The sequence below is a fragment of the Symphalangus syndactylus genome, chromosome 3 (genome assembly GCF_028878055.3).
Source record: "Symphalangus syndactylus isolate Jambi chromosome 3, NHGRI_mSymSyn1-v2.1_pri, whole genome shotgun sequence".
NCBI classification, from domain to species: Eukaryota; Metazoa; Chordata; class Mammalia; order Primates; family Hylobatidae; genus Symphalangus; species Symphalangus syndactylus.
In genome coordinates, this window is record NC_072425.2 from 100,590,135 (window position 1) to 100,662,223 (window position 72,089).

Here is a 72,089-nt window from a genome sequence, read left to right on the forward strand (position 1 = left end):
CTTTTATTTGCTTTTTACTGCTGTTTAGTATCCTTTTATTTCAACTTAAAGAATTCCCTTTAGCATTTTTTTTTTCCTAAGGCACATCTAGTGGCGGTGAACTCTTTCATGTATTGTTTGACTCTGAAAGTGTTTATCTCCCCTTTATTATTGAAGAACAACCTTACCAGGTATACTATTCTTTATTAACAGAGTTTTGTGCCTTTGACACTTTAACTATATCGTCACACCCCCTTCTAGTGTGCAAGGTTTCTGCTGGTAAGTTATAGGCTCACAGAAATACCTTTATGTACTACAAGTTGCTTTACTCTTTCTGCTTTCAAAGGTCTCTGTCTTTTAACTTTTGACATTTTGATTATAATGTATCTTGGTATATTACTTTTGGTTAATCTTTTTTGAGATTCATTGGCCTTCCTGGATCTGAATGTCTTATTTCTTTCCTCAGAGTTGAGAAATTCCTGGTCATTGTTTCTTCAAATAAGCTTTTTTCTTATTTCTGTCTTTCTTTCCCTTTGAGAACTCTTACAATATAGATAACGGTCCTCCCCATGGTTTTCCATAAGTTCTTTAAGCTTTCTTTACTCTTTTTCACTGTCTTTTTTGCTTTTCATTTCTCTTTCTGGATATTTTTTAATTACTTTTTTAAAAAAATTTACTGATGCTTTCTTCTTCTTAATCTATTCTCCAGTTGAACCACATGATTAGATTCTTCTCCTTAGTCATTGTCTTCATCGGTTCCATGACTTCTGTTTGGTAATTTTTATAGATGATTTATATTATTTTATTGCTTTAATTATTTCTTTGATGTTGCATTGTTCTCCTGACTTCACTGAGCAATTTTATGATGGTTTCTTTGAATTATCATCTCTTCATTTTATTAGAGTTGATTTATGGGACTGAGGTTGTATCTCATTCCTTTATTTCGAACATATTTTCCTGTTTCTTAATTTTCCTTAACAATTTCTGTTTAGGGTTTATGCATTATAAAAACAGCCACTTCTAGTCTTCAGCAACTGGTCCCATACGACGGGAGTCTCTCACCAGTTGGCCAGATAGTGATTCTGGGGACATCTCAAAAATTTATGCACTTTCAAACCTCCATCTTTTTCCTAAGTGGCACTCAGTTATCTAGACTGTGCCAGATCCCTTCAGCTGTCTCAGAGAAATCTACCAGAAGCCAGTACCTGGGGCAACACACAGTAATATTTTAGCATTGCAGGTATGGTCTAGTCTTTCTTTCCTGCTGTTGGAAGATGCTGGCATCTGTTTTGTTTTTGTTTTTGTTTTCCCCACCTACTTTTCACTAAGCCAGAGAGTGGGACTAAGGCATATTCTAACTTGCTTGTTGAAACGTAAATCTTTGCTCTCAGTAGCCTCCAGGTGACTAAAGCATAGCAAGTCACACCAGTGCTCTGAGATAGGAAAGACAGAAACCAGTGCCTCAGGTAGTCTTCAGAAAAAAATCAGAACATTGGATGTGTGGTCTTTTCTTCTCTCCCTAGGGAGAAGCTGGGAGCTGAGGAATTCCCACTTTCTTACTTTGAGCTGAGCCTGTGGCTATGGAATGTGCTAGCTTGACAGTTCAAGCCATAGTCATTTTTCTCAGTGACCTTCAGGTGACTAGAGTAAAAGGTTTTGTCAGCGATATGACAGAAGTGAGGTAGAAGTCATTTTTTCAGGCAACCCTCAGGATAATTAGGATATTGGATATTTGGTGCAGTACTTTTCTTTCCTTCATAGGGTGAAACTAGGAGTTTCCTTCTAATTATATGGCATCATGCTAGGGGTAAGTTGTGAGGGTATCTCAAGTATTCCTACCAGCTTCAAGGTAACTGGTTTCATGCTAGCTCAGATGCAGAAGTCTCTCAACTAGTTTATGGATTTCTTATAAAGGGAATTGTTCCATGTATCACTGTTGAATTGATGTGTCTGCTGAGGAAAGAAGGGTCCAGGGCTTCCTTCCATTATCTTGTTGCCATCAGTTTTCTTTCACACATGTGTATCTTAATTGATGTAAAAGAAGCATTTGACAAAATCCAACACACTTTCATGATACACACATTCAACAAACTAGAAATAGAAGTGTATATCTAAACATGATAAATGACATTTTTGAGAAACCTGTTACTATCATATTCAATAGTGAATGACTGAAAAATTTCCACTTAATTTCGGATACAAGAAAACAATGCCTCTTTTCACCACTTCTGTTCAACATTGCCTTGGAGTTCTAGTAAGAGCAAATAGACAAAATATTAATAATAATAATACTTGAGATTGGAGAGGAAGAAGTAAAATAATCTGTATTCCCATTTGAACCAACTTTATATATAGAAAATCCTAAGAATAAAAAAAAAACTATTAAACATTTTCAAAATGGTTGCAGGATAAATTTCATTACTCAAGAATCAGTTGTATTTCTAGTTATCAGCAATAAACAATCTGAAAATAAAATTTAGATAATTTCATTAACAATATATTAAATATGCATATCATACTTAGGAAAATGTTATCCAAAGAGGTGCAAGCCTTCATAAAAATGTAAAAACAAATTACTGAAATTAAAAATATAATATGGTTTAGAATGAAATAATCCTCAAGTTGATTTAAAGATTCAAATCAATCTCTATCGAAATTTAAATTATCCTGTTTTATTTTACTTTTTACAGAAATAGAAATGGAAAGTTGGACATAAAATTCATATGGAATTGAAAGGGCCCCAAAATAGACAATGCAATCATGAAAAAGAACTAGGTTGGACATTGCACACTTCCCAGTTTTAAAAATTACAATAAAATTACAGTAATAAAAACATTGTGAAATTGACGTAGAGACATGTTGTTGATGGAATAAAAACAAGAGTCTAGAAAAAAATATACATTTATTATCAATTGATTTTCAACAAGGATGCCAAGACAATTCAATGAAGAATAAATAGTCTTTTCTACAAACAGAAATGGTACAGTTAGCTGTCTACATGAATAAGAATGTACCCCTACCTCCATCATATACAAAAATTAACTTAAAATGGGTTGAATACCTAAATATAAGAGCTATAGCTAACCATTATTATTAAAAAATAGAAACTAAATCCCCCTGAACTAGGACTTAGTAATGGGTTCTTAGATATGACCAAAAGTACAGCAATAAAACAAACAACAACAACAAAAAACAGATTGACTTCAAGTTAAATACTATTGTGCATTAAAAGATACTCTGATGAGGAAAAAAGATATGTTACTGAATGTGAAATATTTGTAAGTCATTTACCTGATAAAGGTCTAGACTACAGAATATATAAAAAACTCTTAAAATTCAACAACAAAGAGAGAAGTAACCCAATTAAAAAATGAGCAAATGACTTGAATAGACATTTCTCTAAAGATTTTATGAACTTTTCATTGTTTTTTAAGTTTATAGCTTTTATATTAATACTTAGCTTAAAATAAATACATTTTACAGCTGTACAAAAATATTTTATATTCTTATTTTATAAAATTTTGTCTATTATTTTCTTACTTTTTAAACTTTTTGTTAAAGTCTAAGACAGAAACATACACATTGCCCTAGGCCTACACAAAGAATCATCATCATTGTCTTCCACCTCTGCGTCTTTCTTGTCCCACTGGAAGTTCTTCATAGGCAACAACATGCATGGAGATGTCATCTCCTATGATGACAATCCTTTTTCTTTGAAAAACCTCCTGAAGGACATGCCTGAAGTTGTTTTATAGTTAACTTCCTTTAAAGTAGAAGGAGTATATTCTAAAACAATGATAAAAGGTATAGTAAATACATAAACCGGTAACAGGGCCACTTATCATCATCAAGCACTAGGTAGTGTACATAATTATATGTGCTACACTTTTATAGGACTAGCATCACTGTGGGTGTATTTACACCAGCGTCACCACACACATGTGAGTAAAGCATTACGCTATGATGCTACAACATCTGTGACATTGCTAGGTGATAGGAACTATTCAGCTCTATTATAATTTTATAGGACCACTATCATGTAGGCTATTCACCTTTGACCAAAATGTCATCATGTGGTGAATGACTAAATATATATATATATATAAAAATATATAATTTACTTAACATTATTAAATAAATGTCAACAAAAATGTATCTAATACCGTATTTTTATGCAATAATAATTTGTACTTTCTCCTAAAATATTTGACAGTACATTTATGAAGTGCTGTCATGATAACTTGAGTCAGCAACAGAAAGGGTTTACACTTTTGTAGTGAAAATATTATAGAAGTTATTCAGACTGATTAACCATTCAGATGAATAACAACAAAACAAAAAATTATATAAGAGTAGACAAGTTGTTTATAGTGTTGTAAAATAACTCATTAAATGCCTTATTTAAATAAGATAGCTGAATAGCAAAACCGTTCGGAGTCAGATAATTGTTACCTAGGAAAGCCTTTCACTTCTCTTTGCTTTTAGTGTTTAGGTTATTATTATTTTACACATGGAGAAAGGTCAATATGCTACTGTGAGGAACAAGTAAGAAAAGTTATTGTAAAGCATTGTAAAGTATAATGGGGTATGAGTTTACACACAATGGTATGTTTATATGCATTCATGTAAATACACATATATTCATTTATGAATATCCAATATAACTTTTCTTTTAAAATGGAAATAATTTCAGGTAAATCAAATACTCTTATTTGCCTGATATTTTAATATTCGTGAAAATTTAGTGAATTTTTAAACTATACCATATATATTAATGAGTACGCATAATGATTGGAATAGTTGAAATGACTGAAAAACATGGGTAGGTTTAATAATAAAGGCAGAGTTAACATGAAAAGGAAACAGTACAAGTAAAAATTTTGGCTTATTCTAATTCCATCTTCATTTTTAAGTGACTTTCAACAGTTGGGACTTTCATTTATTTAATTTTTAAAAACCACTCGGTATAGGAAATCATCATTTAAAATGTTCACTTTGTTTTTACTCTTTTGTTCTTATGTGGACACATGGGAGACCATAAGAGTTTTCATTGCTCTTATTTTTTTTGAATTTCAGTATATCTACATAGCTTTCTTTAAACTAATTTAAAAACAAAAATTTAGATAATTAAAAAGATAATGAAAATATATTTATATAGTTCTTAACTAATTTACTTAATGGCATTGAAAAGAATAATAGTTGGGCAGAACATTTTTTCAAGATTTTGCAATTTCTAATGTATAAAGTATTTACTTTTAAAAAGTTAATTTTTTAGTTTATTGTTTAAAATGGGACCACACTTTTTTTCAATGAAAACGGTATCAATAGAGTTTAATTTTAAAAGCCAACTTACATAATTTTATTATAAATTTTCTGAACTGGATGTAGTATATTATTTCTAGTTTTACTATTATATATTACAATCAGCCATGTGCAATTTATATCACACTGTTATCTGCTTACCAGAATGCAAACTCCCTGATGATATATTTGATCTAAAGCATTACTGTATACATTTTTATTTATACAGAAATGAATGAATAAAATGTAACACCTCACAAACAGTATTAAAAAATTAGGCTCTATAAATAATAGTGATTCTGTGATGAAACTCTTCAGCAATCCTGCCCCGAAAGTCAAAAACTGGTCCAATGTCTTCCCCCTGTTGCTCTAGGGAAACAAACACTCTGGTGATATATTTCATTGTCTGGGATTAAGGGATCTCCTGATCTGGGAGTTATAGGTTTGCAAAAGGCAGATATGGAGTTTACATAAGCCTGAGATGGGGAGAGCAGTGGGAGGAATTATAAAAGGGAAGAAAAGATGAGTCATATAAGGTAATTGTCAGGGCAACAAGTCTGATTAAGTATGTAGCTTTGTCAACACTCCACCGCACAACTGCCTTTTGAATTCCTATCTTCTACCACTTGTTTTTCTAGAAAACCACCAGCAATATACAAGCGTGTGTGTGTGTGTGTGTGTGTGTGTGTGTAGATCTTCCCTAAAATAGTTTTCCCTTCTCTTTTATTATTCTTTTTAAATCTTTTTTTTTTTTTTTTTTTTTGAGACAGAGTTTCACTCTCGTTGCCCAGGCTGGAGTGCAATGGCTGGATCTCGGCTCACCGCAACCTCCGCCTTCGGGGTTCAAGCGATTCTCCTGCCCCATCCTCCCGAGTAGCTGGTATTACAGGCATGGGCCACCATGCCCGGCTAATTTTGTATTTTTAGTAGAGATGTTATTTCTCCATGTTGGTCAGGCGGGTCTCGAACACCCGACCTTAAGTGATCTGCCCGCTTCGGCCTCCCAAAGTGCTGGGATTACAGGCATGAGCCACCACACCCGGCCTTTAAATCTTTAAAGAATAGATAAAACTATAATTTAAGACAATAGCAATGACTTTTAGACAGGAAAGTCTTGTTTTATTATCGAGAAAGTACTTTGCCTTGTATGAGGAATGTTCCCTCATTAGAACTTAATGGGATTTTTTGAGGGTGAGAGGTTAATATGGGTCTAAAGATTATTGCTATTACAAGATTGCTCTCCGGCCAGTCAGCAAGCAGATGACACGAACAGCACAGCACATCCTGTGATTTCTGAGGATGGATCCTGAATCACAGGGTGCTGTGAGCCTGGAAAGCTGAAAGATGAGAAAAATCTAATTAACAAGTGGAAAGGTCTCTCAGGTAGAAATCCCAGTCCACGATGGTCTTTCAAGTAGTTTCGAGCTACTTATAAAGAGACCCAGGCCTTTTTTTATGTATTTGTTTGCTTGATGTTTTGTTTACTATTCTCTTTTGAGAGCAGATTTCTTTACATGAGTAGGATTTAAATACGTGTTTATACTGGTAAGCACATTATCACTTTTTTATAGTGGATCTTAGAGGACAAAGAACTCAACAATAAGAACATTCATTTACTGTTCAAACTTATATGTGAAAGCATAAAAACCAGAGCTTTTGACAAACAAAAAAAAAGCCACTTTTGATTTAGAAGCACATATGTTACCACGGTTATGAAAACACAAGATATTATTTAAAACATTGCATGATTTTAGGAATATTGCAAGATTAATAGTCAACACATCCTTTTGCACTAAGAAATTCCCAAAAATTTACCATCTTTGGTCTCTTTAGGTTTTCATATACATCCACTAACATGGAAATTCTCCTAGGGAAGATAATAATAGTAATGATGGCTTCAACTCACTGGTTATGCCATGAAACATGTGGCAACTCATGGCTAGCCACATTTCTGCTAATTTTGCATATACAAGATTGATGGATTTATCCTTATTTTACATGTGAGAAAGTATATGTAAATGAAATTTAAGTGAGAGAGAAGTTTTATATCTCACAAAGTGAGTATTGACGTAAGTAGTGTTGCAAAAATATTTTTGCTCTTTTTCAGTCTTGTTTCATTGGGAAATGTCCTTGAACATCAATTTTCACATCATCAAATGAAATCTAAAACTAGATGTTATAACAATCAATCTCATATAGGTTTTATAAAATTTAAATATTTATGCATTATTTAGGATGAAGTAAAATTTCAGTCAAGAGTATTATCTGTAGAATTATAAGTTTCTCTTTCTTGGTCAAGTTCAATGTAGCATTTTTAGCATTTGTGATATATTTTTACATTATTCTTTCAATTAATATGTTACTGTTGAGAGAGAAGAAAAAGAAAAACACAACTTTTCAATAATAATGGATTGATGTTTTAGAATAAGCAAAGCTTTTGTTGCTTAATATATCAATAAATGCAACCTTATAATAACAGTGAGCCTGTCACATCTCTCTAAAGACTATTTCATAACCACATAAACCATAAACACAAGTATTTCTAAAGAGCAAACGTTGCTTAGAAACATTAATGTCTGAAATGTATTATATAAAGAAAATAGAATAAATTCAATAATAGGGCATTTATTATCCATTAGTATTTATTTATATAAATAGTGAAAAGTTGATCATTATAGAACTTTGACTGCCAACATGAATTAATGTTATTGCCTAATTATGTGATTCTGAATATACTGTTGAAATCATCACTCAAATTTAAGTTAAACATACAGAGCTTTGTGAATATCATTATTATGAAAACAAGATAAAACATTAGGTTTTCAAATTCTTATGTGTGGCTGCTAACTGAGCTCACTGACAGATTTTGTAGATAGATAACATCTTCGAATTTAAACTCTGTATGGCACTGCCTGCAGATATTTTGTTTTCTTTTTCTTAGAGGTGTTGCTTTAACCTGAGGAATTTTTTTGCAAATTGCAATTCACAAATCCTTTGACTTCATCTTGGAGTTTTGCTATAAAGCTGTACTATATACAGGTAATCAAAAATGTTTGCATACTTTGGATATGAACTAATCAAAATATCCATTAAGCATGCTAACAAGCACACCTGTTATCATTAACAGATTTATTCTCTAATTTTATATGATTAGCACAATCACATTAAAAGGTGAAAACATGATGATAGCACCCTCTTTATGAAGTATGAGTAATTATTAGTGTAAATAGTATAAATATCAGTTAGAAATAAAAATTCCCAGGAGTTACATGCTAGTATGGTTACAGTGTCTTAATTTATGAACAATACTTTTTTTGCAAGCAGAAGTAAGGCCTTTGAATGCATTTTTGTTTTTTATTAAAGTCTACAAACAGATATTTAAAGATACTTAAGAGTATGATTATCTAATCTAACCTTTAATTTCCTCCACTTAGATTTAGAGCTATGCATGGTGGACTATTCTTTGGGTCCCCACCTCCTACTCTGCTGAGGGGTCTGCTCTCACTCTTAGATGCTTTTTCACATGTATTTGTCTCAAAATATAATTCGTTATTGTTGTTGTTTCTGCGTTGCAGATATTTATAAATTTAATTTTCAAATATTAGCATACAGATCTGTAATGCTGCTATGGAGTTTATTTGCTTGTTTGCTTGCTCTTACCTCAGCACTTGGTAAGTAAAACTAAAAGGTGAAAATGATTTCACATATATGCTTCGTAAGTAAGTTTCTTTGCTTTGGGGCTTCTGGAGAATAAAATAAGGAAAGATTTTAATTTGCTAATAATAAGCCTTTCTACACTAGGTGTACTTACAACCATATTTTAAGGACTGGTGACTATAATACAAATATTGCGATCTTAACAGAATAAAAATGCTATACATGTTTTCATTCTAACCACAACAGGATAGATATAAATGTTAGTTGCTGATACATAATATTATATTACTATATTATAATTACAAGATAATCACATTTTAAGAATAGAGACATTCTTAAGTCTTGAAAGAGAAATGTTAACCTATTAGGACAATAACAAGGCTCAAAAATAGATGTATGTTTGGAGCTGGGAGCAAATGTAACATACAAGAAATGGAATCAGGAATCAGAGCCAGAAATGAGAGTATGAAGTGACCATTTCTCAATTGAGGTGTCAATCAAGAGTGGGTTGAAGAAAAAAATGCTATTTGATATCACAGTATGGATTATAATAAAGATGGGAAAGATCGCAAAGAGAAAGCAAATTTCCTGAGGAAACATGATGATGCTCGAAAGTGTTGCAGTTTAATTCCTCCATGAACAGACCTCCTAATAATTCTTACCTTTTCCAGAATGAATTCTTAATAACAATAACCAGTTTTCCTCAATAACATTTTTACCAGAAGTTAAGCAATAATTAAGATATTTAAGTCTTAGTCAACTGTGCTACAGACTGTGAGTGGTTAGAAATAAGAATTAATCATCTCTGATTATAGGAGTATAAATTGAATCAGTTCTAAATAAAAAAGAGCTAAATTTAACAGTGTGAGAAAGCCACATCTTATAGATGCATATAGAACTTTCATTTGTACTTTCACAAACCTAAAAACATGTATGAACATGACAAGAAACTTTATCCATATCAAAATTAAAGGTCAATAAGCAGTTTATGAGCACAGACTGACAACTCCCATCAATGCTGTTTCTAACCCTATGTGTTCTTAAAAGCAGGGAAATTTGTGTTTTATACCTGTTATGTCCACTGAAAATACAGTAGAAAGGAGAAATAAAGCATTTGCCAATCATAATGAATTTAACCAATATACACAATTTTAGCTTTAAATTGGGATTGATGAATAGCAATTCTTTCCTTGTGAGTGAAAAGGATAAACTGAAATAGTTGCAAGGCTTTTATGAAAAAAATATTAAAATGGCTAATTAGACTTGAAAAGAGAGGCGAGAAACAAGGTTTTCAAATAAATATTCTTCTGTATCCTCCATTCTAGGCATAGAAATGGTAATTTCACAAATATAGAAGGAAAGGAAACTTTTTCACTGTTTATTTTATTTATTGTCTTAAAGAATCAGCCCATGTTTCATTCTAGACCAAGTGCATTTTTCTCATGTTACATAGATACGTATATTTGCTGTTAGCTTGAACCCCCCTTCATGTGTAAAAAGAGTCAGTTATTTGCTTTCAGTCCCCATGTGCAATCTGTGAATTACAAGAATGCCAAAGTCATATACAGGGAGACAGCAGGTCTTTGAACAGCATCATTTCATTCAATATTATGACACTGATGAGAAAAATAGTTGATTCCTGCTGAGGCCACTGGCTGTGTGGGGTTGGTAATGTGCTCCCCATGTCTTCATGGGTTTTCTCCAGGTATTTTAGTTTCCTCTCATATCCCCAAGATGTGTGCCTTAAGTTCATTGGCCTGTCTACATGGTTTCTTCTGAGTGAAAGTGGGTAGGTGTGAGTGCGGCCTGCCATGGGATTGCATCCTGTCTAGGGTGTTTCCTGCTCTACGCCCTGAGCTGCTGGAATAGACTCTAGGCATCTGGGACTCAGAGCTGAAATGAGTGGATTAGATAAGGAATGAATGAATGAATGAATACAAATTATTGTCGGATAAAAATTCGGAGAGTATAGGATAATTATACTGATGCGGAACAGCAAACAATGTGGTAGGACAATGTTCTATGGGCCATATTTGTTCATGTTTGGTTTTGGACTGTGTGGTAGTAGGAGATACTCCTGACAATTTTAGCTTTGCAAACATTTGCTTTTTTATTTAATCCACCACCACTATGACCACTGTCACTCACTGACTCAACAAAATTTGGGTAATCATCTTCTCTGCTTTCTTTAATGTATGTATACCTCTTATTTATTTCGAAGTTTAATATTAGAAGCATTTGAAGTCTCTGTTTGGAAGTTTGGTGATGTTTTTATGACCAGAATATATTGTAAGAACTTAAATTTTGTTAATATCAATTCACCTATGGGAAATTGGCTTCATTATATGTCATTTTACTTTAAGTTACAGTTTCTGAGAACCTATTATGACATTGAAGACTTACAGTATTTTCTTATCGTGAACAGTTATCATAATGTTATCCTCTACATGGGTAAATTAATATATAATTTCTCACCACAATCTTGTGAGCTAGATTGCTAAGAGCTCATAAGTTGGAGTCTACTCATGCAAAGTAGGACTCAGATGTGGATTTAATTGATTAGATACGCAGGCCAGACAGGTATTAATATTTTCTTTAAGTAATTTTCCCAAATTATTCTGATGAGCAGCCATTGCTGAAAACTGCGTAAAAGTTTCCATAAAATTTTGTTTTCTTTTGTTTGCAACCACACTTGAAAACGTTCTTTTCTTTCCTAATGAATAAGCCCACAGTATTGGTTTTCAAAAGAGATGTATTAAAAGTAACTCTTAAGAAGTTTTCAATGTTGAGTGCTGCCAATGTCTTTAACGATATTCCAAATTTGAAACAGATAATGATACACTATTGCTCATCTTCACACAATAAAAACAAGTTACTAAACCAACTGTTTTTTAACGGGTTACATTATGAGAGGAGGTGATTTGAACCCATTATGTGTTATATAATTAAATTTTAAAAGCACTGAAAGGATCCTTTTGGAAGGATGAAGATTGTAATATTCCATGAATTTGTTCCCTCAACAACCAACAAAGGACCAAAAAAGAAGAGAAAAAGAGAACTTAACAATATGTGCATTTTCCTAAAATTACCAAACGCTAGTCACCATCAAAACACATGCAAAGCTCTCATTAGCAGTAATAGAAAGTGTGCATGCATATGGAATTTGAAAAGAATATGCAATCAAACTGTCTTGATTATTATGTAACATTTTATATGAATGTATCTTTTATGGCTTTAGTTAGAAAAAGTGAGATTCAAATAGAATTGTCAGTTGTAAACACCATTCATATCTTTAGTTATGGACAAAACAGGAAGAAATTGGAAAGGTAAATTGGTAGAATAATACATGTAATCTGAAATTCTCTACTGAAATTTTAGTGTGTGTGTACTTTATATTAGAAATTAAAAGTAATAGATAAGCAACTTATTTTTTGTTTCAGGCCTACTTTGGAAAACACATCATAAAAAGATACATTCGTATACTCCTTGCCACCATTACACATGTGATCCCACTGATTTAATGATTATATCTGAAATTTTTCTTTTTTAATATCTATAAATTTTAGTGAGTAATGAATGATACCAATTTATCAATGTATTAAATTTACTAATTCATTTATTCAATAAAGTTTTATTAAATAACCGAGAGATTGATAATTACTATAATAATTGAAGAGTCATATTATAATAAGAAAAATACTGTCCCTAACCTGAAAAACAAACAAAAAATATGCTTAGTATGTATGGCTGTAAACCAAACAGAAGTGATTGCTTCAACTATTTGTTAAGAACTTATTTGTATTTAATTTAAAATATGATGGATTAAAAAAGTCAACTACAGATGAGACTTGAGATCATAAATAACAATTATTTGTGTGTGTGTGTGAACATTTAATTATATATGATCACTCCCCAATAAACTGGGTTTTTCATCTCTGTATGAGTGATTTTCAGGAACAAATGTTATACTCACAATGGTGAGGCTTTTCCTTAAATTTCATTTGTAGCAAACCATATTTAAATATCTACATGTTTATATGAACATAAACATCTATATGCCTATATGATCTATATGTCTATATTATTTTATTTAAATAAAGGAAATTACCCCATTGCTTTCAATTTTCTTTTTGATTATCAAAGAAAGATCCATTCATTATAGAAAATTAGGAAATAGTGTAAGAAAGTACAGATGTTAAAATCCTAACATTTGGGTAATATCAATATAACATGCCAGTATAATGCCTTTTCTGTCTAAATCTTTAAAAAAGTAAATATAACTTTGTCTTTATTTAGGTGAGATTATGCTGTTACATCCTGATTTTTAACTTAATATTATTATTATTTTTTATTGTTTTTATTTTTAGTTTTTGAGGCAGGGTCTCACTCTGTCACCCAGCTAGGGTGTAGTGGCACAATCTCGGTCCACTGCAAACTCTGCCTCCCTGGTTCAAATGATTCTCCCACCTCAGCCTCCAGTGTAGCTGGGACTACAGGTGCACACCACCGTGCTCGGCTAATTTTTGTATTTTTTGGTAGAGACAGAGTTTCACCATGTTGGCCAGGCTGGTCTCGAACTCCTGACCTCAAGTGATCCATTTGCCTTGGCCTTGCAAAGTGACAGGATTAGAAGTGTGACCCACCATGCCTGGTCAAATATTATTTTTAATGTGTTATCAGGCTATTAAATATTTTTGTTTCTATGTATAATTTTAATGAATAATTTTCTTATTGTGCATGTATATCATAATTTATTTAATTCTGCTAATGTTATATTTGTATACTGCTCCCAATTTCTGCCATGTAAAAAATGCTGAAAGAGACAACTTTGTAAATCTGTGTCTCTTAAGTTCTCTACATTTTTAATGATTGCCTTTCTATAGATACCTAGAATTAAAGTTATTGAATAAAAGGAGGTAACTTTTACTTGGTTTTCCGAGCATCACGGAAACCACAGTCATGGGGAATAGATTCATTTCTTCTCCCTCTTTTAGGCTAATCTTGTTAGAGTTATTATGTTTATCTACTTTGAAATTATTTATTATCTGACTATTAATTAGTCTATGAATTTATAGATTAATGACACTACATTTGTCAATAAAATGTTTTTATCAATTTATTCTTATAAAATTTCAATATACTGAGTTTATAGGTAAAGGGAGATTAATAACTATTTTTACTTTGTTATGGATTTAAATTCTTATCAATATAAAATTACCCCATTTGCCTAATAAACCCTTCTTTCTATTATTTATTGTCAAACCTGCCTCCTAATTTTGTGTGTTTGGCCATTTTCTATTTTTTCATAAATTTAATTTGTTTCATTTTTTGACTTTCAAAAATAAATTTTGTTGTATATATTTGAGGTTTACAACATGATGTGGATTACATTTATTTAAGTGGTTACTATGGTAAAACAAATAGAACAGCTAAAATCTACTTATTTAACAAAAATCTAATACAATTTTATTTAGCTATAGTCCTCAAATTGTACATTTAGACACACATATATGCCAATGTTTTGTCATCAGTTAAAATAATAAGGATGATAGAATCATATAAGACATCCTTCTCTGAGGCTCCATGACACTTTGTGGGGATCCACTCTGCTTCAGCATTATTAAATAATATATTCTATTCTTTACTGATTTCATTTTATTTTTAAAATAAAAACTTCATTTTAACAGTAGTATCAATTCAAACTTTGCTTTTAATCAGAACATCCTTTCCTTTAAATAGAGGATGTTAAAAGTTGTAATAACTTTTATGTTTTGAGTTGACAGCTTTCCCCTATTTATGTCTTCATTTTATGTTTCCTGTGGTTTTGTTTTGTTAGTCACATAAATTACACATTGTTTGCTTTTGTCTTCTGCAATTATTGGGAAACTAAACCTATTTTTATTCATTCCTAATGGTTTATTTATGTTTATGATCTATGTATCAAAATTTACACTTTTGGAATAAAACAGTGATTTGTACACTTGTCTAGGTTAAATAGGAATTCAGGTTCTATATATCTATCTATATACCACCTATTAAATATCTGAAATTTGAAATTTTTATTTGGGATATGGAATAGATTTTTATTATATAGTTGTATTTAAGCTTGCAAATCTTTTCTTCAGTTATTTATTCCTTTACCATATTTTATAGAATTTACAGTATTTAGAATGTATAACTAATTTTTGCCATATTCTTAAACATTAAAAATATTTAAGCTTGTGCTAATTGATATCAAATTTTACAACTGCATCAACAGCATGATCTTTTTTAGATCTGCACTGTGAAGTAACAGTTAAATAACATAATATTTTTGAGTTCTGAACTGTTAATTACCGTTAAATAATAATATATTTTTAGAAAGCATATCTTTTGTAATTAGAATAAAATTAGTTTCCTGAATTTTGCATTTTTTGTATTATTGTTGATTGTCTTTGTGTATGAAAATTTATCTGAGTTTAGAATTCTTTTTTTTTTCTTTTTTTTTTTTTTTTTTTTTTTTATGAGACGGAGTCTCACTCTGTCACCCACGCTGGAGTGCAGTGGCGCCATCTCAGCTCACTGCAAGCTCCGCCTCCCGGGTTCACGCCATTCTTCTGTCTCAGCCTGAGTAGCTGGGACTACAGGCGCCCACACCACGCCAGGCTAATTTTTGTGTTTTTAGTAGAGATGGGGTTTCACCGTGTTAGCCAGGATGGTCTCGATCTTCTGACCTCGTGATCGGCCCGCCTCGGCCTCCTGAAGTGCTGGGATTACAAGTGTGAGCCACTGCACCCGGCCTTTAGAATTCTTTAGTTAAATCTTTGTCCTTTCAAAACTTCTAGACTGTAGCATCTTATTTTTTATTATATTACAGGAGAACTAGGTGAGCATATATATTTTGTAGTCAATATGAATATTTTCTGCCCATATTTACAAATGTTAACACTAAGTTTACAGGCTATAACTAAATCTTTATTTAAACAATTTAAACATTGAATACATTATTCTGCTTAGGGTCCTTGACTTAGGACTTTTTAACTTAGTCATAGTTTTTCAGTACATCTTGAATATTTTTTATATTAGGAAAATATTTTATATGCACACTTATAAATGTTAGACTGTATTTCTATTTCTTCATTTAGTTTTACTTGTAATTTTTTTGTTTCAATTTTTAACATTTCTTTCATTTTTTAATCTATTACCTGAGAACTTCTCATGTTTCTCCTCCACATCATAGACTAGATTTTTCCCTATATTTCTACTTTTACCTTTTACATGCATATTTTAATTCTACTCTTAATTTTTCTTCTTTTTATGACATTCATTCATTTATTATATACCTCGACCTGCTTTCTTGTGCTAATTTATAGAAGGAATAGCTATTTGCACTTTTATTAAAACAATTATATATATATTTTTCCAAACTTTTACCTACCCTTTTTCAGGACAAAAATATTTTCAAAGATATTTTTCTCAGTATTCAAGAAAAGTCCTACTAGGTTTTGTTTCTTGTCGAATCTTTTCATAGGTCAAGGAGATTTTTCCTATATCTTAAACAAGTATATATATATATATATATTTCGGATTTGTATTTTTTCCTGCAAATATGCAACTAGGGCTATCAGGTAGTACATTGGTGTACTTGTGCAACCTGATAACTTCTCATATAAATAGTCACATGGTGTACAGCTGCAACAGTGTGGTAAAATCACGTCGTAATCTATCAGATTCATGAACGATTCTGGAAAGTAGGAGTAAGTCTAAGGCTTTTCACTGTGTTACCGAAAAAGGGGTCTTCTTCCAGACTCCAAGAGCGGGTTCTTGGATCTCGCGTGTGTGAGTCGCAGAGTACAGTAAAGTTAACACCGTTTATTAGAAATCACTCTATTACAGAGTAAGGCATCCCCAGAAAGCAAGAGAAGGAAGGCCGCTACCTTAAAGATAATGCTTGCTTATATAGGATATTAAGGCTAAGAATATTGTACCTCATTATAAAAGCTTGTTCTCAGCTTGTGACAGGCTATTAGTATTGTTATTTTCCTGTGTAACTATCGAGGTTAGCAAGACTTTACGAGTAGTATTATTTTTAAGAAAACTTAAATTATTAAATGCTTCTTGTTCATAAAATATCAAGAAGTTTCCATAAGTTCTGAGTCTTTATTTATTTAGTTAACATAATTAACTCCTTCCCTCAACCATAAACATCTTGTGACCAAGAGTGTCTAACCTCTCTGAGAATGTATCCCGGCAGGTTTGGCCTCATCCAGCCTTTATTCAAGATGGAGTCTCTTCTGCTAGGACCCTCTGACAACTGTGCAACGTAGTACATGAAAGAATGAGCATTCTAGCTTGATTGCTTCCTGTTCACCCCCATCAAACCAGGTCTTTAACTTTACCTGAAATAAAAACATATTCGTAATGCAATAAGCCTGGCCCTAATGGCTCGCGCCTGTAAATAATCTCAGCTACTCATCAGGCTGAGGCGAAAGGATCTCTTGAGTGCAGGAGTTTGAGACTACCGTGGTGCTACTGCACTCTATCCTGGGCGACAAAGCAAGTATTGTATCTTCACTACCTCATCAAAACATAATGTTACATTTTGGGATTGGCAGTTTCTGGATAAATAAATAAAGTAAGAAATGGATGAGAAAGCAAGTGATGAAGGGAAAGCGCAACTTTGATTTCCTCAGAGTATGACTTCAAATCTGTCAACTGCTTTTTTTTCCCAATGATTATAATGCATTTTCAGTTCTAGCAAACACACTACTTTATATGAGATTTAGATTTAATTAGCACTTGATTCCCTGTCTGAAAAACCAAAACTAACATGGTTAATAATTTGCATATGTTGTAAGAACAGACTTCCTTCTAATTAAAAAATGATCTAGCAATTGTCTCCAAAATATTTTATGTCCACAATTGGACTACATTAGTGGGCTGTTGTATGCTCCAGCTTGGAAATATGAGGCACCATCAAAAGTGCTGAGGATAATAGAAGATGAAGCTCTGGGTCTTTATTTTCTCAGTTGTCTCCCAGTCAAGTGGCCATGGGTTTGCTGCATTCCTCCTTTAATGGCTATAGCTACTATGTGTTACCTCTTACTATGCAGTTCATTCCTGCATTATGAGGCTAAGGCTATTGACTCACGTCTTGTTGTCCTAAACCCATCCACATATATGTAAATAATCTCTTCATTAAGCTGTCCTCAAATTACCTATTTGAATGTGCCATATATTACTTGCCAGGATTTTGATTGGCACAGTGTTTTAGAAAGAGAACATGCTATCTGGAAATAGCATTGATATGGCTTTCCTGTGCCCCCGCCCAAATCTCGAATTGTAGCTCCCATAATTCCCCGCTGTTGTGGGAGGGACCCGGTGAGAGGTAAATGAATCATGGGGCGGGTCTTTTCTGTGCTGTTCTTGTGATAGTGAATAAGTGTCACGGAGATATGATGGTTTCACAAAGGGGAGTTCCCCTGCATATGCTCTCTTGCCTGTCGCTATGTAAGATGTCCCTATGGCCTTCCTTCGTTTTCCAGCATGACTGTGAGGCCTCCCCAGCCGTGTGAAACTGTTGTGTTAATTAAACCTCTTTCTTTTATAAATTGCCCATTCTCGGATATGTCTTTATTAGCAAAGTGAGAACAGACTAATACAAGCAAGAACTCTTTTAGAAGCTAAGCCTGATCAACTTGCTTAATATCACTGAGCTTGTTTGTTCATCTATAACTGTGTCAAATAAAACTAGCCTGCAGAGATGTTGTGACAAGAAAATGCACATAAGGCACTTGGAATATGGTAGCCCTCAAATAAATAGTACCTACTATTTTTTAAATCTCTCAATAGCGAAATAATCCTAGTAACTAAGAATGAAAAACAAATGCATGTGTATATATGTAAAGATAAATATTATCTGCTATCTAGTATTCTCTATAGGATTTTTATTAAATCTTTAATTCTATTCCCAACACAAAGGATATGAAATTGTTTTCAAACAACATTTTATGGAAGAATCAGAAAAGCTTGATCCACAGTAGTGGCTGTCATTTGTAATAAGTTACTTATAACAAAAAATAAAACTCAAACTGCTGTGAAAATTATATCTAACAAAGTAACAGAAGTACAAAGTTGTAAAATTCATTAAATATTTTCTAGCTGATGTATCCTACTACATATAACAAAATTATAAAATTGTTGCTATTTTTCATATTTCCTTATAGAATGATCTTAAATAATGGATCAAAGTGGTGTAGTAGCTGAGATTTCACAATGGAATATAAATTTTTACTTTCAGGCAATATTATCGTCTTCCAATCACCGCCAGCCATGAACCACTTCTAAAGCATTTACTACATAAAATAACAACACTGTGACACTGGCATTAGGTTAAGTCAATAATGGTAATGTAAACTTAAATATTAGTATTGACATGGATTCTATTAATATGTTATACATTCCCTGACATGCATGAGCAGAGCTTTGATTTTTCTACTTCTGAATTTCAATATTGTTGTAGGTGTTGGAGATCTCTTTTAACTTTATGCCTAATTTGGTACCCAACATCCTTTCACTATTGTAATCTTAAATAGCATGCACATACCCACTTCAACCTAAACACACCTCATGTTAGGGATCTTTTAAAGAGCAAAATGCATTCTCCAAGACTAGCTTGGGCAACAAAGCAAGACTCTATCTCTTAAAAAAAAAAAAAAAAAAAGGAGTTTAAAAAATTAGATGGTTGTGGTGGCAACTACCTGTAGTGGTAGCTATTCAGGACGCTGAAGATGGAGGATCACTTGAGCCCAGGAGAATCACTTGAAGTTCAGACAATATAGCTCCATCTCACCCATTACATTATGCTTTTCTCCAAATTCAGTGGTATGATTTACTTTTCATAGTGTTCCAAAATGAAGAAAAATTACATGCCCAAATGACAAAATATGGTAAACCCATGTTATATGGTATTCTACAAAATGTTCTCAAGTCAGCACTTTCTTTCAATTATGGTAAAATATTCATCATTATTTTGGCAACCCCAAGGTCTAGAAGTACCCTCAGATTTTACAGTGTATTCGATATATGTAGAAATAAATTTTTTAATATTATAATTCTCTTAAAATTTTAATGTTTATTTGAAATAAAATAGTTTTATATTATTTATAATATTTGCTTAAATAGAATCCACATTTTATTTCTTGAATATGTTTTTAGAACACTACATGACTTTAGCTCAGGAAACAGAACTATTTTGTTTCAAAGAGACAATTAAAAGGATATTGTGTAATGGTAGGTGAAATTCCATCTCTAGTGTATTAAACCTTGGGACTGGGAAATACCTCATAGGATTTCAAGATAAAACTCTATTCAAATCACCATAGAAATATATATACATAATTGTCCAGTATTGGGATACAATCTTTCTTATACCATAGAAATGTGCATTCCATACTCTTAATCACTGTTAGTGTAGATGGATTTGAAAATAAAATAGTGGTTACAGAAAGTAAAAATCTTCTCAATAAATTATTAGCAGGCTAGATAGTACTAAGAAAAGTAATGTCTAGGATTTAAAGAATTTTTAAGTAATAATCTTAAAATTTTAGTGTTTCTTAGGAAATTGGAAACATAAAAAATTCATTTATATTATTCTCTTTATGATTTTTTACTGATTAAATATCAATAGGCAAAAGCAAAGAGTTATTGTTGGTGTATCTGATTTGGCTTTCACAATCACTATCAGATATAAAAATTCTTCGAGTAATCTATGGATGACATATTTTATCATTTTTCTAGATGTAAACATAATATATGCTCATTGTAGCATTGTGGAAAGTAATAGGAAATATGAATATAAAACAATACAAACTTATTTGCATGTCTGCTATCAAAATAACTTTTTAATGTCTCAGATCACTATAAGAAAATGTTCAAACTGGAATTAATTATCTCCCTTCTACCTTTTTGTCCTACACAGCCCATGTCCTTATCCTTCTCATGGCTGCTGAAACAGAAACCTAGGAATTAGGTTCAGTTATTCCTAGAACCTGATCAATCACTAATTCTTTATTCCTGCTTGTCCTTATCATTTACTCAATCACTAATATTTACAGATACATACATAGAAATATCTAAACTCTATTTAACATCTCTCAATGCCTAAACCTGAAATAGTGCAGTTTATTAGGAATGCTTTTGGTAGAAAAAGTGAAGATTAGAGAAATTCTTCTAATGAATTTTCTTATTCTGATCTATGTTTGACATATATTTATAATTCTTGCTTTTCAATTTCATTAATACTATTAATACAGAATGACATTAATATAACCAAGTACATCGACTTAACATTGAACATGAGTATTTTAATACTATAAATATTTTTTAAAAATCTTTGGCCAGGCGCGGTGGCTCATGCCTGTAATCCCAGCACTTTGGGAGGCCAAGGCGGGCAGATCACCTGAGGTCAGGAGTTCAAAAATAGCCTGGCCAACATGGTGAAATCACATCTCTACTAAAAATACAAAAATTAGCTGGCCATGGTGGTGGGCACCTGTAACTCCAGCTACTCAGGAGTCTGAGGAGGAGAATCACTTGAGCCCAGGAGGTGGAGTTTGCAGCGAGCTGATTTGAATCACTGCACTCCAGCCTGGGCGACAAGAGTGAGACTCTGTCTCAAAAAAAAAAAAAAACCCAAAAAACCTTGTGTCAGTTTGTCAAGTTAATCTTTTTTAGAAAGCTGTAGTTTATTTACATATAAAAATTAATCGTATGATTAATCACATTAACATAATAAAAAGGATGACATACAGGATTATCTCAACAGATTCAGAACAGCATTGTGATAAACTTCCATACATGATAAGAATCATTACTACATTGGGACTATAAGCAACTTCCTTAAATCTGATAAAGCATATCTTTAAAAACTCCCCTAAACTTTCTATTTAAAAGCAAACTGTGAAAACATTTTCTTTGATGCTTTAAATGAGTAAAGATGTCTGCTATCATCTTTTCTATTATAAATTTTGCTGAAGATTGTAGACAGTGCAATCAGACAGTCAAAATAAATAAATTGTATGCAGGCAGGAAATGAAGAAATTTAACTGTCATAATAAGCAAACAATTTGAATGTATTTATTATTATTATTTTTTTTTTTTTTAAGACGGAGTCTCGCTCTGTCGCCCAGGCTGGAGTGCAGTGGCGCGATCTCGGCTCACTGCAAGCTCCGCCTCCCGGGTTCACGCCATTCTCCTGCCTCAGCCTCTCCAAGTAGCTGGGACTACAGGCGCCCGCCACCACGCCCGGCTAATTTTTTTGTATTTTTAGTAGAGACGAGGTTTCACCGTGGTCTCGATCTCCTGACCTCGTGATCCGCCCGCCTCGGCCTCCCAAAGTGCTGGGATTACAAGCGTGAGCCACCACGCCCGGCCTGTATTTATTATTTATTTTGTAGTAAAACTGCAAATAAATATATGAGTAAATTATTAAAGTTAATAACTTACTATCATATGTTTACTAGATACAAGATCAATATATAAAAATCTATTGATATTCTATGCAAACCTTTAGTAAATAATGGTTATAAGAAATAGCTTTTATACTAGAAGAAAAATATTAAAAACCTAGGAGTAGACCTAATTAAGAATGTGTAAGGTCTCTACACAGGTTGTTGTAGAATATTATTAAAAGAAATTAAAGAAGACCTCAATAAATAGAATGACGTCAACAATTGTAAAGAGTCAATATTAAAAATAGATCAATTCTCCCTTAACTTATTTAAAGATTTGATGAAATGTGAGCAGCTTTTCTTATATGGAATTTTTTTTTTCTTTCATAGGAAAAAATACATGGAAAAAGTGTAAGCAATTGAAAATCTTATAAATCAACAGTAATTCTGACTATGTGGCACTGGTATAAGTAGTGTAAAAAATTGACTAGTGGAATGAATTAAACTGTTAATAAAAGATAGATATAGATAGATACATACTCAGAGCAGTGGTGAAAGGATAACCTTTTCTGTGTTTGTTATTGGGTGAATTTGTGAGATATATATAGAAAAAGTAAAATGTAATGTCTTTACATCATTTTGAAAATCAGTTCAGATGAATTGTTGATTAAAAAAAAGTGAAAAGTGGGGTAATCAAGGTGTTAGAATAAGAAATATCTTCTTGACTACATAGGAAAATATTTCTTTGACTATGAGATAGGCTCCAAAAAGCACTAACCATAAGCAAAGCTATCAATAAATTGGATGACATTAAGGGTAGAAACTTCTGAAATGAATGAGAAAAGAGATTTACAATATTTAAAACAACAAAAAGATCAATAACAAAAAGAAAAGCAAACAATTTTTTTTTTTAAATCTGAGACGGAGTTTCACTCTTGTTTCCAGGCTGGAGTGCAGTGGTGTGACCTCACCGGACTGCAACCTCCGCCTCCCGGATTCAAGCGATTCTTCTGCCTCAGCCTGCTGAGTAGTTAGGATTGCAGGTACATGCCACCCTGCCCTGCTAATTTTGGTATTTTCTGTAGAGACGGAGTTTCGCCATGTTGGACAGGCTGTTCTCAATCTCCTGACCTCAGGTTATCCGCCCACCTCGGTCTCCCAAAGTGCTGAGATTAAAGGCGTGAGCCACCATACCCGGCCGGAAAACAATTTTTAAAATAGGCAAGGAACTTCAACAAGCCCTTCAAAAAAGGGTGAACATTGTGCTAAGTGATATAAACGAGTCAGAGAGCTACTGCACAATTTTATTTAAGTGAGTTATCTAGATATAGCCATATATCTCATATATACTCTTTCGTGGAGAAAGAGTAGAGTTTGCGAAGAGGCTGGGAAGAGGAGGAAAAGGGAGGTTGCTGTCAAATGCGTATAAAGTTTCAATTACATAAGATGCATAGGTTTAATCTACTGAATAATGTTATACCTACATTTAACCATCATACAATCAATTGATCAATCAATAAGAAAAAATCATTGAACAACTGGCCAATACAATTATAAATAGATACTTATTCTGACTGTTCATTAGATAAATACTAATTAAAAACACAATGAGTTATTATTAGTGTAGAATGTCTAAATAAAGAAAATTAATAAAAGTTTGGATTGGCTGAAACTTTCATATACTGTGGTTGGTAGGAATACAAATTGATTCCAACACCTCGGAAACTGCCAATATCTACAAAAGTGAATTTGTGCATTTCCTATAACCCAATACTTCCACTGTACTCTATACTTACAGAAATACACATTTGTCTCAAAAGAAATTGCAAAATGTTCATTAAGTGTTATTTTTAACATTAAAAAGTTGGAAACAATTGTTCATCAAAACAAGAATGCATAAAACATGGAGGTATATTCTTGTAATGAAAGAGTTCAATGAAAATTAGTGAGCTTCTACTCATCAGATTGGCTGATTCTCCTAAAAATAATGTTTAGGTAAAGAGCTAGACACAAAAGGAAATATACTATATGGCTCCATTTTTATAAAGCCAAAAACAAGCAGAACTAATATTCTTTTTGCACATGTGGTAGAAATCTGAATTTCATTTTGTGATAATTGAATGAATTATATATATATATATATATACACACACATATATATTTATTTATTATACTTTAAGTTCTGGGATACGTGTGGAGAATGTGCAGGTTTGTTACATAGGTATACATGTGCCGTGGTGGTTTGCTGCACCCATCAACCCATCATCTACATTAACATCTAACGCTATCCCTCCCCTAGCCCCCCACCCACCAACAGATCCCTGTGTGTGATGTTCCCCTTCTGGTGTCCATTTGTTCTCATTGTTCAAATCCCACTAATGAGTGAGAACATGTGGTGTTTGGTTTTCTGTTCCTGTGTTAGTTTGCTGAGAATGATGGTTTCTAGCTTCATCCATGTCCCTGCAAAGGACATGAACTGACGTTTTTTGTGGCTGTATAGTATTTCATGCTGTATATGTGCCACGTTTTCTTTATCCAGTCTATCATTGTTGGACATTTGGGTTGGTTCCAACTCTTGGCTATTGTGAACACTGCTGCAATAAACATACGTGTGCCCGTGTCTTTATGGTAGAATGATTTATAATCCTTTGAGTATGTACCCAGTAATGGGATTGCTGGGTCAAATGGTATTTCTGAGGAATCATCACACTGTCTCCCACAATGGTTGAACTAATTTACACTACCACCAGCAGTGTAAAAGCGTTCCTATTTCTCCATGACCTCTCCGGCATCTGCTGTTTCCTGACTTTTAATGATCACCATTCTAACTGGCAAGAGATGGTATCTCATTGTAGTTTTGATTTGCATTTCTCTAATGACCAGTGGTGATGAGCTTTTCTCCATATGTTTGTTGGCTGCATAAATGTCTTCTTTTGAGAAGTGTCTGTTCATATCCTTCACCCACTTTTTCATGGAGTTTTTTTTTTTTTTCTTGTAAATTAGTTTAAGTTCCTTATAGAACTGGATATAGATTGTAGATTCTGGATATTAGCCCTTTGTCAGATTGATATATTGCAAAATTTTTCTCCCATTCTGTTGGTTGTCTATTCACTCTGATAATAGTTTCTTTTGCTGTGCAGAAGCTCTTTAGTTTAATTAGATCCCATTTGTCAATTTTGGCTTTTGTTGCCATTGCTTTTGATCTTTTAGTCATGAATTCATTGCCCATGCCTATGTCCTGAATGGTATTGTCTAGGTTTTCTTCTAGGGTTTTTATGATTTTAGGTCTTACATCTAAGTCTTTAATCCATCTTGAATTAATTTTTGTATGATGTGTAATAAAGGTGTCTGATTTCAGTTTTCTCCATATGGCTAGCCAGTTTTCCCAACACCGTTTATTAAATAGGGAATCCTTTCCCCATTGCTTGTTTTTGTCAGGTTTGTCAAAGATTAGATGGTTGTAGATGTGTAGCATTATTTCTGAGGCCTCTGTTCTGTTCCATTGGTCTATATATCTGTTTTTTGGTACCAGTACCATGAAGTTTTGGTTATTATAGTCTTGAAGTATAGGTTGCAGTCAGGTAGCATGATGGCTCCAGCTTTGTTCATTTTGCTTAGGATTGTATTGGATATACAGGCTCTTTTTTGGTTCCATATGACATTTAAAGTAGTTTTTTCTAACCTGTGAAGAAAGTCAATGGTAGCTTGATGGGGATAGCATTGAATCTATAAATTTCTTTGGGCAGTATGGCCATTTTCATGGTATTGATTCTTCCTATCCATGAGCATGGAATGTTTTTCTGTTTGTTTGTGTCCTCTCTTATCTCCTTGACCAGTGGTTTGTAGTTTCCCTTGAGGAGGTCCTTCACATCTCTTGTAAGTTGTATTCCTAGGTATTTTATTCTCTTTGTAGCAATTGTGAATGGGAGTTTACTCATGATGGCTCTCTGTATGTCTATTATTGGTGTATAGGAATGCCTGTGATTTTTGCACATTGATTTTGTATCCTGAGAATTTGTCGAACTTACTTATCAGCCTAAGGAGATTTTGGGCTGAGATGATGGGGTTTTCTAAATATACAATCATGTTATCTGCAAATATAGACAATTTGACTTCCTGTCTTCCTCTTTGAAAACCTTTATTTCCTTCTCTTCTCTGATTGCCCTGGCCAGAACTTCCAACACTATGTTGAATAGGAGTGGTGAGAGAGGGCATCCTTGTCTTGTGCCAGTTTTCAAAGGGAATGCTTCCAGCTTTTGCACGTTCAGTATGATATTGGCCATGGGTTTGTCATAAATAGCTCTTATTATTTTGAGATATGTTCCATCAATACCTAGTTAATTGAGAGTTTTTAACATGAAGGGGTTTTGAATTTTATCAAAGACCTTTGCTGTTCCTATTGAGACAATCATATGTTTTTTTGTCATTGGTTCTGTTTATGTGATGGATTACATTTATTGATTTGCATATGTTGAACAGCCTTGCATCCCAGCCAGAAGAGGGTAGGGGACAATATTCAGCATTCTTAAAATACTTTCAACCCAGATTTTCACATCCAGCCAAACTAAGCTTCAAAAGCAAAGGAGAAATTAAATCCTTTACAGACAAGCAAATGCTGAGAGATTTTGTCATCACCAGGCCTGCCTTACAAAAGGTACTGAAGGAAGCACTAAATATGGAAAGGAAAACCTGGTACCAGCCACTGCAAAAACATGCCAAATTGTAAAGACCATTGACACTATGAAGAAACTGCATCAACTAATGGGCAAAATAACCAGCTAGCATCATAATGACAGGATCAAATTCACACATAAGAACATTAACCTCAAATGTGAATGGGCTATATGCCCCCATCAAAAGACACAGACTGGAAAATTGGATAAAGAGCCAAGACCCATTGGTGTGCTGTATTCAGGAGACCCATCTCACGTTCACAGACATACATAGGCTCAAACTAAAGTGATGGAGAAATATTTACCAAGCAAACGGAAAGCAAAAAAAAAAAAAAAAAAAGAAAAAGCAGGAGTTGCAATCCTAGTCTCTGATACAACAGACTTTAAACCAACGAAGATCAAAAAAGACAAAGGTGGGTATTACATAATGGTAGAGGGATCAGTACAACAAGAAGAGCTAACTATCTTAAATATACATGCACCTGATAAAGCAGCACCCAGATTCATAAAGGAAGTTCTTAGAGACCTACAAAGAGAATTAGACTCCCAGACAATAATAGTGGGAGACATTAACACCTCACTGTCAATATTAAACAGATCGATGAGACAGAAAATTAACAAGGATAGGCCAGGTGTGGTGGCTCACGCCTGTAATTCCAGCACTTTGGGAGGCCAAGGCGGGCAGATCACGAGGTCAAGAGATCGAGACCATCCTAGCTAACATGGTGAAACCCTGTCTCTACTAAAAATTCAAAAATTGGCCGGGTGTGGTGGCAGTTGCCTGTAATCCCAGCTACTTGGGAGGCTAAGGCAGGAGAATCACTTGAACCCAGGAGGCAGTGGTTGCAGTGAGCTGAGATTGCGCCACTGCACTCCAGCCTGTGACAGAGCGAGACTTTCTGTGAAAAAGAAAAAGAAAAAGAAAGAAGAAGAAAGAAAGAAAGAAAGAAAGAAAGAAAGAAAGAAAGAAAGAAAGAAAGAAAGAAAGAAAGAAAGGAAAGAAAGAAAGAAAGTTAACAAGGATATTCAGGACTTGAACTCAGCTCTGTACCAAGCAGACCTAATAGACATCTACAGAACTCCCCACCCCAAATCAGCAGAATATACATTCTTCTCAGCACCACGTCATACCTATTCTAAAACTGACCACAATTGGAAGTAAAACACTCCTCAGCAAATGTAAAAGAACAGAAATCATAACAGTCTCTCAGACCACAGTGCAATCAAAGTAGATCTCAGGATTAAGAAAGTCACTTAAAACCGCATAACTACATAAAAACTGAACAACCTGCACCTGAGTAACTACCGAGTAAATGATAAAATTAAGTCAGAAATAAATAAGTTCTTTGAAACAAATGAGAACAAAGACACAATGTACCAGAATCTCTGGGGCACAGCTAAAGCAGTGTTTAGAGGGAAATCTATGGCACTAAATGCCCACAGAAGAATGTGGGAAAAATCTAAAATCAACACCCTAACATCACAATTAAAGGAACTAGAGAAGCAAGAGCAATCAAATTCATAAGCTAGCAGAAGACAAGAAATAACTAACATCAGAGCAGAACTGAAGGAGATAGAGACACAAAAAACCCTTCAAAAAATCAATGAATCCAGGAGCTGTTTTTTTAAAAAAGATTAACAAAATAGACTGCTAGCCAGATTAATAAGGAAGAAGAAAAGAGAGAAGAATCACAGAGGCACAATAAAAAAATGATAAAGGTGATATCACCATTGATCCCACAGAAATACAAACTACAGAGAATACTATAAACACTTCTATGCAAATAAACTAGGAAATCTAGAAGAAATGGATACTTTCCTGGACACGCACACCCTCCCAAGACTAAGCCAGGAAGAAGAATCCCTGAATACATCAATAACAAGTTCTGAAATTGAGGCAGAAATTAAAGCCTACCAACCACAGAAAGCCCAGGACCAGACGGATTCACTGAATTCTGCCAGAGATACAAAGAAGAGTTGGTACCATTAATTTTGGAATATTTGTGTGGCAAAATTTAGTGTTCTGTTTTTTTCTTTGTAACTATTTGTGCTATAAATTGTTGGCAAGTTTGTAATTGTTGACGTAACAATTTATATGGTTTGAATATTTGTCCCCTCCAAATCTCATGTTGAAATGCAATCCCAAGTGTCAGAGGTGAAAGCTGGTGGGAGGTGTTTGAGTCATGGCAGGGAAGGATCCCTTATTAATGGCTTGGTGCCCTCCTCATAGTAATAAGTGAGTTCTCACTCTGTTAGTTCGTGCAAGAGCTTGTTGTTTAATGAAGCCTGTCACCTCCTCCTATCTCTCTTGCTCCTCGTCTCGCCATGTGATAGGCTTGCTCCCCGCTTTGCTATCCACCATGAGTAAGATTTCTGAGGCCTCAAAAGAAGCTGAGCAGATGCTCATGCCATGTTTGTATGGCCTGAAAAACTGTGAGCTGAATAAACGTATTTCCTTTATAAATTACTATCTCGGGTATGCCTTTAGAGCAGTGCGAAACGGACTAATACAATGAGCAACTATTTTAAAAGCAGTAGACAGGAATACAAATTACAAAGTGATTCAGCAAAATCTTAATAAATTGGGCGATGTATACAATTCATGAAATTCTTAATTATATTAAATTTCTTCTGGTCTCAATCTTTAATTTTTATAATCGCTGCTACCATTGCAGACAATAATACAAGAAAAAAACACTTTTATTGGTCTGTTGAACTATATCATTTCAAAATTTATATGTATAGTGATCTCAGAAGCAATACCAATTCCAATCATGAAAGATACTACTTATATTAATCATTGAATGGTACCATTTTTCATGTTTTAATTTATCAAACCCACATTAGGAATTGTGTTTTATCTCAGACAAAAACTCACTAGTAAAAATTCTATGTAATCACAAATATTTTGAGCATAATCTAGAGATTTTTTTTCAATTACTTCCTTTCCCAGATACAGGTTTATTTCACATATACAATGTGACAACATCTAACAAAAAATTTTAGATAGTGTTGGCATAAATCTAATTAGCATAAAATTATTCAACCAACAGAAAAATATGATGAAGTTTTTATGAATGTGGCTAGATTAAACTTTATATTTATTCAACATCTCAGACAGTCATAAAATAATCATATTTCTTCTGTTGAACTCCAGTAGTAAAAAGAACAAACAAAAGACAAGTTGTTAATGATCCTTATTTAGTAAATCAGAAATTTACATTAGAAACCTATAACAATAGAATATAGATTACGAACATTAAGAGATTTGATATGTTTTTGTCATTCTGTGGTAAAAGTTGCCTGTGTACATGCAGCAACTAGTATGTGTGATATGCTTTAAGTTTTTGAAACTTTTCTTCAAAACCTTCACAGAAATAATTGAGGAGGGTAATATTACTTGTACTTCAAAACAGAGGAATCAGACTCATTTGAGAACTTCTCCATTAAGTAATAAAAAGAAAGGTATTCCACTCTAGATCTGTTGTGAATGTAAACCTGTGTAGTGATTTTAAACATCTTAAACTGTCTGAGTATTGAGGGAAGTTTTCGTTTGACTGTTTGTAGAAGTAAAACAGTTAATGTAAATTTAATGTACATTGGACTATTTTGATAGCTCTTTGCATTGGTCAAATAAAATTAACCAGACTGTTGATAAACCAGACACGGTTACATTCAGACTGACGTGAATAGGCAGTTCCAGCAAGAAGGTACTTTTTTCGTTTAATGCAAAATGAGCATATTAGGGGATGGTATAATCTTTTTAAAAGTCAAATACATTGGGAAAGCCTAATGAGGTGTGAAAGCTGTATGTTTCATTTTCTAAAACAATATTTTTTCTTGACTAAATTCTTGCAATGAATTTTGCAATAATAACATATGTATGGCATTTATAGTTTATGGCATTTTTAAACATGCATTTATTCCTAAATTTCACAAAATCTGTGTTAGAATAGAAGAGTAAATTTTTCTCGACTTTTCAAAGACGAGCAAGAAGAGGTCTCAAAACAGCAAAAGTCACCCAGAAGTAAAAGTAAATTACTTTTATTTCAAGATTTTGCTTCTTCTCCAAGGATATCACCTAGTTTGTTTCAAGGCTTAATTTTGCAGAATTTAAATTTATTATAATTTTTACACTTGATTTTATATTTTATCCACCTCAGAGGAGTAGAGTTTACATTATCAGGCAGATAAAATAGCTTATTTACACATTAATAGTTTTGAAATAATTCTCATTAAGGCTTACAGTATATGATGCCATATTAAATACTTAGTATGTATAAGCCCATACTGTGGTCAACACTGTAGTTTATAACACACAGGAGTCCTCATAATAACAACATGAGAAGGCATTTAGCTGGCTGAGGTGGAGCTGTTACCCTCCTATTACAACAGCTTTATTTTTTAAAAAATGCTTTTTGAGTGTGTGTGTTTGACATGATTTGTTGTTGCTTCTATGGAAAGTGGTAGTGGTGGTTGCAGAGTGTATATATTGAGTAGCAGAGTCTGAGAAAGAAGGACAATAGGGACCTTCATGTTGTCTGCCTATCTCTGACCCACTAGGATAAAATGTGAGTCATTATGGTTTGAAGGATGAGGTATAAAGACTCATGCAGTACTTAATATGAGTTATTTTAGAAAACTCTGGAACAAGTAGAACTTGGGAGTGTGAGCTATGATACAAAAGCAAAGAAAGATGGGAAGTTTATAACAAAAAACTCCTACATAAAAATGTAGAAAGGCTTTAAATAAACAACTTAACACTATACCTTAAAGACCTAAAGACTGAACAAAGAAAGAACAAGCCAGACACAAAATTAGTGGAAGAAGAAAACTAATAAAGATCAGAACAGAAATGAATGAAATTGGCTTAAAAAATACAAGGCAAAACACAATAAAAGTTGACTTTATGAAAAGAAAAATAAAATTGACAAACCTTTAGCTAGGCTAACAAAAAAAAGAAGACTCAAATAAATAAAATCAGAGATGAAAAAGCAGACTGATACCACAGAAATGCACGTGATCATTAAAGACCATTATAAGCAACTACATGCCAATAAGCTAGAAAATTTTAAATAAATAAATATATTCCTAGACACATACAACCTATGATGATTGAAACATGAAGAAATTTAAAGCATCAACGGACCAATAACAAGTAATGAGATAGAGGCAATGATAGTCTCCCTTCAAAGGATAGCTGGGACCTGATGGATTCACTTCTGAATTCTGGAAAAAAAAATCAATGAGAATAGATACTAATTCTACTCAAACTATTTCAATAAATCAAGGAGGGAATACTTTCAAACTCGTTCTATCAAGGCAAGCATTCTCCTGATTTCAAAACCAGACAAAGAATAAGAAAATAAAACTACAGGCAAATTACTGATGACATGGATGCAAAAATTTTCGACAAAATACTAGCAAACTGAGTTTAACAACACATTTAAAAAATCATTCATCATGATCAAGTGGGATCACCCCAGGGATGCAAAGATGTTTCAACCTATACAGAGAAGCAAAAGTGATACATGGCATTGATAGAATAAAGGACAAAAACCACATGATCATTTCAATAGGTACAGAGAAAATATTCAACAAATTTCAGTATCTCTTCATGGTAAAAACTCTCAACAAACTAAGTATAAAAGGAACATACACCAACACAATAAAGACCACGTATAACAAACCACAGCAAGTTTCATATTAAATGTTAAAAAATTGGAAAGCCTTTCTCTAAAATCTGGAATAAGACAAAAATTCCTGTTTTCACCAGTTATTCAGTGGTCCTGAGAAAACTGGATATGCATATACAGAAGAATGAAACTAGGCCAAGGACTTTCAAATCCTAGCCAGAGCACTTAGATAAGAGAAATAAATGGAATCCAAATGGGAAAGGAATAAGTCAAAGTGTCCTCATTAATAGATAATATAATCTTATATTTAGAAAAATCTAAAGGCTGACAAAAATTATTAGAACTATTAAGTTCAGTAAAATTGTATGATAGAAAATCAACATACAAAAATTAGTAGCATTTTTATATGCTAACAGCAAACAATCTGAAAACAATAATCAAGGAAGCAATCTTATTTACAATAGCTACAAAAAATACTTAGGAAAAAGATCTCCACAATGAAAACTATAAAACAGTGATGAAAAATAATTGAAGAGAACTTAAAAAGTGGAAATATATCCTATACTCATGGGTTGAATCAACAGTTTTAAAATGTCTATACCAAAGGTCGTATACAGATTCAATGCCATCCCTTCAATACGCCAAAGACATTCTTCGCAGAATAGAAAACACGACCCTAAAATATATATGACATTACAAAAGATCCAGAATAACCAAGGCAATTCTGAGCAAAAAGAATAAAGCTAGAGGAATCACATTACCTGACTTCAAATTTTACTGCAAAGCTGTAGTAACAAAAACATCATGGTATTGGCATAAAAACAGACACATGGACAAAGGAACAGAAAAGAGATCCTAGAAATAAATCCACACATTAACTGCCAACCCATTTTCAACAAAGGCACTAAGAAAATACATTGGGAAGAGTCTCTTCATTAAATGACGCTGGGAAAACTGGATATGCATATACAGAAGAATGAAACTTGGCTCCTATCTCTCAACATATACAAAAGTGAACTCAAAATGGATTAAAAATTTAAGTGTAAGGCCCAAAACTATAAAACTACTGAAAGAAAACATTGGGGAAACACTTCAAGACATTGGTCTGGACTAAGATTTCTTGAGTAAAACCTCAAAGGAACAGGCAACCAAACAAAAATTGACAAAATAATCACATCAAGCCAAAAGGCTTCCACACAGCAAATGAAACAATCAACACATTGAAGAGAAAATCTATAGAATGAGAGAAAATATCTACAAACTAATCATCTGACATGGATTAATAACCAAAATATATAAGTGACTCAAACAACTCAGTAGCCAAAAAAAAAAAAAAAATTGATGAATATTGGACAAAAGATCTGAATATCTATTTCTCAAAAAGAAGATATACAAATGGCCAAGAGGTATGTGAAAAAAATGCTCAGCATCACTAATCATCAGGGATATGCAAATCAAAAACACAATCATCTTACCCCGGTTAGAATGGCTAAATGCATATGATATATGCATATCCAGTTTATCAAAAAAGACAAAAACAACAGATGTTGGCAAGGATGTGGAGAAAAAGAAACTCATACACTGTTGGTGAAATTATAAATTGGTACAACCATTATGGAAAACAGTATGGACGTTCATCAAAAAACTAAATGTGGAACCACCATATAAACCAAGATTCTTGCTGCTAGGTACATATTTAAAGGAAAGGAAATACCTACATTGAAGAGATATCTGCACTGTAGCGTTTATTGTAGCATTGTTCGTGATAGCAAAGATACGGAATCAACCTAAGTTTTTATCAACAGATGAATAGACAAAGAATATGTGGAATGTACAATGAAATATTATTTCACTATAAAAAAGAATAAAATCCTGCCATTTGCAACAACACGGGTTGTACTGGAAGGTAATATGTTAAGTGAAGTAAGACAAGCACAGAAAGACAAATATCACATGTTGTAACTCAGATGTGGGAACCAAAAAAAAGTGGTGTCATGGAAATAGTGAATAGAATGGTTGTTACCCGACGCTAGGAAATGTAGCAGAGAGAAAGGATAAAAACGGGTTGATCAATGGGTACAAAAATATTGTTAGACAGTAAGTATAAGATCTAGTGTTCAGTAACACAATAGAGCAACTATATTTAACAGTAACTTATTGTATATTTTAAAATAGCTAGAAGGGAAGATGTGAAATATTTCCAACACAAAGTAAAGATAAATGTTTGTGATAACGGATATCCCAGTTGCCCAGATTTGATCATTACAAATTGTATGCTGGTGTTAAAATATCACATTGCTCTATAAGTATGTACAACAATTTGCCTCCATAAAAATTAAAAATTAAAAAATTAAACATCAAAGAAAAGCATATTTTTTGAGCCAGAATCCTGAACTGCTGTGATACTCTGAAGTTGGTGGCTTTGGAATACTGGGCAATAAGAGCTCTGAAGGTATGGTTGCTGAGGCTTCATAATTTGTGGAAATTGCCGAGTAATAGCAGAAGGAAGGTCAGGAAAGGAGAAGCACAGATTACATGTAGTCAATGATATGCTGATAAATGTCTAAAAACTGAATTTCAGGGAAAAAACAAAGCCCTAGTTTGTAGCATTTGCCAAATTTCATTGTGTAAATGGTCCCATATGGGCAATTTCAAATTACCAACATGAAGTAGTTTGATACAGAGTTCTGAAGAGGTGAACACAAAAGGGTATGTGAATCAGTAAAAGCTGGCTCAAGTTGGATACACTCAGAAATATATTGTAAACATTTGTGGAAACTGACTAAGTTTGAACAGTTTGGGTGTTTGGGCCACTGTAATTTGACCAGAAACAACAGCTGGACTTTGGGCCAAATCTCAGTCGCACTTAATATTGCTGGCATAAAATGTAGTTTGCAGTGTTCTGAACCAATCCATTGGAACTTCAAGTCCTGTCAGCTCTATTTTTCTAGATACATCTTGGATCCCTCCTCCTGTCTGCACATTAGTTCAACTCTCTGTTCCAAGCACTATTCTTGTCACTGGAAATATAATGATGAAAAAGACAAGGCTACCATCCTTATCGTTTATTGCTTCAACTATGGCAAAACTCCTAATTTGTTTCACTCTAACTAGTGTCTCCATTCTATTTTAACACTGTGGCCAGACTGATATTTTTCCCAGACTACAAAAATGATGGCATCATTCTCCCAATTATATTCCACAAAATCCCTCAATATTAACCCTTACCTATCATATACCAATATCAATCCCTACCCACTCTTCCCTACCAGAGCCATGCTTAATCTCTTGTCACTTTCTGAACATACAACTTCAGCTTTCTTGCCTTTGCACATGTCCTTTCTGCCAGAATATATCTTTCCCATCTCATCCTAGAAAAAAAAAAAATCCCTTGTTATGGTTCAACGCCAAGCAAAAGGATTACCTCCTCTATAAAACTTTATTTGACTCTTCCCAGAAATGTCAAGTTTTTCTTTCCCCATCCCTGCATTCCCATAGTGTCCTTTCTAAGCAATTATTGTTTTTGTTGAAAAAGGCCACTACATATGACTACCTAGAGTGCGTAGTGCACTGCCTCAGGGGACTTTATTCAGAGAAGATTATATATTATGATTAAAGAGTCACATTAATAATGTATGTAAATTGTGCCCCCTGAAGCTTTGTAACACAGCAACGTTGATATTGTATTTTCCCATGATGCCTCACTTACAGAACCTGCCTTAGATTGTCTGAAATTGAATTTTTGCTGAAATGACTTATTAAATCGAAGGAAGTAGCACTTAACAGCCAATATGAATATGTACTCTTAATGATGTAACCACTCAAGGCCATTGGGACTGATTTGCAACTAGACTGTAATCTACACATATACAAGCTCTTAATTTGAAGTATTTCAGTTATTAAAAATGACCATTTTTCAGTAGATTATAGTTTGTCGGTGCTGTATTTGCTTTCAACTCTCTCTCTCATATATATATTATATTTTATATATATATTCCAAATATATATATGCCATATATATATTTTAAAATGGCATGCTGTTAAACTATTCCATGTACTTAGAAGATTTTCATATAGCAACAGAGAATAGTCTCTGATGAAGCTTTGATTCACAATTAATTAGTTCAGCAAAAGGTTTTGTTTTTGGCTTCGTCCCTTCAGTAAATTGTGATATGACACATATTTTCATTTACTCAGCACAGCTGGCTTTCATGAAAAGAATATTTGCCCTCAGAATAATTTAAAGCAAATGCAGGATAGTTTTATTTTTAAAAGAAGGAAACCATGGTGCAAAGCTGGTGGCTTAAGTTATGGACATATTATCATTTCCATACTATTATTATCTTAAGAAATCTTTTTTCAAGCAAGTTTCCCTTGTTCACCAGTTGATAAACCTATAACAAAAGATAAATATTATGCAAAATTATGTAATACCATATTATATTATCCTTTGAGATGCAAATTTTTATACAGTACACTAAGACTATACTACACTATCAGATAATTATTCTAATCAAGGATATTAATTTGTTCTGTTGGAAAAAATATGGTAGTTTAGTGAATATTAATTTTTCAATGAGTAAACTGATTTGAATACATGTTTGACATATATAAATATTTTAAATCCATAGACTTTCTTGATATATGACTCATAACTTTATATAAAATTAGCATTTTTCCTCAAATGTTTTATATTTTGCTGTTATTTCCATTAAAACATGAACCTAAGATTTTAGCATTATAATTTCATTGCACCATATAATTTCACAAAATGTTTAGCTACATGAAAAATTTTGTGTGGGTGTGAAGATATCTTTCTACGGGAATAAACTAAAAATACCTTTGGAGATCTATAATCTTCCAAAAGATTTGAGTAGTAATCACATAAGGATTTGTTATTTCATGCTAATAATATGTATCGTCATCTTACCAGGCCATTGTTTTTCATGTATGTTTACTATATTTCAGTATTCATGTACTGCTCTAATATTTAGCATTATTACATTTTAATTCTCTCAGACAGGTTTAATGTTTAGAATATTACTGACTTATTTTACACACCATTTACACCTTCTTAGTGCAGACAGATGTAAGAAAACATCCATGTTAATGCAACATAGAAAATTGATAATTTTTGTATTCATACTGCAATAAATTAGAAAGGCTGAACACTGACAGTTTATCAAATAAAATTTAATCATACTTTAAGGAATAGCCAAATATTACTTAGGATTTTTAATTGATTCATTTTCATTTTGATATTATTTATAGAAAAATAGAAAATATTATTAGTTTGACATGTAGCTTGATAAAATTATCAACCTACATTTTTTAAAAAAGATATAGCCTAGGATTGCTGGTCTTGCCAAATGTGAATAAATTCATTCAACAAGCTTTCATTGCATATCTGCATGTGCAGCCATTCAGCAAGATCAGGTTCTACAGCTGAGGACACTTCACAACATGCTAAAGTTACTGCTGGCATCTACACAACCAAGAGAAAATGCTGCAGTAGGAGGGTCTTCCACTCTGGCATCATCAAAAGGGGATTGGAAAAGGCATCGTAAGTGTCAAGGTCCTTGACTTACAGCTTCCTGATATCAGTCTGCTTATGTGATAAGATACTTGTTTCTTTTGCCAAGATTCCATCAAAGTTTGCCATACCAAATTCTTGGTCATTCTTTTCAGTGACTCGAATTTAATGTCCCAACTTTCATTACGTACGTAGAACAACACAAATAACACTTCTGCATATCTATAAGGTGGTCGTAGAAGTATATAAATATTTGTCACTTATCCCCCTCAACAGAAGGACTTATTTCTCTGTCATATGAAAATAAGTAAATCAATCCTCAACTTCCTTTTCAGGTCAGAGAAGTCATTGATAATTCCGGTATCTAATTCCTTTGGTAACTTGGTAGCACCATCTTGAGAAAATGACTTCAATTACTGGTCACTCTCATTAAAGTATGCACATCTAATTTTTGATAAGAATTTCAGTGTAACCTTAGGAGAACCTAATAAGTTCTATCTGAGCAGAGAGACTTGTTCTATGTCAGAGGTGGAAGGTGGGAAAGTTTTGGCTGGAACTGCCAGGCAATTGGCCTAACTGAACCTGAAATTTGGGGCCGATTGAACTGAGCTGAATGATAAGAGCTGTACTTTCCTACAGTTTTGTAGGCCAGGCCTAATTTTAAACTAACAGCATGATGTGTTTTGAAAATATTTGTCTGACACGGTATTTAGAAATGTGTTCCCACAATATGGTGAGATTTTCTTTTACTCTGAATAGAGTTTCCCACTAAAGAAGCATTTTGGATGAAAAATATATCCAATCTGTTAAGAGATTATATATTTACACTTAGCCAGCAAATGTAAAACTTTGTGTGAAAAACAAGTGTCATTCAAAGTGGACCAGGCATTTTAGGCAGAATGAGTGAGTTATGTTTCAAAATCATTCATCTTCAGGTTTAAACAGAGAAACATTTACCTGACAGAAAATTTGTTTATATGTGTTTACATTTATCTCTGTATTTATCTTCAGGGATACATGTTCTTTGCTGTATCTATGAACCTAAATGAATTATAACATAATGAAATTCTAGTAAATAAAGTTCTAGGCACAAAGATAAAGGAGAATCTCTTCTTAAAATATACTCTTTGGGCCACTCTCTATAAGACCTGTCAAAAATATCTTATTGCATATGTTTCTGATTAATTAAAAAATCAATAATTCCACCAAAATAATTACATTAAACAATAACAAATACTATGGAATTCTTTCTCCATCAATCAGTAGAGAGACAGATAGATAGATTTGTATGTATGCCTATGCATATTTGTGTGTATATACATAATTTATACATACATGCATTTGCTTAGATATACATTTACATACATATAAATTCTGTGCTGTGCCCCCAACTAAAGATATTTTGAATTATAAAACTCTTGTTGAGAATTGAATAAATGTATTTGATTATTTTTACATTTGAAGATTTTTTAAACCCACACATAATTTATTTATCATATTGATCGTCACTAAAACCCATGGAATTTAAACATGTGTGTGGGAAGGGTGGTGAATGTGGATGTGAATGTGAGTGTGTATACAATCTGGGCAAATTTTATGACTCTTTCAAAATAGCACTTTGTCACTACTATTTATGTATATCCACTGAGTAACAAAATGGGAGAATAGCAGATAATTACTGTTTAACAACTAAAATAATTTGGTATTTAAACAGAATAAGACAATAAAGTAAGAATCAAAGAGTGATATGGTTTGAATGTGTGTCCTGCCCAAATCTCATGTTCAATTATCATGCTTAGTGTTGGAGGTAAGGGCTGGTGGGAGGTGACTGGATCATGAGGGCAGTTTCTCATGAATGGTTTAGCATCATTCCCTTGGTGCTGTTCTCGTGATAGTAAGTTTTCATGAGATCTGGTTGTTTAAAAGTGTGTGGCACATTCCCCCATCTCTATCTTCCTCCTGTTCTGGCCATGTGAAGATCTGGCTCCCCCTTTGCCTTCCACCATGATTGTTCATTTCCTGAGGCCTTCTCAGAAGCTGAGTAGTTGCCAGCATCCTGCTTCCTATACAGCCTGCAGAACTGTGAGACAATTAAGCCTCTTTTCTTTGTGAATTACCCAGTCTCAGATATTTCTTTACAGCAGTGCAAGAACTGACTGATACAGATAGTATGTCAATGATATTTACTTATTATCTAACTCAGTCCATAACTGAAGTTTAGATATGTATTAATGAACTCAGTCTGCCATAACAAAATACCATAGACTAAGTGGCTTAAACAACAGGAATTTATTTCCCACAGTTCTGGAGGCTGGAAAACCAAAGATAAAGGAGCCAGCAGAATCAATTCCTGGTAAGAGCACCCCTCCTGGTTTGTAGATGGCAGATGGCTATCTTCCTGTGGTGTCTTCACTTTGTGGGCAGGGTTGGGGGCACATGCTCTCCTTTCTTCCTCTTTTAATAAAAACACTAATCTCATCATGAGGGCCCCATTCTTAAAACCCTGTGTATACCTAATTATCTCCCAAAGACCCCACAGCCAAATAACATAACTCTGGGAGTAATGGCTTCAACATAAGAATATTGGGAGGGCACATTCAGTCCATAGCATATATCATAAGTTCTTCATAACATTTTTGAGAATGTCTAATAACTTAGCCTGGAAACATAACATTGCTTACTATTAAAGATTAATATAGAAAAAAGTTATAGATCTAAGAATTTGGACTTGAGATGCAAATCACTATATATATTGGTCCATTTTCATGCTGCTGATAAAGACATACTCAAGACTGGGTAATTTATAAATAAAAAGAGTTTCAGTGGACTCACACTTCCACTTGGCTAGAGAGGACTCGCAATTATGGCAGATGGCAAAAGGCACATCTTACATGGTGGCAGGCAAAAAGAGAATGTGTGCAGGGTAACTGCTCTTTATAAAACAATCAGCTCTCATGAGACTTATTCACTATTACAAAAACAGCATGGGAAAGACCTGCACCATGATTCAATTGCCTCCCACCAGCCAAACCATATCATTATAACTACAATTAGATATCAATTTATTTATTTATTCAACACATTTTCTGATGAGAGGAAAATTACAACTATAAATAAAGCAAGTTTTCCACTGTCAAGGTCTTCAAATCTTGTAGGAAGAGTGGCTATTAGACCTAACGTATTAATGATGGATGCTAAGACAGTACAGTTTGGGATCAGAGAGATTGTGGTTAATTTTACAAATGGGAATTCAGGGACTGCTCCAAGACAAAATAAAGTTTGAGCTAAGTTGAATCTTCAAAAAGAAGTAGATCTTAACCAGGCAGCCAGAGCCGATTTCAAGGGCCTTGCCCTTGGTTTAATGATCTGCTGTGACCATCTTAAAATTCTTAATAATTATATCTTTCAACTTATATTTTGTAAGTGAAATCCAAAGTGACAATAGAGCACATATGTCAAAGATATTCATACTAACCAGGCCCACTGTTCTTTGCACCCCAATTTTCACATGAAGTTCACAATGCCCCATGAATACTGCATTCTAGTGAACCCATGGTCAGAATTTAGCAAGACTCTGAATAAAGAAGTAAGCATATGACATTGTTGTCTTGTTTTCTTTCTAAACCAAAACTTTATTCAAAAGCAGAAAGAAAATGATTAATCATGTTTCAAGAAACACAAATGACCAAAGAACCCTGTATCCTTTATTACTTAAGCTACTTCCTTTATTACTGAAGCTACTTCCAATCATTTATGCTGAAAATGATGACATAAAGAGGAAACAAAAGACAGGGCAAATCATACGTCCTTTTCCTTTCGGACCTTTCCTACTTATCACCAAGTCCAAGGTAGAGTGTTGGTAGATTGTCTGCATATCAAGAGGTAAAATAAATGCAGTTGAATTACTTTTGTGAAGCATTTCCTCTGTTTTGATAAGAAAGAAATACATAATGCACATATGAGCTACAAAATGTGAACTGTATACTTTTGATGATTTGACATACTGCTCTAAACTATGACCAACAACAATAGACTGGATTAAGAAAATGTGGCACGTATACACCATGGAATACTATGCAGCCATAAAAAATGATGAGTTCGTGTCCTTTGTAGGGACATGGATGAAATTGGAAAACATCATTCTCAGTAAACTATCGCAGGGACAAAAAACCAAACACCGCATGTTCTCACTCATAGGTGGGAATTGAACAATGAGAACTCATGGACACAGGAAGGGGAACATCACACTCCGGGGACTGTTGTGGGGTTGGGGGAGGGGGGAGGGACAGCATTAGGAGATATACCTAATGCTAAATGACGAGTTAATGGGTGCAGCAAAACAACATGGCACGTGGATACATATGTAACAAACCTGCACATTGTGCACATGTACCCTAAAACCTAAAGTATAATTAAAAAAAAAAAAAAAAGAAAACAGAATATTTCAGATAATATATTGTAGCAACTCTAGGTCTGTTACCTTTCTCATTAAATCTTATTGTAATTTGCTGGTAAAATAAAATAAAATAAAATAAATAAAATAAAATAAAATAAAATAAATAAAATAAAATAAAATAAAAAACTGACATTATGCAATGTAAAGATGAATGAAGAAAAGTCTTGCTAAAAGTTTTTAATTTAAATAGTTTTAGAATGAAATTAAATAGAAAATAAAAGAAACTTGACATGTCTAGAAAAATACCATAGAAGAAAGAAAAAAGATTTATATTTTAATACTACTAAGAGCACTCTTTTCTAGCTTTTTGAACAAGGGGCCTTGAATTTTTATTTTGCACCGATTCCCACAAATTATGTAGCTGGCCCTCAAGGCAGCCATCACGTTGGAGATGGAGGAAGCAAAGGCAAAGAAATGAAGATATGAAAGAGTTCAATATAACTAAACATAATCTGTGAATAAGCTAAAAATAAGCCCGAGAGTCAAACAGAGGTCACAGCTTAGAGGGCCTTAAGTATCAATCGTATCAAGAGGTTTCTGTGTGATTGTATAAAAACTGTGAAACTTTAGATTGGTTAAGTGGAGGGAATATACAAGGAGAAGCAGAATGTTATGTCGACTGTTGCAGAAATGAGGTGCAGTTGGTTTAAATCCTAGCTCTACAATCGGACTTATCTGTAACTCTTGTCATATGGCCTAATAGGTTGTATTGGATTTGTTTTCATATGTCATATGTAGACATTTATAGTACCCATCTCATGGAGATATTGAGAGGGTTACATGATGTAAAGTGTTTATAAAATAAAACCTTAAGAAAGACCCAACTAATCTTAGTAAATAATAGCTATTATTATTTTGATTAGCTTTGAATAAAAGACAGAGGTGGGTTTGAAAGCTGAACTAGAATACAATTTTTAAAATTAATACAGAGTTTATGAAGAAATAATCTAAGCAAAATCCATATTGTTAACCATAAGTGAGAGTTTTCTAGGAGAATTCCCAGATTTCTGACTTGTGTGACAAGATTCAGAGGCGATGAACAAGGAATAGAAATAATAAATTCTGTTTTTGACATATTAAGATTGAAGCCTGTGGGGTAGAAAAAATATGAAAATGGTAATTACAATAGGCAATTTTATATATGGTTTAGGAGTTTAGTAAAGAGGTATGGGGTAAAAATACAGATTTGGATTTCTTCAGCAGAAAGTATTATTTGAAATCACAAAGATGAGTAAAGTAGCCCAGGCAAAATGATTTAGAGTCACAGATAGGTGGTATATTTTTGCTCTGAGGAGAGTAGTGACTTTGAGACTAATTCTGGGGTTGGAGAATAGTTTCACAGTGTAGTAACAATAACATAGACTAGAACATCCAACATTTAATTTTTAGCCTAACTCTGCCACCATATTCCCTGGGCAAATAACTTAGCCTTCATGGGTTTTGGAAAAAAAAACACTTTTTTTTTTTCAGTACTTGTAACAACTCAGATAGTTGGATAATTTGCAAATATTTATTCCTAACGAAATTCTAAAAAATAAATACTCTAATTATAAATTTATACAGATGAGGATCCAGAGATATAAAAACATGATGTAATTTTCCCAAGGTCAGATATCTAGCACGCGGGAGAGAAGGGAATAAAACAAATAAGTTTGATTCCAGCATCTGCACATTCCTAATTTCTACATACTCCTCCTTAATTTAATTAGAACTCCATCACAAAGAGCCTGACCCCATTTTTTATGTTCAACTGCTAAAGCTTTTTAGACCCACTGCTTTCTTTTTTGCCCTACATCTGGGCAAGCTGATAAAAAACCCTGGGTGCTTTTTCCTTGGTGCAAGGAGGAGATTTAAAACATGCAAGCCGTTGGCCCTTCGTGGAACTCACAGCTCAATGGCATCCACAGCCACAATAAAAATGCTGAGCCAGTTGCCTTTCCCTGCTCTCTCAAGCCATTTTGGACCTTCCTGGGAAGCCTGCCTCAATCACCTCAGAAATCTCAATCATGGAAGTAATTAACATTTCCATACTCTCTTGCTATGTGTGTTGTTGTGTCAGCAGCCTTGACATTAGAACCAAATTTGGGCTAGAGGCCATGTTGTGTCTGCAAGGTGATCACAAGAAATTCCTTTGCCTTCTAACGTTTCGTCATTCTAGAATTTCGAATAAGAGTTTTGGTAGGTATGTAAACATCAAACAGCTTTTGTCAGTGTCTTTATAATTTAAGTGACTGATTTATAATGATGATTTATTAAATTGATATTTTTATTTAATTGGTAGTTTGAAAAATGTAGTTTTAAAATTGTAATCCTTGTTTGCATCAAAAACTATCTTAATTTATTACTTCATTTCTGCAGCAGTTGGCCCATGATATGGATGAATTAATGTATTCAGTTGGTCAGGTTTCAGCTTCATCTGCCTAAATCCATGTAGCAACTTTGAAATATCATTCTTGGACAAATATTTGTAAAGTCTCTACTATTTACAGAGTGTTATGATATGTTTCTCAGTGATGCTATCCAATTATTTAACTCACCAAAAGTTTTCTATTACTTTTCCCATAGGGAAATTTAAAAGTACAAAGCGAATTATGTAAGCAGGAGTGACAGGGTGACCAGGTGTGTGAATTAGCACTTGTTATACATTTTATTATTTTAAACTAAGTGTGGTGTCTATTTATTCTTTGCAGATGGGTGGCTTGATTAGCCCCTAATAAGTCTTTTGCCCATAATGCCCTCTATTGAGATACTAACATCTGTTTAACTTCTTTTTTAATGTTTTGAAGAGTAAGCCCACTGATAGATATATTAATGTTTAAACTCATATGCATAAATTTAACCTCTTAAAAATGTTTCTAATTCCTATTATATACCTTGAGTTTAGTAAGGCACTGTTGGGTATAGTTCAATAACAAGAATGATGGATAAGACATAAGACATAGTAAATGTGGGTATAAATGTATTTTTATAAAACTCAAACATGAAATATGATGCCAAAAGCATGAACAGTAAAATAAATAATTTGAACTTCATCAAAAATTAAAAATAATTGTGCTTCAGAATATACCATGAAGAAAATGAGATGACCCATAAAATTTGGGAAAATATTTGCAAATTGTACATCTAATATTTGCAAATTATACATCTAATTATGCTATATAAAGAACTCTTACAAACTGACATTGAAAAGTAAAATAACCAAATTATAAAATGGGCAAAATAAACATTTCTCCAAGGAATATATACAAATTGCTAATAATATTTAATATTATTAGTCATCAGGGAAATAAAATTAAAAACACGATGAGCTATCACTTTATACTCACTAGGATGGCTAGAATCAAATTTGGATAACAACAGATACTGGAGAGCATGTGAAGAAATCAGAACTCTTGTATGCTGCTAGTGAGAATGTAAATGGTACAGCCACTTTGAAAAACCGTCAGGCAGTTTCTCAAACGATTAAACCCAATGAACCAGCAATTGCACTACTGTGTATATACCTAAGATAATTGAAAACAGTTATTTAAGTCTAACAAAAACTTATATGGAAATGTTCCTAGAAGCACTATTCACAGTTTTCAAAATGTCGAAATAGCCTAAATGTCCATTAACAGACCAATGGATAAACAAAATCTATACAATGAATATTCATACAATGAAATATTTTTGGTCAATAAAGATATGAAGTGGCTGGGTGCGGTAGCTCACGCCTGTAATCCCAGCATTTTGGGAGGCCGAGGTGGGTAGATCACTTGAGGCCAGGAGTTCAAGACCACCCTGGCCAACATGGGAAAACCCTATCTCTACTAAAAATACAAAATTAGCTGGGCGGGGTGGCACATGCCTGTAATTCCAACTACTCTGGAGGCTGAGCCATGAGAATTGCCTGAACCCCAGTAGGTGGAGGTTGCAGTGAGCCAAGATTGCACCACTGCACTCCACCCTGGGTGACAGAGTGAGACACTATTTCAACAACAACAAAAACAACAAAGCTATGAAGCACTGACATATGCTACAATTTAGAGGAACCTTGGAAACGTTATCCTAAGTGAAAAATGCCAATCACAAAAGGCCACATAGTATATGAATCCTTTCATATGAAATGCTGAGAGTTGAGAAATCAATAAAGGTAGAAATTAGATTAATATTTGCTTAAGGCTGGAGGAAAGGGAAGAAAAAAAGGAAATAGCTAAAGTGTAGGAAGTAAAGGAAGTTTCTTTCTGAGCTGATGAAAATATTCTGTTGTGATGAAACAATTAATTGTGGAACATATCTGTGAAGAGACTAAAAACTATTGAATTGTCCACTTTAAATGTGTGAATTGTATGATATGTGAATTCTCTCTTAATAAAGTTGTTTAAAATTTTAAAAATAAAAAATTGAAATCTAATTTTTTTTTTTGAGATACAGTCTCACTTTGTAGCCTAGGCTGGAGTACAGTGACACAATCATGGTTCACAGTAGCCTTGAACTCCTCGGCTCAAGCCATCCTCCAACCTCACCATCTCTAGTAACTGGGACCACAGGTATGCACCACTATGCCTGGCTAATTTTTTTTTCTTTTCTTGGAGTGATGAGGTCACTCTGTGTTGCCCAGGGTGGTCTCAAACTCCTGGACTTAAGTGATATTCCTACCTCAGCTCCCAAAGTGCTAGGGTTATAGGCCTGAGCCACCATGCCTGGCCTTGGTCATTAAAGTATGACTTTGTACTACTAGCGAAGAAAAAAAAAGTAAAATGCAAAAAAAAAAAAAAAATACAAATATACAATCATTCCTTGCATGATATTTTGTGATGCCACTCTGCTGCTCACTTTATAGGAAAAAACTCGGAATTTTGTCATGGCTGCCACTTGCTGACCTCTCAATATTCATACTGCAGTTCGGATTCAGGTAATGATACAGTCACTACACAGTCCGTGTTCTTAGGAGCATGCTGCTGATCTCACTTCCAATCCAAAGGGCAGTCATACCTTTGCTAGTGGTTTGCTCAGAAAGTCCATGCCTGGCCGGGCGCAGTGGCTCACTCCTGTAATGCCTGCAATTTGGGAGGCCAAGGCGGGCGCATCACAAGGTCAGGAGATCGAGACCATCCTGCTAAGACGGTGAAACCCCGTCTCTACTAAAAATACAAAAAATTAGCCTGGCGTGGTGGCAGGCGCCTGTAGTCCCAGCTACTCGGGAGGCTGAGGCAGGAGAATGGTGTGAACCTGGGAGGTGGAGCTTGCAGGGAGCTGAAATTGCGCCACTGCACTCCAGCCTAGGCCACAGAGCAAGACTGCTGTCTCAAAAAAAAAAAAAAAAAAAAAAAAAAAAAAAGAAAAACAAGAAAGTCCATGCCTAAGCCAGTAACTGTATAGTGCCCAATGTTTACTGAATTGGTAGAGAAATAGACTTCTAATCGAGTTTGGGTTTGAGAAACACAGGAAGATTTTGTTGGATTTTGACAGGAAAGAATTTTCTTCTCTGTAGACAAAGTAACTTGAAGAAACTTTGAATATTGTTTCAGGTGCATAGTGATTATCATAGCATAGCAATGTCTAAAAAAGCACATAGTCAGAGGGCTGATTTGACTATACCTGATTCAGAACTTTTTTTTCAGTTAGCTTAGGAAATAAATCATTTTAGTCACTCACACCAGGTGAGTTCAATTTCCTTTTACATGCAGCTAAAAGCAAGAGTTTAGTTCCAACTTATTGTTTCTGTCCTCTGGGTATTCTCTACCATTAACCTCTAATTCTGCTCTGCTTAATGATACACCATTCTTAACAAATTTTTCTCCTTGGACTGCTTTGGGCTCTAACCCATCCTATCTAGCTGAGGAACTCATCATTTCTCAGGGGAAAGTCACTCCCTTGGGAAGGCTCCAAAAATGCCTTTAATGATTATCTCCATGAGTTTTATCCCTGGATTATTTTGTTTAATCCTGGATATTCAACATGTATTGTGATAAATATGGGATAGAATTTAACCAATATTCTCAATGAAGAAAATCTAAACTAGCAATGCTAGTTAATTATGGAATAATAAGTCATATGGAGTGCTAAACATTTTAATAGGAACATATGAGAGAAAAAGAACATCTTTAAGAGGTTTGAATGTTTCATTCATTTGTAACAAGGACCAACAATGTGTATACCCATAAATATATAGCAATACTTCATATGTATGCCTTAGAGCTGGGGTTAGTAGAATACAGTCTGCAGCCAAATCTGGCCCACCACCTCTTTTTGTACTACCTACGACCTAATGGATTTTAAAATTTCACATGATTTAAAGTCAAATAAGAATATCTTTTGGACACATGAAAATTATTAATTTTTATTATAACACAGTCATGCTTATTCTTTAATGTATTGTCTACCTTCATGCTACTGCAGCACAGCTGAGCATTTTGACACAGGCCATGTAGCCCACAAAACCTAAAATATTCCCTGTCTATCCCTTTACATTAAAAGTATTCTGACCCTTCTTTCAGAAGAATATAAATTACAAGCTGCAATTTCCAAAAAACTTCAATAAAGAGTTACATTATTTGGGAATCTGCTGTGTTTTGACCCAAACATTATTCGAGATGATATTTTAGGAAAATTTGAAATCTTATCTGGAAGTATGTCATTTACACCTTTGGAAAGAACCATAAGTCTCATGATATGTAGATAAGATGGTTTTAGTAGTAGGAATTGCAACTGGTTGACTTTAGGGAGGAAAAAAAGAAAGTTCACTAAGTGGCAGAAGTTGCTGACAGACCAAGCTGCAAGACCAAGTAATGGACACTGAACACCCTTTTCATCATAAGCCTTCCCCAAGAATCTAGATTGAAATTCAGGACTGTTACTAAATAGGGCAAAGTTGTTTTGTTTTGGGGAAAAGCTAGGGTAGCAGAACATTATTACACGTGCAAATTATCTAACAATCTGTTTTGAGCTACCTTACAAAAATATATGCTGCTGTATTTTTCCAGAGCTAAGTGAGAGTGGAGGTAATTGTGGAGTTTTGTTAAATGGCAGGTAAGCTATTTATCTAAGGGCTCATTCATGATGTGCCCATTCTGCCCATTTAGATTTCATTCTCCAGAGCTCTTAGGCGATGCTTTTGTTGCTCATACTTGAAATTTCTGGCTTTAGTTGAATTTTACAGTAGGAGATCCCAAATACTATGACATGGAATTACTGTTAAATTCTAAAGGATTAGAAACTGACTAGAAAGAGGCAAGAATCTATTATCACTGGAATACCCTTCTGTTATTCAAGGCAGGCTCCAAATCTGTAAAAGTCAAGTTCGAGGAAGTTCATTTTCACCATCATTGATTTTCACTGAAAGCAGACTGTTTTCACCTCATTGATTTTGATGCTGATTGAGTCATGTTCATCTGGTTGGTCAGTACTGGGAGCTTCTTCATTTTTGATGGGTTAATTTGCCTAGGATCACTGATCAGTTGCCTTGATCTGGAGCAACTGTTACTTAATGCTATCTCAGGCCTCATATTAAGAAACATAAAATGCTATTTAATTGGGTAGAATTTGGTTTCCTTAAGAGTTTACCTAATTCCAAAGTAGTAATTGTTTATTTAACTTTAATTGCAAGATTCAGATCACATAGTATCCTTTATCCAAGTGACACTGAAAAACCGTATAAAACATACATGCATGTTATTCATATAATTCATATAAACAGCAGGAAACGTACAGGGGAAAATGACCTCCACAAAAATATAATTTACAAAAGTCACAAAACCGTGATTGACCCATTAATGCCTGAAAAAAAAGCAAATGCTAAAACCAAATAGTACTAACAATATCCAAAAGTCTGAACTCATGATTCTGTCTTGTGCAGTTATTATCACCCCTAAGCCAGTTTCTCTACTTACTGCATATATAACCCATCAAATGGAACGCTTCTGTCTAAACAGAACCTTTTATCTGTGAATATTAATATGCAATCCACAGGAGAGCATCTGGCTTATATCTGAGATAATAATTATCTTTTTATGACACATTTATGAGTTTTCCTTTCATGAATTTTTATACTGGAATTTTTCATTATTCTGGTAGTCTAGCTTTAGAACAAACACCTGCTTTTTACACTCTTAGCAGAATCCTTCAAGATTTTATGTTTAAAACCTCTGACTATTCTATATAAGATTCTTGATCCTTTGTCATTCCAGGAGAAACCATCTCATCTATTATCCCTTTGTAGCTCTTTTATAGAAATACAAATCTCTAAGTGATTTGCAATAAATGTTGATTAGGAATTTGTGTTTTTTTTTATAGCACTCTTCCACAATTAGCTTTTTGTCCCATGAAGGGTGAATGGCTTAGGTTTCCCATGGAAATATTTCTGAAATCTCTTTTTGGTTCACACCATTTTGTATTGAAACTGTTAACACTGCTGCTTAGGCTATAAGCACGTGACATATAACACTGGAAACATAAATCATTATTATTATTAGGTTAGTTTACCTTGTATGTCAGAAGTAAAATCTAAAATGTAAAACTTATTTTATGGTCTGAAAAAAATAATATGTTAAACAATATATTTCTGTCACACTAGAACCTAGTCTCTAGCTGTCATATTAAATACTTAGGTGGACATCATAACATTTCCACAACACTCAGAAATTCAAGACAATTGTTTCCGTAATATACTATGCCAAGTCTATAGGAAGCAACAGTTTTAATTATACATTTTGATTTACTTAAAAAGTTTATATGAACAGCTTCTATGTATATGTTTAGAATATTTCTATGTTCTGGGAAGGGTAGAATCTCTAATTTTAGGTACATTACAATCCATTTATATAATGAAAGCATGCAGATAAAAAAGTCATTGTATTAAATTATAAGAGATAGCATTAAGGCTATATGCAACTAATTGCAGAATAATAATTTTAGGCTATTAATATTACTGGAGATGCTGGATATGAGTCCAGTTAGGCCAGTTTTTATGGTATATACCGTAATAAGTACATTGTATTTGACTCTGAATTGACAAAATCATTGAAAGACTCTAAGCAGCTTTGTGCCACGACTTGACTTGCACTTTAAAAAAATCACTAGCATTTCAGTTAAGACATCTGCACCATTCAAGATGATGTGTTTAAAAAAATTAGAGTTGTCTTAGATCCTCTTTTTCTCTCAAAGCCTACATCTAATCTTGCAAGTACTCCTGTTGGTTCCTCTTAAACAGTGTATCAAGGATCCAACCACTTATCATCTCCTTTGCTATCACTCAGATTCCAACTACAAAAGTCTCTTAACCTGGACTTTTTCAATAGTCACCCAACTGATCTTCTTGTTTTATGAAGATGTTTACCTTGAAATTTTAGTTAATTTTCAGTTTTTGCTGGTTGAATTCCCCTCAGAAAGTTTAGAGATATTCAACTACTATGTTCTTTCTACCATTCTGGCCTAAGAAGAATACACTCCTGCTTCTTGTTGATCCTACTGTGATTAGGCTTTCAGGCCCACCCCTGAATTGAAATAGATCATGGTAAAGGTAAACAGTGTCTTCCCTTATGTAAAATAAAATGCTCAGCTCTTAGATTTCTTCTTTCTTGGTTTATAGGGCATTTGGCATGATTGATCAGTCCCTCCTTCTTAAAATACTTTGTTTGGCATGGCTTGCAGGACATAATATTAACTATATTTGTTTCTTGCCTTATTTTATAGGCTACCTCCTTTGATGGGTCTTCACTATTTTTCTGAGCTCTGAGTCTTTGAGTGCTCTAAAAATCAATCTTGAAGATCAATGTTTTCTCTGTCTACTACTTCCCAAAGCAAGCACATCCAACCTTATAACTTTAAATAGCTTTATTTTACCTATGACCCTAAATCTCCAGCTTTAGGTTTTTTACCTTATTTTAGTCAATTAGCTGAATTAATTACTTCCAAAAGGATATCTTAATCCTCTGTCAACAAACCAGTTCCCACAGTTCACCCCATCTCAGTAAATGTCAGCTCCATTCTTCTAATTGTCCATACAAATTAACTTAAGGTCACCTATTACTTCTCTCTCATTTTTTTGATTCTCATTTCAAATATTTTTCATTAGGATATTTTGTTGTTTCTATATCTAAATCGTAGCCAAAATATAATTATTTATCCTCACCTCTACCTCCAATCCCTTGTTAAAACTTAAGATACCCTTATACTCCAGAATATTTATCCAGTACAAACCTAATGTTTCCTTTAAAATTTAAGCTAGATCATATATCACTTCTCTGTTTAAAACAGTCCAGTATTTTTCAGCTCACTCAGTATAAAACCCAAGAACTTAGCATGACTTATACACAGTTGGATGAACAGGCTCCCTCTCACCACTTGACTTCATCTTCCATCTCATCTCCCCTTGTTTACTCGGTTTCAGCCACATTGGAATCCAGATGTCTTTAGACACATCAAAGATTTTTCCATTTCTAGACCTTTGTATCTTTTAGAAATTGCTTCTCGCAAACTCTGCACAGGTTGCCTCTCATGTCATTCAGCCTTCTACTGCTGGTAAAATGAACACTGCAAAAATATTCATTGACTACTCTATAAATATATAGTTAGAGGGGTAGATAAAATCTTTACATATATAAGTGCATATTACTTGCTAAAATTTAAAAATAAAGCATTACATACAGTGTTGAAGTCTCCTTTGTCTTCATTTTTAATTTTATTTTAATTTCAGTTCCTCATTTGATTATTACTGTTATAACTCTACCAATTAAAGTACAACATGTTAATAGTAATGCTAGACAAAAAATAGGCGTTAAGAGTTTTACATTATCTTTGAGACCTAAAATATAATTAGAGAAGCTTAGTAACACCAGCTTTCTACAGAGGGAAAACCTTTTTCTAGCTTACTACTTCTCTTCACTCACTGGAGTAAATAAACTCAATAATCTTCTGGTGAATATGTTGGCCTGCTAGCCGTGAGACCTGGATTTCATTTTTGCTGTTACCACACTACCACAAACATGACATTAGCAACAATATTTATTCTGTTTATGAATGCTCATCATCCCCGTCTTGCAGAATGAGTGAGAGGGTGCTATATTATCTGAAACACTGAAAATAGCCTTTTTCCACAGGTGCAGCCATAAACACCAGAGTAAACTCTTCTCTTGTTTTCATCCTGCAAATCTAGTCTGTCAAAATATAATTAATTCTAAAAATTTTAAGAGGTGTATTGTTACTCTTCTGCTAAAAGAAAAGAATCTCATAGTGCTTATAAAGAAAAAGAAGACATCAGTGTATTTTAAAAGTTCATAAAATATAGCTCTTTGAAAATACAGCCACATATTATATAATATGACCTAAATTTATAGGATCCTCCCCCACTAAAGAAAACAATAATATGCAACAGAAGATGAAGCCTCCATTATGAAAAACTTTTCCATAAGAAAAGTTGAAAAGCTTTTAGGCAATGTGTGCCATCCAAAAAGAAATAAAATATACTAAATTGGATATCTAAAATAAAAAGCAAAAATGGGAAAAGCAAGTAAGAAAGAAAATAATAAAAATCCATTAAATGAATGATGACTATTTTAGAGTTTATAGCATTCAGTATTAGAAGGCAATGAAAATGATTTATGATGGAATATGTAGCCCACAAAAATATGATACCCAGCTCAATTGTCCTTCATTTCTGAACATGTATCTTAAAAGGTTATGAAATGTTTAAAGCCTCAAATTTAACAAGCAAAACCTACTGCTACTACTTGTGGCTGGAATCCTACCACCAAGAGATTAATAAATATAAGCTCAGGAATAAGGAAGTTACACTATTACAAAAGTCATTGAATATTGAATATACATAGATATAGTATTGAGGGAAAACAGTTTTTGTAGTTCTGGGAACAAAACAATGTATTAAAAATAAAATTTATTTTGAAAATTATATATTAACATAAACATGGTTGGTTGCAGTAAGAATAAAGTGATACAGAAACAAAATTCTGAAAAAAAATCATTAATGTCTGTTGCTCAGGTTATGTGCTGTGTGTAGGCTGCACCCTGCCTGGCCTGAAGGTAGAGAGAAATTAACATATAAAGGCATGTTAAGGATACTAATTTCCTCATCTTTCTTGGCAGTCAATAGTTGCTGTTGTATTTCTAAGATTTAAGTGTGTTGTTTAAAGTACTAAAAGAAGCTATTAGAAGAAGAGAAAATAATCTATACATCTTACAAATTGCCCTGTCCAAGAGGAAATAAAGAATTGAGGTTAACTAACACAATTCTAACACAAGACAAAATACAAAGAAACATATATAAATGTATACACACACACACACACACACAAATAAAAAGAGGCCATTCTATGTCATGGAAAATGTGTCATAACATTACGCAACATTCATCTTCCACTTGCACTCAAATAAAACATCATACAGTGTTGTGTTTCAAATTACAGATGCATCTTTATTTTGGAACAGCATAGATATACTAGTGAGAAAATTCTATTACTCCAAAATGATATAACATCTTAAAAGTTTTTACCATAAGCTTTATTTTGAAATGCTGTTTCATTTTGTGTGCCTTCAAGTGGGAGTTTAGCATTCCAGATAGAAACATAAAATCCAGCATAAACAGACACCAGTAGCCTTTTATATATTTTACTATAATAATCACACAACTAGAGCTTGCACAATTATCATCACAACCTGGTAAATTTTCAAAACAGTTTACACTTTCATGCTTCTGTGGAAACATTGGCTTTATGTTGAATGGTTGTATATATATGTATAAACATATGCATATATGTAAAATGGCAATAAAGCATACTTAATATCATAAATATAATTTTGAGCTTTTTTACACTTCTGTGTTTGAAAACTGAATTTGGGTTTTGAATTTATTAAAAATAATAGTCATATATTTTAATATAAAAGATACAAATGTTTAGTATGAATTTGTATCTATTCACATTATCTGTGCAGTGGAGAGTATCATGAGAATAAGGAGACTAGTTTTTATGAATGGGAAAAATCTAAGACTATCAGTTTGTGTTACAAGCTATCTATTTAATTGGCTGAGGATCTTAAGAAAGTCTGATTGCATGTATGGAGGAATTCTTAATATGGGTCAAGAATACTTTACATACATTCCTGTCTCCTGAGGGAATAATAATAAGTAAACATAATATTCAATTAATATTTGTTCATCAATGTATAATTTAAGTTTTTTAATGTGGAATTCCATTATGATTAACATTTATTGAAAACTTTTTTTTTTTTAGATAATTTGCATGAAATCTGTAGTGATTCACAGAGAAACTCTGTAAGGGAGTTAAATACTACTTTCCCCCATTTAAATATAAGACACAGAGCTTAAGAAATAGTTCAAGATCAATGAGAATGTAAATGGACACCATGCATTTGAAATATACATACATATACAAATATATATGTGTATATATATATATCTCAAGGCCTATTGATCCTTCGTGTTAACACTAAAATTCATTGCAGCATATCATCTTGGATTTTACACATAGATTGTAGACAGAAAATTATCTAGATGGGAAATCTGTATGGAATACTGTAACTGTAAGGGCAGGAAAAGAAAAAAACTTAGCTGTCATTTTTCATTCAGCACTGCTGCAGGTATGCAAGTTGTTTACTTAAGAAATACAACATGCTCGTGTATATGCAGTACTCATTCTGTTTATCCATACATGATGACTCTAGCAATCCTCCATGAATTATTCTGGTTCAGATCTCCTCATATTCAATAATTTTCGGTGTCATCTTTTCTGTCATTGGGGAATCTTCATTGTTAAAATGCACACACAAACAGACGCAAAGCCATAGAAGGACGTTCGAAATGTTTTCCTGGCTGTGTTGGGGAAGATACTGCTGTGGATCTTCAGTTTTTCTTTTGACTGGGCATTGACTCTCACATCTGTATGTCCAACATCTGGCTGAACTAAAAAAATAAAAGCTGGATAGATAAAATGTACAGGGTAGTGGGAGGGGGCATCTTAAATTAATAAGCTTTATTTATACATAGAAAATAAGTTTATTTCTAGAGGTTTTTACATAGGTGAAATAAATGATAATCATACGTAATGTAATATATAGCACCTGTATTTTGAGGGGGTTGCATTTATAATTAATCTGAAAACACGTGGAAGTGGACATACATATGATGTCTCCTTACTGAAAGATACCCATCCTGCCCACTCCAGAGGATTAATAAAGGAAAAAAATGTCACCTACTCCTCCAGCACTATTACTTTTCCCCTTGCAGCTATCTCCTATATATCCATTCCTTTAAAACAGTCTAATTTAGAAGTGTTCATAGACATTACAGGGCTTCCATCATAGACCCTGAGACAAAGAAATAACCATGAAGGGTCACCTAACTCCCTCGGTATGTTTATTTCATGTAGGAAAGTGAAGTATTTTTTCCATATCTTAGTATCATGCTACAATTGTGTAGTTACTTTCTTCTGAGTGTGATACTGTACTCTAATGATGCACACCTTCATTTATTAAATACAAAAACTAGTGCTATAAAAATTATTTCTTATTTTGCATAAGTAAACAAGAATTTTTATCAGAAGCTGGATGTAGTGAAAGGAGAAAAAATAGTCAGGATGTTCAAATGAGCTTGAACATAATGTATTTTTTTTGTCTGTTTCTTTGTATTATTTATGATTTTTTCTCTCTTAAAGCTAAAGTGGCCAAGAACATAAAAGGATTTTATTTTCTTTACCAAAAATTAGAGTACACATTGAAGGATTTATCATTTTTGTTATTATATAGACAAAATATTTTTGAGAAATCATAACAAAACTTTGAAAGCCTGTAAAAATTTGCTATTTATAATCACACAACAAAGAATTAAAAATTGTTGTCACCAGATTGCCATTTACAACCAAATAGTTTTAGTCCAACAACTGAACTCTTATTTTGATAATACAAAAATAGTTTCATTAATATTAGACTAGACTATGAACTCACTTGGGACAGTAAGTTGTATATCACACTAGACTATAAGTTCCTAAAAGGAAATATCTAGATTGCCAAGAACGATATTTTCTGACTTCTAGTAAATATTGTGTTCAATCTTATATGAGAGGTAATTCTTAATTTATCTTACTTGCATCCCCAGTTTATTACTTAAGTATTCTCCTTGCCATTGATTCAGTTGTCTTCCTCTTGAGAGTTCATGAGGCTTTCCTGGATCTGTATCGCAAAACACTTAGTGAGGCAATATATTCCAGCAATTAAATGGCTGTGTAGGTGTGTATGTGCGTGCACGCTACTGAGCGAAAGAGAGGAAGATGAAGAGAATGTGTGTGCAAAACTAGTGTGTGTTTGTTTTAAATTTATATAAATTTTTAAAGATGTTGTCAAGTTAAATCTTGAAGAATTCAGGAACATTAACTTTAGGAGGGTAATGCCATTTATTATTGATAATATTCTCATTGGTTTGTTATATTTTCTTTGCTATTATAGATGGGTTACATAAAAAACAAATGTTTCATATTTCTACCAATGCTTTTCTGCAAGCATAATGTTAGTGTTCATTTCGCAAAGAGACCCAGGCCTGCTATGTATCAATAGCACCACATGGTGACCAACTCCTTCTTATGAACAACCCCAGGCCTTGCTGATTTTGGAATGTGAGCCAAGTTCTAGGTCAATGATCTCCTGTTGCTTTATACTGATCTTGCTGGTTCTGATTTTATTTCTGACTGGGCAAAAGTCATTTACAGACAACAACAAAGTCGTTGCCTAGAAGATCTAACACAGATGAACCTGAGTGTATGCATCTTTTTAACAGAGTGATCAAATCCTTGACCTTAAGATATTTAGAATGAGATTTTCACATTAGTTTAGAGGGGATTATAGTAAATATGCACTAGTGAATTCTAATCTATGTTGAGAATGCAAAATTTAAAATCATGATGACATAAATGCATTTTGATTAATATGCTCTAATTTTTGAATACGCACTGACATACAGTAAAAAAGCAAAAATTAAAATGGAAAACACCACTAAAGTGTCAAAAATAAAACTCCATCTTGAAGCATTAACCATACTGAGGATAACATATGCACCAAAGAAAAGTGAATATGTTAAATAAAGTAAAATCAGAATTTTGCCTCCTGGTCATTATATCAAGCTGAACATAAACACTGTGACTATTTATATTGACTGGATGTGTATTGGTTAATATTTTAAAAATTTACCCTCATGTAAGATTTTTCTTATATTTCTATGAGAAACTGGAAAAAATGACATATAACATATATATCCAGACTGGTAAGGATGTTTTCCTTTTGTTTTTCCATAAGAAAGCAAATTTCAGACCAATGAAAAAAACCTGGTGATGAAGATAACTTATTTGAATACCCGGTTTTCAGTAATTGTTTACTTCCTATGAAAATAGTCAATATTATGTGATTCTTTCATTGATTTTTAATATGCAAAATTAGACAAGAACCTTTAGTTCAGTTAGAAATAAATACCAAAAAGTTTTAGATAAGCTGCTTATTTTCACAAATTGCATAGTATATACATAACAAAAATGGAAAAGTATTTTATATAGGACATGCTGATACCATTAATCAAAATTATTCTTTGTAAACACCACTGGATACAGATAAAATTTCAAAAGAACTACATAATTAGAAATGGCTAAGAACTTATAAATTTATTTAAATTGTTGTTGGAATCAAACCAGATGTATCCTTTTGCTACAAAGATCAATGTTAGAGGAAAAATAGGTCTGTAAGGATAGTAATTATGTGGAGTGATCATGAGAAATATCTAAGAAATTTCTGATTTTTCTATCTTATTTTTTTCCTGAAAAAATATAAATGATAATATCAACTGGCACTTGCAAATTGCTTTATTGTTTAGCAAATGCAACACATTTTCTATAACATCTGATTATATCAAATACTTTAAGATGTGTTATCTTATCTATTCTCATTTTTAAAATGAGGAAAAGAAGGCCAGATAAATCTGTCCACAGCCATACAGCCAGTAGGTGTTGAACAGCAAGGTATTCCAATACCATGCCCATATTCTCTATATTATACTACTTATATCTTGAATAATCTTGCCTTTTTGTTGATAGACAATATATAGTTTGAGATACACACCATTAATATGGTTTGGCTGTGTCCCCACCCAAACCTCATCTTGAATTGTAGCACCCATAATTCCCACAGGTTGTGGGAGGGGACCCAATGGTAGGTAATTGAATCATCAGGGTGGGTCTTTTCTGTGCTGTTCTTGTGTTAAAGAATAAGGCTCACAAGATATGATGGTTTTATAAAGGGGTGATCCCAAGCAAAAGCCTCTCTTGCCTGCTGCCATGTAAGAAGTCCTTGTGCTCTTCCTTCATTTTTTGCCATGATTGTTAGGCCTCCCCAGCCATGTGGAATTGTGAGTCCATTAAACCTCTTTCCTATATAAATTATCCAGTCTTGGGTATGTCTTTATTAGCAGTGTGAGAACAGACTAATACAGCCATCAAAATTATTAGTCCAATTTTAAAAGATTTTCAAATGTTAATACTGAACAAAGTGAAAAGAAGATAGTAATAGCAATTATGTGGAATATACATTACTGAGCATACTTTTTTTAAAGATCAAGTAAGCTTTTGCTACTAAAATTTGGAAGAGAAGTGAATGATTATTTAAATTGTTCTACCTTTTCAGAATAGATGTGTATTTATATTTTGAGGTTATTATAGCAACGATTATAAAATCAGGGCAAACAAAATTATTGAAAACATTACATGTCTCTTTTTAATACTTATACTTCTTACATACTGGCTATTCCTGGTAAATTTTTTTCATCAAAATTTGAAAGAGAAAATGAAATGCTGTCTTTTGTATATCAGGAATTGTTTGGGAATTTTCAAAAAGTAAGAAGAGTGCCAGAAATACACTTTGGCAATTAATTTCTGCAATGAAATGTCTGGTGAAGAATAGAATAGCTGAATTACATCTAGATTGAATTTGCAGTTCATAATATTTTTGCAGTTCTGTCTTATTTAAGAGGACTTTTCTGGCTGAAAAGCAAATTTGGAATCTGCTCAAGGTTAGAAAATTTAAATCTAAAAGCTCTTGAATGACTACAACACGTTTTACCAAACTGTTGATGGAAATTTCATTCTGAAGTTGAATTAGTTCAAAAGTTTGGAATTTAAAACTAAACTAAGAAAAAATACTGTCAAAACTAAAGAAGAAAAATTAAGAAAAATTTACTACCAACCTGTTCTTTAATTTAATATTCTTACAAATCTTACATTTATTTCTTCATTGTAAGCAATGTAGTCAGTGAAATATTTCATAGCCTCTCTGTAAAGGCTATGAGCCATGCCTGTTAACAACATTCAAAGATCTTTCCGGCTAGGCGCGGTGGCTCATGCCTGTAATCCCAGTACTTTGGGAGGCCAAGACGGACGGATCACGAGGTCAGGAGGTCGAGACCATCCTGGCTAACACGGTTAAACCCCGTCTCTGCTAAAACTACAAAAAAAAAAAGTTAGCCGGGCATGGTGTCAGGTGCCTGTAGTCCCAGCTACTCGGGAGGCTGAGGCAGGAGAATGGCGTGAAACCCAGGAGGCAGAGCTTGCTGTGAGCTGAGATCCTGCCACTGTACTCCAGCCTGGGCGATAGAGTGAGACTCTGTCTCAAAAAAAAAAAAAAAAAAAAAGATTTTTCCCAGGTTTTATTACAATCTCCAAATTTTCAACATATTTTTTCATCTCTTGGTCTTCAATCCAGGTATGTAAATTTAATGAACACTAATTTCAAAATTGGAAAACTACTATTTCACAATTACTTTGAATCTATGCTTTTATAGCAAAAATTCAAGGAGGCAGAAAGTTGAGAGACTGGATGGGCAAGTTACTTACTACACTTGGATGATAATTTCCTTAAAAAACGGAACCACAGAGGGCTCAGAAATAACACCACACATCTACAACCACTTGATCTTTGACGAACCTGACAAAAACAAGCAATGGGGAAGATTCTCTATTTAATAAATGGTCTTGGAAAAACTGGCTAGCCATATGCAGAAAACTGAAACTGGACCCCTTTCTTACACCTTATACAAAAATTAACTCAAGATGGATTAAAGACTTAAATGTAAAACCTAAAACCATAAGACCCTAGAAGAAAACCTAGGCAATACCATTCAGGACATAGGCATGGGCAAAATCTTCATAATTAAAACACCAAAAGCGATGGCAACCAAAGCCAAAATTGACAAATGGGATCTAATTAAACTAAAGAGCTTCTGCACAGCAAAAGAAAACTATCAGCAGAGTGACCAGGCAACCTACAGACTGGGAAAAAAATTTTGCAATCTATCCATTTGTCAAAATGCAAATATCCAGAATCTACAAGGAACTTTAACAAATTTCCAAGAAAAAAACAACCCCATGAAAAAGTGGGTGAAGGATATGAACAGATGCTTCTCAAAAGAAGACAACAAACGTATTAAAAAAAAGCTAATCATCACTGATCATTAGATAAATGCAAATCAAAACCACAAGGAGATGCAATCTCACGCCAGTTAGAATGGTGATCAGAAAAAAGTCAGGAAACAACAGATGCTGGAGAGGATGTGGAGAAATAGGAACACTTTTACACTGTTGGTGGGAGTGTAAATTAGTTCAACCATTGTGGAAGACAGTATGGCGATTCCTCAAGGATCTAGAACCAGAAATACTATTTGACCCAGCAATTCCATTACTAGGTATATACCCAAAGGATTATAAATCATTCTACAATAAAGATACATGTACACATATATTTATTGCAGCACTGTTCACAATAGCAAAGACTTGGAACCAACCCAAATGCCCATCGATGATAGACTGGATAAAGAATATCTGGCACATATATGCCATGGAATACTATGCAGCCATAAAAAAAGGATGAGTTCATGTCCTTTCCAGGGACATGGATGAAGCTGGAAGCCATCATTCTCAACAAACTAACGCAAGAACAGAAAACCAAACCCTGCATGTTCTCACTCGTAAGTGGGAGCTGAACAATGAGAACACAGGGACACAGGGAAGGGAACATCACACACCAGGGCCTGTTGGGGGGTGTGGGGCTAGGGAAGGGATTGCACTAGGAGAAACACCTAATGAAGATGACGGGTTGATGGGTGCAGCAAACCACCATGGTACATGTATACCTATGTAACAAACCTGCATGGTCTGCACATGTATCCCAGAACTTAAAGTATAATTAAAAAAAAAATTAAACAAAACAAAACCATATCTATCATGGGGATTCATCTTTCCTTTTTTCCTCTCTCTCTCTCTCTCTGTCTCTGTCTCTTCACCGCCCCTCCTCTCTTTTCAGTCCTGTTTTCATTTCCCTTTCTTCAGGATTCACATGATAATGTGTGTGAAAGTGTTTACTATAATGCCGTGTAGATAAGATGTGTTCATAAATTTGCTGTCGAATGTATATATCGTTTAGAATGAACTAATTTTTAGAACATTCTATTGTATTATTAGCTTATTGGAAATGAGTTGTGTATGCTGTGGACAAAGGTCTTTATTAGATACATGTTTTGTAAGTATTTTCTCCTTGTCTAAGGCTTGCCTTTTCATTTTCTTAACCTTGTCTTTAGCAAGTAAAATCAGCGCTGTACAAGTAAATGGTTAACTTCAAACTCCCTGGGCAAGGCTCCCCTATTGGTAATCTGTGTTGGTTTCTTTGGAATAAATACTGCCACCATGGCCAATTGCAAACTGCGGGGATATCAAATGGCTCACAAAACTCCTGAAAATGTAACAGTTGGCTCTCACAAGCCAATGTAAGCTGGCAACAGTACACCATTGCTTAAAATGCACTATTTAGTAACTCATACTGAAACTTGCCATATTTCAACATAGCAGAAAGTAATATGGTTTCTTTTGATTCAGATATTAAACATATAGTACCAAAATAACCAAGAATGAATTAAGTATTTTAGGGCATATTTTACAAATGAAAATAGATATAATTATTTTAGATGCTTTCCTTCCAATAATAATATAGTCAAAGGTTTTCAAACTGCTATTCACAAAACTTTCAAAAATACTGATACAGTTTTAACAGCAGTACACTAGAGTGAACACTTAGGTGGTTTTCAGTTTATTCACATAGCAACCATCACAACTCTCTAACTTTAGAATATTATCACCGCAAAAAGAAATCCAAAACTAATAATCAGTTATTATGCAACCTGTCTTCTCCAAGTCCTGACAGCCATTAATCTACTTTGTGACACTCTGAATTTACCTATTTTAGGTCATTTTTATAAATGGAATCATACACTATGTGGTCTTTTGTGGCTGTTATATTTAGGATAAACAATGTCATTCATGTTTTTATGTGTAACAGCATTACATTCATTTATAATGCCCCCAAAAATTACATTGTAAAAACATTGACATTTTATATAACCATTGATTAGTTGATGAACTTTTGTGTTATTTCTACTTTTGGTGATTGTGAATTTTGCTACTAACATGAATATATAAGGTTTTGTTTCAATATTTGTGTTCCATTTTTTGGTTATACACCTAAGAGTGGAATTACTAAGTTGAATGGTAATTTTATGTTTAACTTTATGAGAACAAACAGTATTCTGAATTGGCTGTATTTTTCTACAATCCCACCACCAATATATGGGAATAGCAATAATTTCACATTCTTGACCACACTTGTTGTTTTCTTTTTTTATGTTAGCCATCATAAAGGTATTAAAACATAGTCAAAAACCTTTATGGTTTAGAATTGCATTTCTTTAATGAGTAATGATTTCAAACATCTTTTAGAGTACTTATTGGCCATTTTTATAAATTATTTGAAAAAACATGTACTCAAATTGTCCATGTTTTAATTGGGTAATGACTTTTTGAGTTGTAAACGTAATTTATATATTTTGAATACAAATATATTATCATATATGATGTGTAAATATGGCTTTCCATTCTGTGAGCTGACTTTCTGTTTTATTGATAATGTCTTTTAAAGAATAAAGTTTTAATTTTCATAAAGTACAACTTATATATTTTTTCTTTGGTTGCTTGTATATTTGGTGCTATCTATAAGAAAGCATTGACAAATCTAAGGCCACAAAGATTTATTCCTGTTTTCTTCTAAGTTTTATAGGTATAACTCTTACATTTAAATCTATGATAAATTTTTAATCAATTTTTATGTGTGCTGTAAAATAGAGGCCTAACTTTATTTTCTTCTCATATGGACATCCAGTTTTCCTGACACCATGAAGTTGACAACACTATTTTTTCCTCATTAAATTTTCTTGGCACTCATGTTTAAAATCAGTTAATCATAAATGTAAGAATTAATTTGTGGACTCTCCATTCTATTCCAATGATACACATAATTATCTTTATTTTAGTACCACACTCTCTTGACTACCATAGATTTTAGCAAGTTTTGTAGTTAGGATGTGTGAATGCTTTAAGTCTGTTCTTTTTCAGTATTATTTTGACTTCTTATTTCCTTGCACTTGCATATGAACTTCAGGATCAGCTTATCTATTCTGAACACAAACAAACAAACAAAAAAACAGAACAACTGGGTTTTTGATAGGGACTAGATTGAGCAAGTAGATCAAATTGCAAAGTATTACCCTCGCAGTAATACTGAATCTTCCACTCCATAAGCACATTTCTTTCTATTCATTGTGGTCTTCCATAATTTCATTCAACAACATTTTGTAGTTTTTAGTGTACATTTTGCAACTTTTTGTTAAATTTATTACTAAACATTTTATTCTTTTTCAAATTTTATTTTACATTAAGTTCCCGGATAAAAGTGCAGAATGTGTAGGTTTCTTACATAGGCATACGTGTGCTGTGGTGATTTGCTGCACCTACCAAGCTGTCATCTAAGTTTTAAGCCCCATATGCATTAGCTATTTGTCCTAATGCTCTCCCTCCCTTCTCCACCCCCATCTGGCCCTGGTATGTGTTGTTCCACTCCCTGTGTCCATGTGTACTCATTGTTCAACTTCCACTTATGAGTGAGAACATGTGGTGTTTGGTTTTCTGTTCCTGTGTTAGTTTGCTGAGAATGATGGCTTCCAGCATCTTTCCTGTCCCTGTAAAGGACATGATCTCATTCTTTTTTATGGCTGAATAGTATTCCATGGTGTATATGTGCCACATTTTCTTTATCCAGTTTATCATTGATGGACATTTGGGTGGGTTCCAAGCCTTTGCTAATGTAAATAATGCTGCAACAAACATATGTATGCATGTGTCTTTATAGTAGAATGATTTATATTCCTTTGGGTACATACCCAGTAATGGGATTACTGGGTTAAATGGTATTTCTGGTTCTAGATCCTTGAGGAATCACCATACTGTCTTCCACAATGGTTGAACTAATTTACATTCCCACCAACAGTGTGAAAGCCTTCCTATTCCTCCACAGCCTCATGAGCATCTATTGTTTCTTGACTTTTTAATAATTGCCATTCTGACAGGTGTGAGATGATATCTCATTATGGTGTTCATTTGCATTTATCTAATGATTAGTGATCTTGAGCTTTTTTCGTATATTTCTTGGCCACATAAATGTCTTCTTTTAAGAAGTGTCTTTTCATATCTTTTGTCCACCTTGTGATGAGGTTGTTTTTTTCTTGTAAATTTGCTAAAGTTCCTTGTAAATTCTGGATATTAGACCTTTATCAAATGGTAGATTGCAAAAATTTTCTCTCATACTATATATAGGTTGCCTGTTCACTCTGATGATACTTTTTGTTTTGTTTTTTATTGTTTTTGCTGTGCAGAAGCTCTTTAGTTTAATTTGATCCCATTTGTCAATTTTGGCTTTTGTCGCAGTTGCTTTTGGCAGTTTCATCATGAAGTATTTGCCCATGCCTATATTCTGAATCTTATTACTTAGGCTTTCTTCTAGGGTTGTTATAGTTTTGGGTTTTACATTTAAGTCTTTAATCCATTTTGAGTTCATTTTTATGTAAAGTGTGAGGAATGGGTACAGTTTCAGTTTTCTGCCTATGGCTTGCCAGTTTTCCCAGTACTGTTTAGTAAATAGGGAATCCTTTCCCTATTGCTTGTTTTTGTCAGGTTTGTTAAGGATCAGATGGTTGTAGATATTTAGTGTCATTTCTGAGGTCTCTGTTCTGTTCCAGTGGTCTATATGTCTGTTTTGGTACCAGTACCATGCTGTTTTGGTTACTGTAGCCTTGTATTATAGTTTGAAGTCAGGTAGCGTGATGCCTCCAGCTTTATTCTTTTTGCTTAGGATTGTCTTGTCTATACGGGCTCTTTTTTGGTTCCATATTAAATTTAAAGAAGTTTTTTTTTCTAATTTTGTGAAGAATGTCAATAGTAGTTTGATGGGAATAGCATTGCATCTATAAATTACTTCGAGGAGTGTGGCCATTTTCATGATATTGATTCTTCCTGTCAATGAGGATGGAATGTTTTTCCATTTGTTTGTGTCCTCTCATATTTCCTTGAGCAGTTGTTTGCAGTTCTCCTTGAAGAGGTCCTTCTCATCCCTTGTTAGCTGTATTCCTAGGTATTTTATTCTTTTTGTCACAGTTGTGAATGAGAGCTTATTCATGATTTGGTTGTATGCTTGTTTATTTTTGGTGTATAGGAATGCTTGTGATTTTTGCACATTGATTTTGTATCCTGAGACTGCATAAGTTGCTTATCAGCTTGAGGAGTTTTTGGGCAGAGAAGATTGGGTTTTCTAAATATTGAATCATGTTGTCTGCAAACAGAGACAATTTGACTTCCTCTCTTCCTATTTGAATATGCTTTATTTCTTTATCTTGCCTGATTGCCCTGGCCAAAACTTCCAATACCATGTTGAATAGAAGTGGTGAGAGAGGGCATCCTTGTCTTGTGCCAGTTTTCAAAGGGAATACTTCCAGCTTTTTTGCATTCAGTTTGATATTGGCTGTGGGTTTGTCATAAATAGCTCTTATTATTTTGAGATACGTTCCATAAATACTTAGTTTATTAAAAGTTTTTAACATGAATGGATGTTGAATTTTATCAAAGGCCTTTTCTGCATCTATTGAGATGATCATATGGTTTTTGTCATTGGTTCTGTCTATGTAATGGACTACGTTTATTGATTTGGGTATACTGAACCAGCCTCCCATCCTTGGGATGAAACCAACTTGATTGTGGTGGACAAGCTTTTAGATGTGCTGCTGGATTTGCTTTGCCAGTGTTTTATTGAGGATTTTTGCATCGATGTTCATCAGGGATATTGGCCTTAAGTTTTCTTTTTTGTGTTATGTCTTGGCCAGGTTTTGCTATCAGGATGATGCTGGCCTCGTAAAGTGAGTTATGGAGGAGTCTTTCCTTTTAACTGTTTGAAATAGTTTCAGAAGGAATGATAACAGCTCCTCTTTGTACCTCTGGTAGAATTCAATTGTGAATCTGTCTGATCCTGGGCTTTTTTTGGTTGGTAGTCTATTAATTACTGCCTCAATTTCAGAACTTTTTATTGGTTTATTCAAAAATTCATCTTCTTCTTGGTTTAGTCTTGAGAGGGTGTATGTGCCTAAGAATTTATCAATTTCTTTTAGATTTTCTAGTTTATTTTCAGAGAGGTGTTTATAGTAATCTTTGATGGTAGTTTGTATTTCTGTGGGGTCAGTGTGATATTCCCTTTATCATTCTATATTGTGCCTATTTGAATCTTCTCTCTTTTCTTCTTTATTAGCCTAGCTAGCAGTTTTTTGTTATTTTTTTCAAAACATCAGCTCCTGGATTCATTGATTTTTTGAAGAGTGTTTTGTGTCTCTATCTCCTTCAGTCTGCTCTGATCTTAGTTATTTCTTGTCTTCTGCTAGCTTTTGTATTTGTTTGCTCTTGTTTCTCTAGCTCTCTTAATTGTGACGTTAGGGTATCGATTTGAGATTTTTCTAGTTTTCTGATGTTGGCATTTACTGCTGTAAATTCCCCTCTCAGCACTCCTTTAGCTGTGTCCCAGAGATTCTGGTGCGTTGTCTCTATTCTCATTGGTTTCAAATAAAGTCTTGATTTCTGCCTTAATTTCATTATTTACGCAGGAGCCATTCAGGAGCAGGTTGTTTAACTTCCATGTAGTCGTGTGGTTTTGAGTGAGTTTCCTAATCCTGAGTCTAATTTGATTGCACTGTGGTCTGAGAGACTGTTATGATTTCAGTCCTTTTGCATTTGCTGAGGAGTGTTTTACTTCCAATTGTGTGGTCAATTTTAGAATAAGTGCCATGAGAAAACTGCATATGCTGTTGTTTTGGGGTGGGGAGTTCTGTAGATATCTATTAGGTCTGCTTGATCCATATCTGAGTTCAATTCCTTAATATCTATTTTTTTAATTTTCTGTCTTGTTGATCTATCTAATATCGACAGTAGCACATTAAAGTCGACCACTGTTATTGTGTGGGAGTCTAAGTCTCCTTGTAGATCTGTAAGAACTTGTTTTATGAATAAGGTTTTGCCTGTATTAGGTGCATATATATTTAGGATAGTTAGCTCTTCTTGTTGAATTGATCCCTTCATCATTATGTGATGCTTTTCTTTGTCTTTTCTGATCTTTGTTGGGTTAAAGTCTGTTTTGTCAGAGACTAGGATTGCAACCCCTGCTTTTTTTTTTTTTGCTTTCCATTTGTTTGGTAAATTTTGCTCCATCCCTTTATTTTGAGCCTATGTGTATCTTTGCATGTGAGATGTGTCTCCTCAATATAGCACATCAATCAATAGGTCTTGACTCTTTATTCAATTTTCCAGTCTGTGTCTTTTATCTGGGGCATATAACCCATTTACATTTAAGGTTAGTATAGTTATGTGTGAATTTAATCCTGTCATCATGATGTTATTTGGTTTTTTTGCACAGTAGTTGATGCAGTTTCTTCATAGTGTCATTGGTCATTATAGTTTGGTGTTTTTGAAGTGGCTAGTACTGGTTTTTCCTTTCCATATTTAGTGCTTTCTTCAATAGCTCTTGCAAGGCAGTCCTGGTGGTGACAAAATTCCTCAGCATTTGCTTGTCTTGAAAGGAATCTATTTCTCCTTCACTTCTGAAGCTCAGTTTGGCTAGATTTGAAGTTCAGGGTTGAAAATTCTTTTCTTTAAGAATGTTGAATACTGGCCCCCACTCTTTTCTGGTTTGTAGGGTGTCTGCTGAGAGGTTCGCTGTTAGTCTGATGGGCTTCCCTTTGTAGGTGACCTGGCCTTTCTCTGGCTGCCCTTAACATTTATTTCTTCATTTTGACCTTGGAGATTCTGATGATTATGTGTCTTGGGTTTGATCTTCTCATGGAGTATCTTAGTGGTGTTTTCTGTATTTCCTGAATTTGAATGTTGGCCTGTCTTGCCAGGTTGGGAAAGTTCTCCTGGATAATATCCTGAAGTGTTTTTTCCAACTTGGTTCCATTCTCCCCATCTGTTTCAGGTACTCCAAACAATTGTAGGTTCGGTCTTTTTACCTAGTCCCATGTTTCTCAGAGGTTTTGTTTGTTCCTTTTGATTCTTTTTTTCTCTAATCCTGTCTGCGTGCTTTATTTCAGCAAGATGGTTTTCAAACACTGATATCCTTTCTTCTGCTTGGTTGATTCAGCTATTGATACTTGTTTATGCTTCACAAAGTTCTTGTGCTGTTTTTCAGCTCCATCAGGTCATTTATGTTCCTCTCAAAATTGGTTATTCTAGTTAGCAGCTCCTGTAACCTTTTATCAAGGTTCTTAGCTTCTTTGCATTGGGTTAGAACATGCTCCTTTAGCTCGGTGGAGTTTGTCATTATCCACCTACTGAAGCCTACTTCTGTCAATTTGTCCATCTCATCCTCCATCCAATTCTGCACCCTTGCTGGAGAGGTGTTGGGATCATTTGGAGGAGAAAAGGCACTCTGGCCTTTTAAGTTTTCAGCTTTTTTTCATTAATTCTTTGTTATCTTCATGAATTTGTCTAGTATCGATATTTGAGGCTGCTGATCCTTGGATGGGGATTTTGTGGGGACTTTTTTGGTTGATGCTGTTGTTATTGCTTTCTGCTTGTTTGTTTTTCTTTCAATGGTCAGGTTCCTCTTCTGTAGGGCTGCTGCAGTTTGCTGGGTGTTCACTTAAGGCCCTATTCATCTGGTTCACTCCTGTACCTGGAGATGTCACTCAAGGAGGCCGGAGAACAGCAACGATGGGTGACTGCTCCTTCCTCTGGGATCTCTGACCTCAAGGGCACTGACCTGATGCCAGTAGGAACACACCTGAATAGGAGTTTGACAACCCCTGTTGGATGGTCTCACCCAATTGGGTGGCACAGGGAGGAGGACACATTTAACCAAGCACTTCGACACTCCCTTGGTGGAGGTGGTACACTTCTCTGAGGGGAAATCACTTGCCTGGATGACCTGGATTCCTCAGAACTAGCAGGCAGAAAGACTAGGCCTGCTGGTCCACAGAGACTGTGGCCACCCCTCCCTCTAGGGCTCAGGCCCAGGGAGATCAGCGTTCTGTTTTTGAGCCCTTGGTTGGATTGTTGGAGTTCCTGCAGGGAAACCCCACCCAGTGACGAAGGATGGGTCAGGGTCAGGACTGAAAAGGCACTCCGGCCACAGTCTGCAACAGCTGGTATGTTGGGCTGTGGGAGAGACCTCTTGGGACCAAGCCGTCAGCCTCTCTGGCTCCAGCAGGGGAAAAGCATAGCCTGGAGCAACAGGGATGGCTGTCATCTTCCCCCTTCCCTGGGAGCTTAGTGTGTTCGGTAGCTATCAGTTCCAGTGTTGGCTTTCGCCCCTCCCCGAAGAGGCTCAAATGGCTTAGACAACAGGCAGCTGCAGCTGTGATGCTAGTCGCCTCTCCCCCTGGGAGCTCCGCAGACTTAAGCAGATTCTAGCTGAGTGGCTGTTGAGAATCTTCAGGGATCCGTGATTGGGACCCTAGGCCTTGGTGGCATGGATTCACAAGTGGGATCTTCTGATTCATGAGTTGCACAGTTCCATGGAAAAAGCCTGTTTTCTCAGGCTGGGTAGCACACGCACTCACTGTCTTCCCTGGCTGGGGGGTGGGGGCTTCCCTGCGCAGTGTGGCTCTCAGGTGGGTTGTCACACCACACTGCTCTTCCTTCCTCTCTGTGGGTCATGCCAGCTGCCTAGTCAATTCTGATGACAGAACCTGGATACCTCGGTTGCTGGTGCAGGGTTCCCATGCTGATGTGGTTCTTTTCAATGGGAGCCTTTGATCGCTGCTGCTTCTCATAGGCCATCTTGGCCCCGGACCCCTTTATTCTATTGAAAATGCCTTAATTTCTTCTTCAGTTTCTTCCTTGCTTGTGAACAGATGTACAATTAATTTTTGTGTATTTGTTTTTTCCCCATGTTATTTTTTCCCAACCTTATTGACATATAATTGACAAATAAAAAGCTATATATTTAGGGTATAAAATATGATGTTTAGAT